A 62,045-nucleotide genomic window follows, 5' to 3' on the forward strand; every position below is an offset into this window, starting at 1 on the left:
GCTAGCCATTTCCATGTCAACCTGACACATTGTCTTCTAGACTCTTAATACCCTGGGAGATGACCTTCTTTACCCATTGTCGTTGTCTCTTTCCCCTCCCACCATTCCTTCCTGCCCACCCCTCCCGTCTCCATCCCTCCCATCCCCCACCCTTTCCACTGCCATCCCCCCAAAGCACCACCATAGTCTCTCCCGCCTGGCACAAAGCAGGGATCCAGTAAATACTCATTATACTTCGGAGTCAGTTAAGGACAAAACTGAGAATGCAATGTGCTGAATGTCCCAGGAAAAGGCCACCGGGAGACCCTCTGAACCCACGCTGGGGATGTGCTCGTTGATCTCCCTGGGAGGTGGGTGCACCCCGGCCGTGTCCCCCCAGCCCCGCAGAGAGGACACCTGGGCAAGCTCCCCTGCTCGTCTGCTCCCCAGAGCTGCCGAGGAAAGGAACGGGCTTTGATTTGCTAAAAATTGATTGATTTGGCTCTGTTCGTAGCAGCATAAGTCATTTTAATTAGCAAAGTCTAATACTGTTTGAAACGAATTCTGCAAATGTTAGCAGCTCCATTTTTTTTTTTTTTTTTTCTCTCCAAAGTCACTGCAATGAAGAAGCAGAAGCAGCCCAGCCAGAACCCTGGAGTGACCCCGTGGAGAGCCCGGTCCGCTGCGTGCCCTTGGAGAGTTACACAGACCCTGGCTGTGCTCAGAGGAAGGAGGGACGCTGCCTTGAGGAGCTGTCCTGGGGTGTGGCCGGCCTCACGTCAGGCTGCCAGGAAGACACCGTATCGATGGCTGCTCAGGACACCTGGCTTGGCCAGTACAGGTTCGACATGCCCGGCACTGGGTCCTCTCAGCCTGGATTTCAATCAGCACACACAGCAGCCCTGGGACCCTTGCAGCATCCCCTCCCACCTGTGAGTTGGGGACGGGGGTGAAGGTCTATTGCACACCGCCCCTCCTGTAGGGCTGGTTCCAAAGCACCGTAGGACCAGACATCAGCCATCTCTGGCTGTATTTTGTTCTGACTTGATCTCCTGCTCATCCTGACGTGAGCCCCACTCTGACTCAGACACTCAAACACGGCCTTGGTTGGATTTGTACTTGTCGATATTTGTGTCCTTACTGTTGGCCTCGTGCCCATGAGAGCAGGACCCCTACTCCCTTGGCACAGTGCCTGGGCCTCGGGGGGCATCTGTAAAATAAATGAACAAGAGGATTAATTCATGGGGTGATACTAAGGATTGAGTCTGATACCGACCAGGGTTCTTGGTCCCCGATCAATAGAAATTGATCAGAGGCCAGTCAAGAAATTCAGGCAAGACTTTATTGGGGGCCCTGCTGCTGCAGTGGGGAGCACAAACAAGTAACAGTTTCCCTTACAAGTAACAGGTTTCCTTACTCGCTGAGCTGGCGGGGTGGGGGGCATCCGGTTCCTTATATGGGGTGTGTCCAGGGGTCGGGCCGGAGGGGTGGCTTAGGAGGTTTGCCCACCCCCTTGGTGGTGTTGCGTGCAGGGGGCATGCGCAGGACCCTGCTTTTGCTCCCAGCTCTTCAGAAGTGGCAGTTGGGTTTTTTGGTCTCTTTGTATCTTGTTGTCCATAGTTTGCCCCAACTGCACATGCACGCAGTTATTTTCAGTCTGATACGGTTTCTTTGCATTTTGTCACTCAAGGAGACATGTGTCCAGGGGCAAGCACTGCAGCGAAGGGTCCCAGGTCCCAGGTCCCAGCCTGTCTCAAGTCCAGGCTTCTACAGCCTGGCCTCCCCTTGATGCTTGACAGATACTCAGTAAGTGTTTGTTGTAAGAAAGAGGAAGGAAGGAGGGAGGGAGGGAGGGGAGGTTCTTTTCAGATGCCATATCACACTCACCAGGGTTGCATCACACCACGTCCACTTAGCCCCACCCAAGTGCACCTGTGCTGCTAAGCTTGGGCCGTGCCTGGTTCCTGAGGTCCAGCTAAGACACCGCGTGATGCCAGCTGGCTTTTCCTCGAAAGCCATACTCCAAGCCCTGACAGGTGGTCTTTAAGGGCTGAGCTCTGGAGTGGGTCACATCTTCTCCCGCCTCTCAATCCCCTCCACCCCCGCGTGGTCCACAGTGAAGGGCCAGAATGCCACCCCTGCGTGAGTGTCCCTGGAATGAGAGCGGTGCCCTGAGGCCGATGCTGGAGATGTCCTCCCCACCGACACTCCTCCTCCCCAGGGCAGACCCACGGCCCAGGCTCAGCGGGGTGGGGGAATCTGTGCAGCATTTTTCTAGAAGTCACTGAAGGCGCTCACCAGGCAGACACCCACATTCAGCACATAAAGCCCACCCGTGAGGAAACCCTCTGCCCACCCCGTCCCCAGTCACGCCCTCAGCTCCGCATCCCACTGGCAGCCCCAGGAGGAGAAGAGCGCAGCCGGGGAAGCTGATCTGGCCTGGGCCCTGCCCACTGTGTTTCACCTCCATCAGCGCTGGCCCCTCAGGAGAAGGCTGGCTCTCTCTCCTCTGTTCCACCGGTTCCCCTTCAGTTCCTGGTTTCTCCCAAAGACACACGTGGGTCCCCATGAAGGGCCAGGTCCTCTGTGGTCTGCCCTCAGGCAGGTGTTACAAAGTCCAGGCACCAGTGTTAAGAAAAGAAGAAAAAAACATCCCAAGGCTCTCGGCCAGCAGCGGGGCTTCCACGGCTCTGCTTGGCTGTCCCATCACCGAGCTCGATGGGCGAAAATCCTTCGTGACGGTCAAGGCTGTTTCTATGCTGAACGTAAAAATACACTGCCAGGGCTTAATAAGTCTATTTAATTAAGCAGTAAGTCTTAAAATTATTATGATGAAATCCATAAATCCCTTTGTACCAATGTAAATGAGGACGGCGGCTGAAGTCACTTGGACTGAAGTCCAAGTGACTTCAGCCGCCGTCCTCATTTACACTATCCAAGGCACCCCTCCATCTCCCCAGACTCCTCTAAGTGGTAGGCTTGGTGCCGTCAGCCCACGGCGCTGCCCGAGACTGGGGACCACAGTCAGAAAACCCACGTTCCTGCAGTGAAAGCTGAAAAGCAAAGAAATCGGTGAGAGGGGACACTGGCCATGCCCCCAGGGCTCACAGCCCACCACCTTGTGGGGCAGGTCATCTTACCCCCCCGAGCACATGAGAAACCCGAGGCTCAGGGCAGCGGAATAACACTGCAACCCTGTGTCCCAGACCCAATCCAGACCCGGGCGACGCCTCCGTCTTCTTCCCACAGTTGCAGCAAGGCATCTCTGTTTCTCTAACGTGGTCGGGAAAAACAAGACTGCTCTGGCCTCAATGACCAAATCTGTTTTGCCAGATCAAAACACGGCTGGAAATGAGGAGTAATTGTTTTTCCCTAATTCTGCTCCGTCTCTAACCTCTCGTCCCAATTCTAAAAGCACCCACCCTGTTGGCGGCCTGAAAAAGGTGACAGCTGCAGTAGTAGGTGCTGCAGATTAGCCAGGAGCACCCCCTGTGCAGGCTGGAACCCGTGAGCAGAAGGGCAGAGCGTGCCGAGTCCCTGGCCCCCAAGAAAACCAGAACCCAAACTCCAGGGGAAGTAGGCAGCCCCGTTGCACCCCGATTTCTGAAGCAGACGGAAGGGGACCTGCGTGGGTCCCAGGTGTCCTACAGTGGAGTCTGGGAAAGCCAGCCGCACAGCTCCTGGAGGCTGGGGTCCTGGGAGTGCAGCCCCTCCTGCTGGGGAGTTGGGGGCCACCGGTTCCAGGGGAAGTCAGGTTTGAGTGCAGACCCTCTCAGTGGGGTGAGGGCTCGGCCCCATCTCAGCCAGCTCATGACTCCACCCACATACCTGAAACCAGAGACTGGAGCCAAATCACAGAAAACCCAAATTTCCAGGCTGAAAAATTGTGGCTTTATTCTGCGTGCAGTTGGCCCGGACCCTGTGAGGCCCACAGGGAGCTCCATTGCCAGTCAACACTACCAGTCAATATTCTGGGCTTTGGTGTGGAAGAGGGTGGGAAAAGCTGAGGGAGGCATCTGCAGCAGCTGATGGGCACTTGCCGTGAAGGGCAAGGTTAATGCTGCCCAGGCTTCTCAGAGCCTCCCCTGGCTGCAATGGAGGAAGAGGCTAGTACATTCCAGGCTCCCTCCCTGCATGGCCCGCAGTGCACCATGTCCCCCCCACCCATGGCCTCCCATGCCTCTGCTCTCCTGCGACCTTCACAGGCCATTTCTAGTGTGGGCATCTCACCACTCCTTCGACACTGCACCTGCGGGTGACCCCTCTCCTCTGGCAGAGAGAGCTGGGACCCTCCAGGGACTCCCCCTGTTCTAAGTCAGGGGGCTCTCTGCCTGAGATCATCGCGTTCTGTTTCTGGGAGCCTCACTCCATCATTTCTTTTCTAACATTTTGCAATTGCTCTGCCAGCAAGGGCTGTACTCACTGAAGCTCTTCAGGCATAATTTGATTAAGATGTTGAAACGCTATTGTAGAAGCAAAGTCCTGGAATAATCCATGTTGACAGGTGGTAGAATCATGAGCTGGGGCCCCTCACACCCAGGAAGCTTGAAGCAAAAGACAAGGACACCCCCTTCCTCCTACTGCATGGCTGGGTTCCCTCCACACTGACCTCACACGCAAAGGCACTGTGGTTAGCGGCACTTCACCACTGAGGATGGTGACCCCTGAATTCCTATAACAAAAACGTGTCCAACCCTTTCCCTTCACAGCTGAGGTCTCTGTATTACTCATAAGAAAGGTGAGTGAGAGCAAACAGCTACTGATTGAGTTCCAGCTGTGCATAAATTCTCAATCCTGGATTATTCACAGTCTGGTTGCGGAGATTAGATGTATGCCCGTTAAACAACAATAAAGACAACACAGATGAGAAGGAATTAACTGGTAAACAGTGTGGTTCTTATTAGGAAGCAGAGAAACTTAGAGAGAGGGAGACCCATGAGTGTGTGGAGGGGGAGAGTCGAGGGATTTTCCTGGGAGGGGCAGTTTTACACCTGGCTTTGTGTTGGCCACCGTTTTACTTGCCCTGGATTCTGTAGGGCAGCAGTCTGGACCAGCCTCACCTGGGTGACTCCTGCAGCTGCAGACATCTGGCAGTTGGTGGTGCCGGATGGTCCCAGACAACCTCACCCACATGCCGGCTGGCTGGGACCGACGGTCAGCTGGGCCTCTCTCCCCTCCAAGTCCGGGCTCCTTCGTGTGCTGTCTCAGGGCAGCTAGTTGAGTGTGAGACCGCCCCCTCCTCCACCCAGTTCCCACAGCCTTGTCTACCACCGTCTACTTGTCACAGCAGGCCTAGGGGTCAGCCCAGGTGCAAGGGGCAGGAAAACATAAGAGCTGCACAAAGCTCCACAAAGGAGCTGCCGAATCACGTTGGAAAGGGGCCTGTGCTCAGGGATGGGAGGAATTGTGTGCTCAGGGATGGGAGGAATTGTGTCCCACTGTGCAAACAATTTAATATCCTTGGGAAAACCTCAGTGTTACAAACCACTAGTGTCAGATGGACCTTCCTGAGACTCTGACCGCCTCGTGCTGTCAGGGAATGGAGCGAATGTCTACAGGAAGATTTATGGCACCTGTGCTATAGGATGATAAGCCACAGGTCAGCAGGGCTCAGAAAGTAAAATTCCTGGTCGACACATGGTGGTCCCGGGAGAGCACTTGGGCACCAGTTTGAGTGGAAAGCAGACAGCAGCAGGAATCACATCTAGTGTGTCATTAGTTGGTACCAAAGGGCACGTGTGATCCCCAGAGATAACTTGAAGAGCTGTCCAGGGTCTGACTCAGAGTGGAAGGGACCTCACACCTATCTGTCCCCAGCGTGATGTTTAGAGTAAATGAACAAGAGAAAGAAATGAGGCAAGGTCTTTTTGGCCCTCACACAAGTAAGTCCACCACTTATGGGGCATTTTATGTATATGATTTTGTTGCATCATCACAACATCCTTCAATGCAGTTATTATTATCTTCTTATCGAACGCCCAGTCAAGAGCTGTTTCTCCAACCTGTGACGTCACAACAGATAACCCCTTCTTGCATACTCCTCACCCTCTGAGGAGACAGCCTTCAGGGGTCTAGGACTCCAGTAGATCTGGGTGGGCACATGCTTCAAAAACCAGCACATTTAAAGCTTGAAGCAAGCAACAGCATGTAGCAGGGAAGCCCAGCCTTACTGCTCCCTCACCCCACCTTGTCTTTGCTCAATCCCAGGATAAATGGCCAGAGGCCCTTCTGTCCCCAATCTAGGTGAACTCAAAGGACTCCAGGACCCAGTGGTGGACACAGAGATGCACCAGCTAGACCCCCTTCAGGATGGCCTGGCTGCCCAGCTTTGGGGAGAGGCCAGCACACAACCTCCAGCCATCAGCTCCCTTACAGTTCTATCAGCTTTTGCTTTGTGTGTCTTTTGAAGTTCTGTTATTAGGTGCATAATAGTTTAAGATTATTATGCCCCCTTATGAATTAATTTTGTTATCATTATGAAAAGATTTTCTTTATCCCTGGTGGTATCTTTGCTCTGAAATATTCTTTGTCTTATATTAGTATAGCCAAACCATCTTTGTTTCAATTAGCATTGGCATAATGTATCTTTTCTGATCTGTTTTCTTTTAGCCTGTTTCTGCCTTTATATTAATATGGGTTTCTTATAAGTCAGATATACCTGGGTCTTGCTTATTTACTTACTCTGTCAATCTCTGCCTTTTAATTGGTGGTTTTTAGATCATTTACATTTAATGTGATTATTGATAAGATTGGTTTTTGATCTACCACCTTGATATTTTTTCCTATTTATTCTCTATATTTTTGTTCTCTTTGTCCTCTTTTTAAGCTTTTTAAAGAATCAGTTGTGATTTTAATGAAAATTTTATTAAACCCCTTTGTTGGCTAATTAGCTATAATTGGGGTAGTATTTTATTGGTTGTTTTGGTATTTATAGTACACATATTTAGCTTATCAATGTCTACCTCCAAGAAACATGTCACTTCATCTGCAGTAGAAGAACCTTACAAGGGTCCTTCAGTTTCTCCCTCTGCAGCCTTTGTGCTACTGCTGTCATACATTTTACTCCTATGTATGTTATAAACCACATAATACTTTTTTTTTTCTTTAATAGATTTCTGCATGGTCTCATTCTCCTTATGCTTGAAAGGCTCCCTTTAACAGATATTGTAGTGCAGGTCTATTGGTGGTGAATTATTTCTGGTGTTGCATGTCTGAAAAATTCTTTATGTCACCTTCATTTTTTAAAGATATTTTTCCTGGTAAAAGAGTTCCTGCTTGACAGTTTTGCTTTTCTTTAAGACTTTAAAGATGTCACTCCACTCTCCAATACTTTGAATTGTTTCAGGCAAAAGATCTGCTGCTGCCCTTTGTTATCTGGTATGTAATGTGTCCTTTTTGCTCTGACTGCCTTTAAGATTTTCTCTTTATTGCAGGTTTAAAGAAATCTGGTTATTTTATGCCTTGGTTTAGTTGTGCTTGGGGTTTCTTGTGCTTGAAATTCATTGAGATTCTTAGATATGTGGATTTATAGTTTTCACCAAATTTAGAAAATGTTTGTATTTTATTTCTTTCAATATTTTTTTCCTGACCACTTTCTCTTTTCTCTCCATTAGGGACTTCAATTCCATATTTATCAGGATGCTTGAAGTGGTCCCACAATTCACTGACACTTTTATTTACTTTTTCAGTCTTTTTCTTTCTCTGTGTTTTATTTTGTGATGTTTCTATTGCTATGTCTTAAATTTCACTAATCTTTTATTCTTCAAGGTCAATACTGCTATTCATTCTATCTAATGTATACTTCTTCTTAGATATTATAATTTTCATGGCTACAAGTTTGATTTGGCTCTTTTTGTATCTTCCATTTCTCTATTTAATATGTTTATTTTTTCCTGTAACATCTTTTTAAAAATTAATTAATTTATTTATTTATCTTTGGCTGCACTGGGTCTTTGTCACTGTGTGCAGGCTTTCTCTAGTTGCAGCGAGCGGGGGCTACTCTTTGTTGCAGTGTGTGGGGTTCTCATTGCAGTGGCTTCTCTTGTTGTGGAGCATGGGCTCTACAACAAGAGAAGTGGGTTCAGTCATTGTGGCTCATGGGCTCTAGAGCACAGGCTCAGTAGCTGTGGCACACAGGCTTAGTTGCTCCACGGCATGTGGGATCTTCCCGGACCAGGGCTCAAATCCATGTCCCCTGCATTGACAGGCGGTTTCCTAAGCACTATGCCCCCAAGGCAGCCCCTGTAACATCTTGAATGTGTGGAATTCAATTAGACTATTTACTCCTTGTTCACTAATTCTATTATGTGTGTCATTTCTGGGTCACTTTCAATTGACTTATTTTCCTCCTCAGTGTGGGTTGTATTTTCTTGCTTTTTGCATATCTAGGAAGTTTTGGTTAGATGCTAGATATCATGAATTTTACCTTGTTAATAGTAAGATTATATATAATCCTATACAGAGTTTCGAGCTCACTCTGGGACATTAAGTTCCTTGGAAACATTTTATACATTTGGTGAACTTTTTCAGATGAAAACAGAGCAGCATTTAGTCTAAGGCTATTTTTTCTCAATACCCTTTTGAGTATGCCACTTGATGCCTTGTGACTTATGATGTCTTATACTCTGGTTGTGGAAACAGGCATTGTTCCTAGTCCTGCATGAGTTCCCAGGACTGTTCCCTGCAATCCTTTTGGGTGGTTTTCCTCCCTGTACTCAGGTCTTTCCCTCACATATATGTGTTGATTTGCTGAAACTTCGTGGGCCCCTCTGCTGATGTCTGGGGTTCTCTGCAGCTCTCTCCCCTGCAGACTTCCAGCTGCCTTGGCCTCCCTGAATTCCTAGCTCCAGCTCCTCCACTTTGAGAGACCTTGGGGTCTCCTGAGCTCCCTTCCTGCCTACATCCTGGACATTCTCCATGGGTAGCAAGCTGGAACAATCACAGGGCTTACTTCCTTTGTTTCACATCTTTCAGAGTGTTTTTTTTTTTTTTTTGCTTTGTTTTGTCTGATGTCCAAATTCTTTAGAACCATCGTTTGATATATTTCATCCAGTGTTTTCATTTTTGTTTTCAGTTTGGGGTTTTTTGTGTGTTGTTGTTTCAAGAGGGAGAATAGTTTGGTTTTTGTTACTCCATCTTGGCTGGAAGCTATGTTTATTTTTTAAATTGCTCCTTCCAAGAGGTTTTCCTCAACACATTCATTCAATAAGTATTTATTCGCTGAATGTAAATATGCCAGGCAGAGTATTAGACAAGGGGAGCTGAAGCAGTGAATAGACAGGCAGGATGGCTGCCCTTAGATGTGAGAGAGACATTAAATGAATCTCACAATTAGCTATTTAATTATGGTGTGATCCCCGAGGGTTATGAAAGCTGACAGTGCCCAAGCAGATGCGATCAAGTCAGTGTGATCATTCATGAAATGTATTTTTAGATAATGAGTTATGATGAGTTCCCTTGCAGAACCAAGCAGAGAGAATAGAAGTGGGTCCAGATGGCCACTGGATTTACCACGTGGGAAGCAAGGGAGTCCTGGCTAAAGGGTGTGGGGCGGGGGAAGGAGGAGGTGCCTCTAGAACACCTGCCCCACCTGCACAGATGCCCCAGGAAGACACTGTTTTCCTGTAGCTTGTAGCTGCAGACACTTCATTTCCACAGTCAAACAGCAGCAGGATTCACTCACCTCACGTGTGCCCAGCCTGGTGCTGGGGGCTGAGGGTTAAAAAAAAAAGGCACCAACAAAATTCTTCCATGGGGGAGGAAAAGTATGAAAGTGCTAATAAGGAATATACAAGGTGGGAGTTTAGGAGATGGGTGGAGGATGTGATGGGCTCAACAGGTCACATCAAACTGTGTGGGTGGGTGGTGGTGGAGATTGTTACAGGCGAGGGGGAGAGAGAGAGGGTGGAGGCGGCGCTCTGACCAGCATGGGGCAGGAAGGCGGGCCCAAGGGAGGGCAGCACGTGCCCTGGAGGAGCTGAGAGCTGGGCTCGGGTAGGCACGATGCCCTGAGTCTGCCTTCACTTGGAACTCAGACAAATACCCACTGAACAATCACGTCTAAGAGGAACCATGTGGGTGTCTCAGCTGAATGGAATGCTGGTTTGGGGCAAGGGGTGGGTCCGATGAAACTGGGATTAAGTGGATGAAACCCCCTCATTTTTTCTAGGTCAACTCTCAAAACTGGAGCACAGCTGGAGAAGCCATTTCAATGGGCTGCGTGGAGATCCTCTGGCCAGGAGACTTCTGCGGAGGGTCTTCCCTGGAGCACCCACAGAGCTCCCACCCCTTCCAGCACTGGGCATCACCTGCCCCATCCCGGGAAGCTCACAGCCGAGGGGAGAGGCCAGAGGGTACACCTCCTGCCGTGCTGGGGAAGATGCTGACAAGGGCAGCGAGGAGCTTGGGGGCTGAGAGGCGGGGAGGAGCGACTCCCCACTGTGAACAGGGGCAAGACGCAGATGCGGGACTTTGCCTGTTTAGTAGAAACCTACTGCTGCTGCTGCTTTGACCTCCCCACACCTCCCCACGCTTCCGTCTCAGCAGGACAAACAGAACAGAGAAAACTGAGATTTCGGGGACTCTGAGACTGAAACGTGGCACTTGGGGGGTGCCCGTCCCTTGGCTGTGCCTGCTAGTCGACCAGGCGGAGGATCAGGTCCCAGGACAGCACTCCCTCCCAAGGAGCAGAGAGCAGCCCTCCGGACCCTCCACCTCCAGGGTCTGCCGGCCCCACCCTCTGCCCTGGAGCTGAGCTTTATTCCTCAGGAGGGCCCAGGACCTTTGCACAGGGAAGATCGATTCTGCCAAACCGTGCCAGACAGCTTTGAGTTGGGGCTGCTGGTGTCCAGGGAAAGTGCCTGGGGTGCGAAGATGCCTCAGCAGACACACGCGGTCAGGGCCATGTCTTTTGTTCTTCCCTCCCTCCTGCAGAGGCCAGATGCTCAATCAGAGAGAAATCAACCCTGGGATCTCGCCTTCCTCACCCTGACCTTTCAGATTGGAAACGGGCTCAGAGATGGGGAATAGGGATGTTTCGACTGAGGTTGTATTGATATAAGAAGGTAAAGGTGTAGCTGGAATTCGACACCTAAATCCCCTGATGTCCCATCCCTGTGCCCCCCTACCTGGCCCACATGGCCAGAGCGGTCCTGAGGCTGGGTGTCTGTCTGGGGGGATGTAGCCCCTTCCGACCACCATGCTGGGCTGGGCGGGCAGGAGCACGGACTCACGGGCCCAGCCTTCCCCAGAAGCTGTGATGTTCCTGCCCCAAAGTACCTTGAAAAGCACCCAGCCACGAAGTGGGCTCTGCCGAGTCGCCCCGGCAGAGCCCACGGCCATTTATTATTCATAGCAAGGTTTTAGGAGAGGCTGGGCACTCATCAACTAGGAAGCACAGTTATTGTTTCATTAAAGGTGGATTACACGTGTGGCTGGTCATTTAAATAATGACTCTGCTGACACCATTACACATGTGTCTGGTCACTTAAATGATGACTCTGCTGACACCATTAATTGGAGGATAAACGATTCCACCCTTGCTCCTCTGGGTCAATACCAGAGCTGCTCCGAGAAACGCCGCAGGGCCTTCTCCCCGACCTGAAGGTCAGGAGAGAGTCAGGGAAGGGCAGGCAGTGCTCAGGCTACACATAAGGTCAGCTTGGGGTCAAAGGCACCAGGCCAGACATTTCAGCCTAGTCCAGCGTCCGGGGGCACGCCCACAGCTGCCAAGAACTCAGTCGACCTTAACTGTCTCCATGAGGAACTTAATTTCAATTTAATAAGACAGATACTGTGTGTGGTTTACTGTCACTTTATTATTAAAAGCAGATTGATGGAGGCTGAAGACATGAGACAGCCCTACCGGCTATGGTGATATCGGTGTCATCCTGCTAGAATTCAATGAACACCCCAACCTGTCGGAGCCCGAGGGAGGCATCTATCAAGGCATCCGTTCACTCATTCATTCATTCATTCATTCACATGCGGTCAGTGGATGAATGTGGAAAGAGACACAGCCTGCACTCTCCCTGGCTCTCAGTCAAGTTGGAAAAGAGGACGATGAACCGAGAACAGCCGTGTGGGGAGACCTGGGCCCACTAGGAGAGCCCAGGTGCTGTGAGCTGTGGGAGGGCCAGCCCCTGCTCTGGGATCCGGGTGTCACCAGAGCTCCAGACCTTGAGCTGTTGGAGAGAGTGGGGAATTCCAGCCGGGGTTGTCGAGGATCATGGACCCACCTGCCTAAAATGTTGGAAGGAGGAAGGCAAAGACTGGGACTCCCGTTGAGATGCTTCTCTGCAGGTGGGGTCACGGCCTGGGATGCAGGAGTCCCGACAGGCTCCCTGGAGGAGGTGGCCCTCGGGCAGGCAGGCCAGGCAGTCAGCATGTTTTGAGGGGCACATGTCTACTCCACCCTCTCCCACACTCACGAGGGATGCCCTCCCCCTGAATCTCTTCTCAAGTTTAGTCTTAGGCCAGACTGTCTTCCCACTCACCGCTGCCTATTCCCATGGGAGGTTTCAGCACAGACACATGGCCTCCCAGGTCCCAGTGGCTTTCTCTACCACGAAACCCAGGGACGCTGCCCGAGCCCCCCGCCTGACCCGCCTGGCCTTCCTGCTCTGCACGGTTTTGCTTTGGGCCCTTCCCAGGGCTGACACCGCTGTACATCCACGGGGGTGAAGAGACGGGGGTGCTGCAAGCCTGCGCCCCTCTATCCTGGCCTGAGATCAGAGCTGTGGGTGGCAGAGGCCACATTTACACCCAGGAGAGCCGTGCTGGAGCTTCGCCACACTCAGAATCGTGAGGATTTAGTATTTGTCAGCCGTGCTGGCTTGCCAAGCATTTCCACATTTCATGCCACACTCCCGACCACCAGGCTCCCCTCTTATAGATGCAGAAGCAGGGCTCCGGGAAGCAAGAGAAGGTCACAGCCATCAGCAGAGGTGCCGAGACCCGACTTTTCACAGGTCCTGCAGACAAGACAGGACTTGGAGGCCTCTGGGGACTGTCCTAGATCCCAGGGGTGCCTTTACTCTCTGCATCCAACGCAGAGGGCCTTTTGGGGGACTGACTGGGAGACCCTGAGAAATTCTGCGGAGATCGGGGTGGGGGTCTAGCAACAGGGTGGGCTTCTGCCTCTGCTGCTCAGCTGCTGTGTGACCTTGAACAGCTTGTGTTACTTCTCTGGGCTGCACTGTGAGATGTCAGTGAGAGACTGAGTCCCAGATATTGAATGTTCAGACCCGGCTTGGCCCAGAGGGGCCCTGAAATGCTCGTTTCCCACCACCTTCCTAGACGGGGGTGGGAAGAAACCTGTTCCCCGCGCCAGACATGCTCCAGGCCCAGGAGGCTCCCTGGCCTTCCCTCCAGCCTTCCTGGAGGTCTTGCTTCCTGCAGCTCCCCTCCACGAGGTCTTCATTTCCCTTCAGTACAGAAGGCGAGTGTCCGATTTGTTACAAATGACGAGTGGAAGCCAGTAGCAAGACCCACTTTAAGCCAGTTAGGCCGGCAGGATTCTAGCTGGTTCTGTGTAGCGTCAGCAAACGCGGCAATCAACTCCAGGGCGGCCTTGCGTTGCATTTGAGCTGGGGCGGGAGGCCGGGCCAGGCCCCACACAGGGCAGGGTGCTGCTCTGAAGTTAGGACCTGCATCGTCCCTCTACTGTGAGGACACGGGAGAAGGTGGAGACAAGTCAGACCTCCGATGTTTTGCTGAAATCCAGGCCTTATTTTCCGCTTTCTAATCATCGAGGTCTTGTCCAAAAACATTTTGCTTTTCTGGAAGTACACCTTTGAGGTCGAATAAGAGGGAATGTATATAAACGGAGAATTGTCCCAATGTGTTTCCTTGTTTTTGTTTTAAGGAAAAGGAAGCAGAATTTAGCACTGCGAAAAATTCAGATATTGAGAAAGCAGCAAAATAATTTCAGAAAATGATTATAGAAGAAATAATAGAAAAATTATAGAAAAAAATAATTTTGCCTTCCCAGCAGCCCTTCCTCCCTTGATTAATCAAATGACAGGAGGATCTGAGAAGCCTGGATGGGCTGAGGCCGCGAATCGGGGGTGGCATGAGTGCGTGTCCAGCGGGCGGGCCGCACGGCCTCCGGGTCCTCGTCCTCCAAGCTGTCAGCAGCTGCCCACGCCAGGCCGCCTCCTGCCCACAGGCACGCTTTTTATGAACAGAAGGAGATGTTCTCTTTCTCTTCGTGGGGGAGAAATCCTGAGACGAGAAGACGGGCGCCTGGATGTAATCCTATTTCTCCAGCAGGGATGAGTTCGTAGGAATGAGCTCGGGGCCAAGTCGCTCCTTCAAGGTCGCGGGGCAGGGTCGGCATGGCTGAGGAACGCTTTAGCCTCTTTCAAAGTCGATGACAAAACAAAGGTTTACTGTATGGAGGGCGTGTGGAGCTACGTTGGCGGGAGGCTGGAAGCCCTGCCCTCCCACCGGCTCCGAGCTGGGGTGCTGTGCTGTGTTACGTTTCCCCTCCTCCCATCCTCAGGCAGCTCTGAGGGAGGCTGTGTGGCCCCCAGTCTTCTAGTTGAGGGACCCGAGACTCAGGACATCCATCAGGTGCCCAACTCTCCCCGACCCCGAGGAGGCTCGATCGTGGGGGCTGCGTGGCTGCACTTTCCTCCCAAAGTCACTGTTCTCCCTGGGCTGAGCTTTCCTTCACTGTGACCCCTTTCCACCCCATCCAGGGCTGGGAGGCACCCAGGGGCGAAGTTTTTGCTTTCCCATTGGTGTGTCTGGCTCCCAAGCCGTCCCCTGGACCATCCCTCACAGGGCATCTCCAGAGCTCACGGGTCCGCCCACAGCCTCACATCACAGAGGATGAAATGGGTCAGGATGTGAAAGGAGGGCCCGGGGTCCCCCAGGCGGTGACCAGCCCAGACCTCTGGTGCCACTGCCCACCTAGCCCTAAGCCTTCGGGCAGGTAAGTGCAGGGCAGGCGGACCAGGCTCCAGGCCACTAGGAGTCCGCTGGTGCCTCCGTTCACCTCCTCCTCCCTCCGACCCCTGGACCAGGCGAGGCACGGGCCACCCTTGCACACGCTAGGCCCGCAAGGGAAATGAGTTTGGGAAGGTGGTTCTTATATACGCTGTGGCCTCAGACTGTTCAGCGGGGGCTCAGCCCGTCACAGAGCATGGGGACCAGCCCCGAGTGGCCTTTCCAGGAAGGCCCATTAGCAGGCAGGGGCCGTCCAGGGGCAGGACGGCCTCCCCGTCCAGCTCTGTTAACCGCGTTTTCGCGGTTCCCAGTCCGTTTGGACTAGCTCTTCTTACCAAGCAGCAAGCCCATTTCTGCCCGCTAATGGCTCCGGGAAAACAGCCTCTGCATCCTGGGAATTGACAGGGGAGGGGGGAGAGGGTGACGTGGGCAGAGCCTGCCCAGCACCCCAGACGGCTTCCCGGGAGCCAGCGTGTGGAGCTGTCACGTCACTGATTCTCTTCCTGCTCCAGAGGAATCCTTGCATCAACCCACTTGCTTTTAGATAGTTTATTCTCCCCAGTTTCAAAGATCATACACGTTAATCTTAGAAGGTTTTCTCTGCATTTCTCTGCTCGTCCCGCAAGGACGTGTTGAGGGCTCTCACTGTGCTTGGTGTAGACGTGGTACGGGGTTCCGAGAAGCAATGGTTATGATGACTCACTTAGGCTTGTGTCCAGACTGAGGGCCATGGAATGGGACGGCTGGAGAATTGGGGGGACCCTGCGGGAGGACAGTGAGGCAGGCCTGGGGCCACAGTTTTGCCCTGAGAGGTCCTGAGAGACCTTGGTTGGGGTTTTACACCCAGGTGGTCAGTTACTACGTCAGGCCACCTGGCCTCAGCTGACTTCCTGAGTCCAGCCAGGGGGCGCTCAGAATTCTTCTGAGTGGACACAGAGGGGAGAGAGGGGGAGGCAGGGTCAGAGTCTTGGCCCTTCACTTTGCAAAGATGGCGTGTTAGTCATCTACTGCTGTGTAATAAATTACCCCCAAAGGTAGAGGCTTCATTGACAGACGTCTCTCATCTCACAGTTTTGGAGGGTCAGGAATTCAAGAGCAGCTCAGAGGAGAGCTTCTGCCTCCGGCCTCTCCAGAGGCTGCAGAAGCCACCGCAAAGATGGCATGCCACGTGGCATGGGCCTCTCCTAGGGCTGTTTAGGTGAACTTGCGGCAAGGCTGCTGGCTTCCCCAGGCACAGACGGTCCAGGGGAGGAAGCAGGGAGGAGGGTGCAACTCCACGTACAACCAAGTATCTGCAGTCACTCCCCATCTCCTCTTCCACACTCTACTCACTAGAAACGAGCCCAGCCCACGTTCACGGGGAGGCGAAACCAGCTCCATCTCTTGAGGGGACGCTTGCCAACAAAACTGTAGATATCTTTTTCAATTTTTGTGAAGATCTTTCCATAATTCTCTGTGTTTATGTATACCGATGGATATAAATATTTGAATTGTCAAAATCTGGATTATACTATATAATCTGCATTGAATCCTGATCTTGTCATTCAACCAATATCCGTGAACATCGATTCGTGCCATTATTTTTCTGGGCTGCATAATATGTATTTCACACAGCGTGATGTCCTGGGAAGTGTTTATGGAATAATGGTTGTTGGATAAACACCTGATGCCACCATTAAATGTATTTAACTCTGTTCACAGGTCACTCAAGCTGGAGTTAATGTTTAATTATTTTAGACAGACGTTGGGCGAATATTGCGTCAGAGACAGCTAGTGCTCTACCTGTGTTCTCTTCTTCCAGGGCACACGCAGCCGTGCGTCCCAGGCATTCTTGGGTTGCGGGCGACCACGTGCAGGAGTCCGGCCAGTTGAACACAGGGGTGGGGGTGGGGAAGTGATGCACTCCACTGCCCGGTGGGCCATAGACCTTCCCGAGTGCAGCGCTCACTCTCCCTTCCTCTACTGGCTGAACCGAGGAGGCTGGAGTCCTCAGGGAGGGGAGCCCGGATCCCTGAGTGACTGCATGGATTTCCTGTTGGGAGAAGCCCCTGGAATTTGGGGGCCGTCTGGTGGAGGCCATCCCGCTCCTGCGCCCTTTTCCAGTGACCTCCAGAGACGTCCTCCAACGGGCTGGGTGCTAGGTCAAAGGACACGTGCGTTTTAAATGTTGGTACACGCCGTAGCCGCCCTCCACATGTGGCACCCGTCCTCCCGAGGGCTCTCTGTGGCCCAGCCTCCAGCCCCCGCCAGCTCCACCACGAGGCGGGGTGGCCACCAGATGTGCTCACTAGGGCTCAGGACCTACCTTGTCCTCAGGCCTTGGTGCCACCCCTCCATCCTGGACGGTGAACTGCCCAAGTGGGCAGAGTGGCTCAGCTCAGCATCCGCACGGGGATGTGGTTTTGAAGAAATGAATATTCAAGAGCCTGCTCCGTGCACGTCCTGGTGGGGGTGGGCGTCCTGGGGGCTGCACTGCAGACGGGGCCCGGGCTGGCTCCGACCCTGCCTTGGCACCACCATCCTCCGCCCTGATGTCCACCGGATGCTGGGCTCCTGAGGGCTTTCTCTCTTGGTCCGGCCAAGCACAAAGTACGCACAGGTGAATGAGCGAAAACCATAAGGAGTGAAGAAAGGCAGGGTGAGGGAAGTGTTAGGGGCTGAACTGTGTCTCCCAAAGTTTATGTGCTGCAGCCCTGACCCCCAGGACCTCAGAGTGTGGCTGTATTAGGAAACAGGGTCTTTACAGAGGTCATCAAGTTAAAATGAGGCCATTAGAGCGGCCCTGATCCAGTACGACCTGTGTCCTCATATAAAGGGGAGATGTGGACACAGGCAGGCACAGGAGGAAGTCCACGCGAGGACACAGGGGGAGCACGGCCTCAGAGGGATCCAGCCCTGCCAACACCTTGATCTTGGACGTCCAGCCTCCAGGATGTGAGACAGTAACTGTCTGTTGTTTAAGCCGCCCCGTCTATGGTGCTTTGTTACAGCAGCCGAGCAAACCAACACAGAGCGCTTTGTGGAAAGTGCTGGCTGGGAGCCTGGCTGAGGTGGGTCTAACGTCTCAAAGCAGGATGAGGCCAGATGTCTCCGAGGGTCCGAGGAGGTCCCTCTTACAAGTTCCGGTAAACCCGCCCCCTGGGGCTGACCCCACACCCCATGCTCGAGCCCCCCATCGTGCTGTGTGGGCCGCCCCGGCCTGCAGCTACAGACACACGATTGTATTTCGTTTCTAAAACCTGCTGATTTGTCCTCATTACCTGCTCCGGGTCTCATATTCGGTAGTTTTATTTCTGCTCCTCTGACACGTGAGCACATTTCATTTCAAAGGCAAGAACTGGACCCTGGACAGCCAATTACTCCCCATTTGGAATCGTTCTCTTCAGCACAAAGAGCCTCACATGGAAAGTTCTTCATTTTATTTCAGGCAACTCAGAGAGCAGTTATGCCCCATGATGAGTTATTGGAAAGAGGTGCAAAAGGTGCAAGCAGATGTGAGTATGTGTGTGTGTGTGTGTGTGTGTGTCCCCTGTTCTCAGGGCACCCTCTCCTGTTCACTGTCACAGTAACGGTCACACTTTGGAGCTAAAGAGACCAGACTGTGGGCTGAATCTTAGCCCAGCCACCTCTGCAGGACCAAGGGTGAGTGCCTTAACTTCTCTGAGCCTCGGTTTCCCCATCCGTGTATGGGAACAATGGTGACCACATCTCAGGTGTAGAAAGTGATGCGCACAGGGCCCAGGTGAGTGGCCAGCAACGTCGTCATGATCAGCCCCGGCTGGCTTGTTCCTCTCGATAAGCCCGTGAAGACAATGGGCGATGTCTAGCTAATGGACACATTATACAGAGGAGAAAAGTGCGGTTCAGAAATGTCGAGGGCTGTGCTGAGCTGGCACTCAAATGCAGTCTTCTGATTTCAAACACGCTTCCCTCAGGGCAGGCAGGGGGCAGGAGAAGGCCCTCAGGGTGCGGAGGTGAGTGGCACCCAGGCATCAGGCATCAGGCCCCCATGTTCTTGGGACGACGTCTGGCAAGAGTTCCACTCACCTCCCTGTCCTGAGAGTGTGTCCGCCAAGAGTGCCAGAGGCATTACAGGCCTCCATCTGCTTTCTTTAACAATTTTAGCTTTAGTGAGGTGTAATTGATATCCAAACACGTGCACATTTAATGTATACAGCTTTTTTCTCCCCTGTGTAATTTTAAAAATTTTTTGATCTTTCAGTTTTATTGGAGGATAGTTGGTTTACAATGTTGTGTTAGTTTCAGGTGTACAGCAGAGTGATTCAGTTATACATATACATATGTTCATTCCTTTTTCAGGTACTTTTCCCATGTAGGTTATTACAGAGTATGGGGCAGAGTTCACTGTGCTCAGAGCAGGTCATTGTTGGTTATATATAGTAGTGTGTGTGTGTGAATCACATCTTGATGAGTTTGGACGTATGCAGACACCCGTGATACCATCACAACCGAAGCGCTAAACACACCCATTACCTCCCAAGACTTCCTTGTCATCTTCTGTTCGTTTTGTAAGAACACAACCTGAGATCTGTCCTTTTCACATATTTTAAAGTGCGTGATACCCTATAGTGAAGTGGGTACTATATCGTACAGCAAAGCTCTAGAACTCACCTCGCATACAGAAAGCTTGTACCGGTGGACCTCTATTTCCCCTGGCACCGACCAGTACCTGCAGCTCCTATAAAATGGACAAGAGCTAACAGGGTCCCTCCTGTGGGCTGAGCATCAGGGAAATGGAGAAAAACAACAACCCATGACCTGCCCTCGGGTGCTCGCAGCCTGGCTAGGAAGGGTAGTGCCCCGTGCATGACCTTAACTACCCAGGAATTGCATGTCCCACTTACCGGTGCTGGGGTGGAGGGAGGTGGGAGAGCCGAGGCCTGGGCAGCCAGCCGGGGAGGGGGCACTGGGGGTCTGTGGACCCAGCAGGAGCTGAGAGGTGAGCCTCCGGGGTGGAGACTTGGGGGCCATGGCCGAGGTGAGAGCTGCACCCTCAAGAGACCAGAGCCAGCATCGTCTAGACAGGGTTCCAGGGCGTCGTGACTTTGGGCTTTTTCAAAGCCACAGAAGAAGTCCTCTTGGAGAAACTCACTCCATGTCTTTGTCAGTAAGTGTTCGTGACTGTCAGCATCTTACGTGAGCTTCAGGAAGAGCTCAGAGAACCAGGAGCCCCGGCCCTTGGTCCCGGCTTGGCCACCAGCCTCTGGGCACAGCTGCCCTTGGCCTCAGCTGCCCTTTGTGGGAAGCAGGAGGTGGGGGGAGTTGGTCTCCAGGGTGGGCCAGCTGGAAAGTTCTGTGATTTGACGACACAGGGTGATTTAGACAGAACAGGGCAGCTCGACCGTGGGGTCCTAGATGCCCAGCATGGGGGCCGATGGCCCACTTCCCTGGAGTCTGGTGTGGGTGGCTACTGGCTACCCTTTCTCCAACTCTTTCATCTTGTGGAACCAGGGAGGTCTGTGCAATGCTCCATGCACCTTCCAGGCAGCTTGTCACTGTATTGGCTGTGCACTTGCCCCAGAAAAGCCACTAAATCTGCCATTGCAGGCTCTGGGTGGATTCGGGAGCTGAGTCTTCAGTGGCCGGTGCCCAGGAGCAGAGACCTGCACCCTCCTTCTGGCCGAGCTTCTCGCCAGTGTCCCTTCATCCAATCAGCTGTGACAGAAGCCATCGGTGTTTCCACAAAACAGACAGGCTGTGTCACCATCCCTCTGGGGACTAAGGTCACGGCGCCCTTGTCTGTTTAGCACGGCTCTGCAGAAAAGGCCTAATTACTAATTAAAACCCAGGCTTCCCGGGTTGGATCACTAATCCTGCAGCTGCACAGGCCTTAATTACGCTTCTCCCTGTGCATCCCGAAGATCAGGGCCTGGGTGGGGACCACTGTTGGTTCTTAATCGGCTTCACAGGCGCAGCCCAGAGCGGCCCCTCTCCTCGGCCTCTCAAAGCCACTGTAAAACACCGGGGGCTTTTCCTGCTCTCTGCACGGGGTCACGTCCAGAAACGGGGTTGTCCATGTGTCAGGGCCCCTTCCCTCAGATTGGCTCTTCACTTCTTCCCAAGGAAGCGGCTCCGGCCTGGCTGGGAGGGCACACATTCCCTCTCAAGGGTCTCGCAGTCTTTGCCCGGGTGTCCGCACCAGCAGCTTTGGGCCGTCTGCCTTGCTGGTCGCACAGCGGGTCCCCAGGCCCCACGCAGTCAGCCCTGGTGAATGAGCATCTCAGAGGATCAGAAAAGGGAGTTTCGCGGGCTCAGGTGTGAGCAGTGAAGTGGACACCCTCCCTCCTGGGATGGCCGAGAGAGAAAGCGGTGTGCCCCGCCCTGTGATGTCCCCACTGTCTGGATGCTTCCAGGCCTACAGGAACCCGGTCATTCCCGGCCCTCCCCACCTCCACATGGTCCATTCCAGCTGCTGGAACGCAGGCCTGGGGCAGCTCATCCCCACATTCAGGCCCTACCCTGGGCCCCGCCTCGGAGACCATCTCCCTGACACCCATCAGAAGGGCCCTCCCTCTCATGAGGCCTTTCCCTCTGGACTGTGTCCACGCCTTTGCTGCTCACGAAGTGGACTTACGCCCTAAATCATTTAGGGTGCATCGACCTCCCCATGGACTTGGTTCCATCATGCAGTCACCCCGCCTGTCTTGTTCTCACTTGGCGTTCGAGAACTCAGCACCGGATCCATAATGGCTCAAGGAATGGATGAAGGATGGAGGGAACATCTGGACAGATCCCTGCCAATGGTGCGGAAGCCATTGGGGGTGGCTGGTGCTGCACGGGGCCGGGACAAGCAACCACAGCCTCTGCCTGGAGCCGGAGCTGCTCCCCAGGGGGGAAACTTCCCGAGCTGACCCCGGCCAAGAGGAGCTGGAAGGAAGGTGGCCGTGGGTCAGATCCCTTCTGCAGACCCAGCTGCAGATCCCCCGGGGCAGCCTGGGGTTGGAGCTCCATCCATCTGGGAGGCCCCAGGGCTCTAGAAACTCAATTACCCAGCTCCAAGGCATCTGCCTTCTTGAGATGCTCAAAGCACCACAACTAAAACAGAAAACAACAACAGGCTAACACAGGGGCAATTTTAATGGTTCAGACACTTCGGGAAAGAAGATTTGGGTCATGCATCAGGCAAGGAACTCTGCCAGCTAAGGGGAGGGCAGAGGGATGAGGGATGGTGTGGGCGAGGTGGTTATGAATACGCACTCTGGCCACATAACCAGTGCAGGTAAGGAGGTGTAATTGTCACAGTATTTATTGCATATCTAGATATGCACATGTTGTATACATATTAACCAAATGTTCTCCCACCTCCCGGCTCCCATGTCCCCACTTCTAACCTAAGTTGTGTTAAGAGCAGTTAATTGTCTGTCTCAGACGGGGGTGGGCAGCCTCAAAGATGATCCCCTTTTCTCCATATTCACGGCCTTATGTAAGCCCCTCTCCTCGAGCGAGGGCTCACGAGTGACTCACTTCCAACGAATGGATAGAATCTGGCAAAAGGGATGGGTTGTCACTTCTGAGATTCCACTTACAAGAAGATGTGGCCTCCACCTTTTTGGCCCCTCACTCTTTTGGAGCCCTCGCTCTGAGGGATGCAAACTGCTCTTTGGAGAAGCTCATGTGGCAAGGACCTGACCACTCAAGCCAACAGCCATGCAAGTGAGCGTGGGAGTGTAACTGAGCAGGACCCTCTGGGCCCTTCCTAGAACAGACCCCCTCCCCTATATCCTCTGTTGTATCTCCTCTGAAGTACCCAGCTAATAGTATCTGAGGCACATTTCCTGAGTTGTTTTACAGATGCTAAAGCCACACCAGATGGAAGAAGTTAACAACCAGATGACCATGAGCACGTAGCCCCCAGACTTACTGGAGCCTAAGGACTGATAATGTTAAGCCCTGTGACACCACCCTGTGACCTCACCATCAACTAATCAAGATTTGTACACGAGCTGATCAGACACCCTGGGGCCCCCCTACCTTACCTGTCCTTTAAAAATGTTTTGCTGAAACACTTCTGGGAACTCGGGGTTTTTGAGCACAAGCCACCCGCTCTCCTTGTCTGGCACCTTTACAATAAATGCTGCACTTTCCTTTACCACAACCCAGTGTCAGTAGATTGGCTTTACTGCATGCAGGCGAGTGGATCCAAGTTTGGTTCGGTAACAGAAGGCCCTCCCCCAGTCCAACCTCCAGAACAGACAGCACTTGCTGGCCACTGACTGCAGCTCTGTGGGACCACAGCCAAGCCACCCCAGATTCCTGTCCTCAGGGGTATCGGTGACGCCTCCAAGTTTCGGGGAATGTTTCACGCAGCCATAGCCAAGTAATACACTCAGTGTTTAAGTCACAGGAGACAAAAGGGGCATGTGACTCAGCAGGAAGAGGAATGAACAACCCCAGAGGGGATGAAAGGGCCCCTGTACCCACTCTAGGGAGAAGCTTAGTGTGTTTTCAATTTTACGGAGGTCAGTGGCATCACATGAGTTCGTCAGGATGGATCTTGCTGACGAACTCAGCAAGATGGATCCTGATTCAGGCACTAAGTCTGTTTTGATGAACTTGCTACAGATGCCAGGTTGACAGGGTGGGTGGCAGTGGATTTCTGCTGTGTCACCTGCCTGAGCTGCGTTACTGCCCTTTTCTGCACAGCCCTGGGTTGGCTTGATCCCTGAGAGCAGTCATGGCCAGGATCGGAAGGCTTCAGTGGAAGGTTGGCACCACGCACAGGCTGTCTCTGATCTGCTGGCGCACCTCGAGGGCGTGGGCGGTCAATTCAGCACCTGCCAACTCCTCCCCAGGCTCCGACTCCTGGGCCCGGTGTGTGTTCAGCTCCTGAGGAAGGCCTCCAGCATCTCCCGTAGGGCACCTGGCGTTGAAGCTGGAGGCCATGGCTGTGAGATCACCCTTGAGGTTCCCAGCAGTTTTCCAGGTGTCCTGCTTCTCCACTCAACGTCCATCTCTCCTTCCCGACAGGCCGCCTGCTGACCTCAGGCGCCACCAGTAGACACAGAAGCCAGAGCCTCCCATAGACTGTGTCACCAGCTCCCACGATTGCATCAGGGCAAATTCTTATAATAAATCCTTTAAATACATCTCCCGGTGGCCCTGCCTCTTTGATCAAAGCCTCACACAGGCCTCATCCCTATACAGTGAAGCCCTATTGCCCTAGTCCCAAAGGAGAAGAAAGGTGCTCTCTGTGGTGTGCAGCCATCACCAGCACAATGGTGACAATGTCTGAGGTCAGCCAGACTTTCCGCTAAAAGAATCACACAAGGACACCCCATGAAATTCATAGAAATTGGCTCTGCCCTTTAGAATGCACAGACTAAGGCCCCTGAACCAGGGGAGAAGATGATCTGTTGTCACTCTGCTCATCAAATCAAGACGGCAAGGGCTGGGCTTGGTGACTAGAGCACACATGTGTGCAGGCACGCACACACACATGCATGAACACACACAGGCGCACACATACAGAGACACACCAAGACACACACGTACATAAAGATAAAAGAGCTTACTGCAACCCCATTTTAACCCAATGCCAGGAAAATGGCACCTCGAGGGGATCCTGGTGGACTCTTGTCATTCTTGTTGATTTTTTGAGACTTTAGGAGGAGAAAAGGATCTCAGAAAATATTATTTCTTGCTGCCATTGACAGACAGTGAAGGTGAGACCAGAATGGGGAAGGTCTTAGTCGGGTGGTGTGTGCCACGTGCTGGAGCATGGGGTTTCATGGGTGTGGTCTTTCCTCCTGGGGCCCACACCTCCGGGGGGCCCATCTGGGTTGCCTTCTCTGCCCCCCAGCTTCCTGCCCAGGACATGGATGGATGCTCCAAACCACGATGGTACAGATGTCCCTGGCTTGGGCCATCCCTCCATCCCAGCAGCTCCTTCCAGGGCACAGGCCACATGGAGACAAGGGAGGCTGGCCCAGAAGCATATGGTGGCCCCGTCTGGCTGGGCACGGCTGTCACATTTCAGCGGCCGGCTGGTCCAGAGGGATGGGGAGGCTGCAACACAGCACTGTGGCCGTGGCCATGGAGAGAGCACAGAGCAGGGATCCGGGATGTCCCGGGGTCGCCAGGGGTCATTCTGCAGGTGCCACACCTGTCAGGCAGCCCTGCTTCCCACGTGGGCCCTGGGCACCAGGAAACCTCACTTATCACCGCATCCAGAATCAATTTCCACTCATAATTTATCAGCTTGCGTGCATCTCCATTATCATGCTCCACGTGAAACCCTGTAGCTAGTAGTACAGTATGAATCCGGAGGCTTGTTTAAAGACCAGATGGACAGAGCAAAATATGTGTTTACAGTTAAGGAACCATGGTTAATCTTCACCTTCTTCTGACACCATCTCTCCCAGGTGACAGAGGCCGGAGCCTGGACCCGTGGCTCTTGGCCCTCAGCTCTGGTGTCCACCAGCCTTTGTTCCAGCAAAGACCCCACTCCAGCCCCAGGCCCAGGGTCATGTCAGAGTGTAGATGAGACAGAGCATGGATCCTCCTGCTTTTCTTACTCTGCCAGCTGCCCTTCCCAAGGTCAGTGTCCAGGGCACACTAAGGCACAGACACATAGCAGGTCCCTAGTAATGCAAGTCCTCTGGCAAACCTGACTCAGCCGGGGGAAGCCAGCCCTGCCTGGCCCAGATGACTAGTACAGAGGTGCTGCATCCTCAGATAACGGGCCCTGACGGGGCCGATGGATGCAAATCTCTCAACCCACGAGGCTTATGTGCCAGAGGCAGGTCTTCTGTCCGTCTCCTTCACTCCTGTTTCCCTAGTGCCTGGCATGTGATTGGTGTGTAATAGATATTCATCGAATAAATGAACTTGCATGAATTTTAATAAAAACTCTGCCAGAGTCAGTGTTGCTCCCAGATTCCGTTTCTCCTCCTGACACTTGATGGTGGTTCAGTCAGAACACATGCTCCACCTGTTTTTCATCCGTCCGTCTAGCAACGCACTCCCAAAGGATTTATACAGCCACAAGTCCAAAAGGAGGGGACATCTGAATGCCTGTTGTTGGCTTTTGCGTGGTGCTCTTTCGATCCCCCAAGGAGAACCCCAATTAGTGGACTGGAGGTCCTTCTGCCTTGAGGTCTTAGGCACTAAGCACTCAGGTTGGTCCTGAGGTCGTAACTTTAGCTGAAGGATTGAGAGCAATGTAGGAAGTAGCTGGTGGGTTTCGTTTGAAATCTTGAGGAGGTAAGGACAGAGGAGGGTAGTGGGGGAGGATGAGGAAGCACAGAAAGAACAAGGGGCTCTGGAGACTCGTGGTTGCTGAAAGATTTGTTCACAGAGTGAAGGAAGACTTTGTTTTGGCACCATTTAAAAATAACCACAGTGCCTACCGAGACTATTATACTTAAAGCAGAAAGACTGGACGCTTTTCCCCTAAAATAAAGAACAAGACAAGGATGTCCACTCTCACCACTTCTATCCAGTGTTGCACTGAAGGTTCTAGCCAAAGCAATTAGGTAAGAAAAAGAAATAAAGGGCATCCAGAAAGGGAAGGAAAAAGTAAACTATCTCTATTTGCAGATGACGTGATCTTGTACATAGAAAATCCCAAGGAACCCACTACTAAAAAAACTGGTAGAACTAATAAAGAGTTCAGCAATATGGCAGGATACCAGATCAATATATATCAATTATATTCCCATACACTTGTAATGAACAATCCAGAAGTGAAAATAATTCCATTTATAATAGCAGTAAAAGGAATAAAATACCTAGGGGTAAATTTAGGAAAAGAAGTGCAAGACTTGTACCTTGAAAACATTGTCGACGGAAGTTAAAATTAAATAAATGGAAAGACATTCCATGTTCTTGACGTGAAAGACTTACTGTTGTTCAGATGACAGTACTCCTCAAGTTTACCTGCAGAGGCAATGTAATCCCTATCGAAATCTTAGCTGGTTTTGTGTGTGTGTGTGGAAGCAGACAACCTGATCCTAAAATTCACATGGAAATGCAAGGAATCCAGAATAGCCAAAACAATCTTTAAAAAGAAGAACCAAGTTTCAGGACTCACACATCCTGGTTTGAAAACCTACCATAAAGCTACAATAAAGACAGTGTGGTTCAGGCATAAGGATAGACATATAGGTCAATGGAATAGAATGGAGAGTCTGGAGACAAACCCACACGTTTGTGGTCAATTGATTTTCTATCAAGGGTACCAAGGAAATTCAATGGGAAAGAATAGTCTTTTCAACAAACGGCCCTGGGTATCCACATCTGTGCACAAAAATTATCCATACGTTAAAAATTATCTCAAAATGTACTGAGACCTAAATGTCTATGAAACGCTTGGAAGAAAACATAGGCATACATCTTTGTCATCTCAGACCAGGCAATAGTTCCTTTGATATGACACCAAAAACACAAGAAACAAAAGGAAAAATACTTAATTTGGACTTCAAATTAAAAACTTTTATACGTCAAAGGACCCAAGAAAGTGAAAAGACAACTGACAGAATGGGAGAAAATATTTGCAAATCATATATCTGACAAGGGGCTTGTATCTAGAATATATAAATAACTCTTACTACCCAATAATAGTAAAAAAAGAAATAATCCAATTATTTTAAAGGGCAAAGGACATTTCTCTAAGGAATATATACAAATGGCCAATAAGCATATGAAAAGATGCTCAGTATCATCAGCTGTCAGGAAAATGCAAGTCAACACCACAGAGTGGTACCATGTGATCCCACAATTCCACTCCTGGAGATATACCCAAGAGATGCAAAAACACGTGTCTGGTGGGTCAGCACAGATGTGAGGGGCCTCAACCAAAGGCCCCAGGTCATGGACTCTGGGGTCAGGGTGGGGGGCTAGGAGTGGAGGGAGGGGTTCTGGTTCAGGGTCAGAGTCGGGGGTGGGGGAGGAATGCATTCAGGCTCCCCTTCCCGGACGGGGAAGTCTGGGCAGAGAGGCCTGAAGAGGATACCTGCCCAAGGCCACAGATGACAGGACTAAGGACTAGGGTGTCAGGCTAGGGGCGCAGATACGAGTGAGCAGGGTGACTGGGGGCCTGAGCCCCTGATGGCAGCTCCCCAGAGACTGTGGTACACGGCCGTCACCAACTGTGGGATGGGCAGTGCCTCCCCTGTGAGACCCCCCCAGGCAGAGCCTCTGTAATCAGCCACGCTTGGGCTCCAAGAATCACACAAGAGGCTTTAAAGCAGGAGCTGAGGTCCTCAGTACATAAATATTCACAGCAGCAGTATCCACAATTGCCAAAAAGTGGAAACAACTCAAATTCCATCAACAGACGGATAAACAAAATGTGGTAAATGCGTACAATGGAATATTATCCTGCAAGAAAAAGGAAAAAAGTACCGACACACACTACAATGTGATGGACCTTGAAACCTTTATGCTGAGTAGAAGCAGCCAAACACAAACTCACATGTTGTGTGATTCTGTGTATGTGGTGTGTCCAGAACAGGCAAATCTGTGGAGACAGTAAGCAGATGGGCCATTGCCTGGGGCTCGGGAATGATGGCCAAGGGTACAGGGTTTCTTTTGGGGGTGATGAAAATGTTCTAAAACTAGATTGTGCTGATGGTTGCAACGCTCTGTGAATATAGAAAAACCATTGAATTGTACACTTTCAGTGGGTGAATTTTATGGTATGTGAAATATATCTTAATAAAGCAGTTTTTAAAGGACAATGACCAAAAAAGACTCGACACTTACCCAGGGCCAGAATCTCAAATGACCAGCGGAATATAAAAGTGAATGTGCCGGGCTTCCCTGGTGGCGCAGTGGTTGAGAATCTGCCTGCTAATGCAGGGGACACGGGTTCGAGCCCTGGTCTGGGAAGATCCCACATGCCGCGGAGCGGCTGGGCCCGTGAGCCACAATTGCTGAGCCTGCGCGTCTGGAGCCTGTGCCCCGCGACGGGAGGGGCCGCGATAGAGAGAGGCCCGCGCACCGCGATGAAGAGTGGCCCCCGCTTGCCGCAACTGGAGAAAGCCCTCGCACGAACCGAAGACCCAACACAGCCAAAAATAAAATAAATAAATAAATAAAATCAAGTAAAACTTTAAAAAAAAAAAAAAAAAGTGAATGTGCCGGTCAAAGCAAGCTCTCTCCATAAGCAAGATCCTGCTGGTGGGTGAGCAAGGTTGATATTTATGTTAAGTGTGATCTGTTTTCCTTTTTTTTTTTTTTTTTTAAGGCATAAACAGACTTTTTTTTTTTTTTTTTGGCCATTTCTTTAGCTTTTTAATGACAAATAATAGAGAACAGAGAAGTTAGCATAGGTGTACAACTCACTGCAAATTCATAAAATGGACAGTGTATTTCACATCTAGATCAAGAAACGAAAAATTGCCAGGAACACAGACGTTCCTCTCGTGTTTCTTTTCCAGGCACCACTCCCTCAAAGGTAGACACTGTCCCTGATTTCTTTCTTTCTTTCTTTCTTTTTTATTCAAACAGAAAGTCACAAAAATGATACTCATCCTCATCAGTTCACTCAGTCCCATGTAATTAATGTTTTTTCATCTTGATCTTCTGTTAGCACTTTTATGGATTCATCAGTTTTCCATTAGCGTTCTGAAAATGCTTGTTCATTCAGTTCAGCAGTACAGTCAGTTACCAGAAACCTGTACTTGTCAGAGTCTTTTCCATGAATTCGTTGAAGATGAAACCCTTTTATAGGAACATTTTTGCAAAAGCATCAGACTACACCCAGAACTGTCTATAAATGACAAAAGACTTAAAAATGACCACGGTTAAAGATTTGATGAAAGTTCATAATAATGCAATTGACAAGGAAATTTAGTTATTTCTGAGATATACATTTTAAAAAATTGAGGAAAAGTTTACATACCAAAAGAAGCACAGATTTTGATTGAATAAATTTTGACAATTATAGACACCCATGTGAACACCACCCCAAATTATGGAATATTCCCATCACCCCAGAAAGTTCCCTGGAGCATCTTCCCAGTCTCCCCCCTGCCCCCCACCCCAGGGATACCCTCTTTCATTGACGGCTGTCATCATCATCAGCTGCTCCTGTGCTTAGCAATCACAGCAGGGACATCACACGGGAATTCACATCGGGTATATTTTGTTCCTCATACAGTTTGGGAGTTCATCTCTGTTGCTGGGTGTTCCTTCTGTTTGTTGTGGGAATATCCCACAGTATGACCGTATCCCAATTTGCTTATCTGCTCTTTGTGGATCGACACTCGGGTTTCTCCCATTTGGGGTGATCACGAACAGAGTCGCTGTGACTACTCCTGCCCGTGTCTTCCCACCGCCCTGGTTCTCATCTCCTGGGTGGACATCTGAGTGCTCCCCCCACAGTGAGCACCTCAAGGGTGGGCCCTCTCTGGATCTGTATCTCTAGAGCCTGCTTGTGCATTTCTTCATCCCATGAACTTCTGTGCGATGCTTTCCAAGGACCAGGAACTGGGTAGACCAGACCCTGCGCTCACTCTCACGGGGTCGGGGAGGCAGTGAACAAGGAAGAAACAAACACATAATAAACACGAGTCTGTGGGGAAAATGCACAGGGATTGGGGCAGAGAGAAGCTGGGGGTAGAGTGGGGATCGTCGCATGGTAAGTCCCAGGGAGGCGGGTCCACCTGTCCCCACACCCGGTCCAGGACCCCAGGGTCGGCACCACCGTGTCCCTGCTTGGTGATCTGCCCCCTGTGCTGACTCGGGGCTGAGGAAACGGTATTGGAGGCTGCACCCCGGTCCCTGGAAGGCAGTCTGTGCATCTATGGGTTGCAGCCCTGTGACCCCAGCATCCATCATCAGGCCCACCCAATGGGAATTTGGGGATGTCACAGAGCGCGCGAGAAAGAAAGGGAGCCCTGTGTCCAGTCCAGTCGATCGGTGAGAAAAAGAAGCAGCCGCCTACCCGGAGAGCTATCGGTGGCAGAAGAAGAGAAAACCCTTCAAGTGGGGGACGGGCAGCTGGCCCAGGGCTCCCACAGCCCCTCAGGTGACCGTTTCCTGTCTCTCCTTGTCCTCGGCCATCGTTTCAGCCCTCAGTCCTGGAAGGTGAGGAGGGAGAAAGAGGACAGCCCCCATCAACTCCGGACACACAGGAAAACAGCCTCAGAAAGCTGTGCACCTGCTCGCCCAGATGTCTGAGCACCTCCTCCCGCCCAGGGGCCACGGATGGGGTTGGCGCGGGAGGCCCAGACCCCAGCCCTCGCACCTGGCTGCCCGCGGGAGCCTCTCCAGCCACACTCCCCCAGCTGCAGCCTCTCTACCACCGAGTCTCCCGTGAGGCTGCGCCCCTCCTCAGCAGGGCCTTTAACTCCAGGGCTGTCTGCAGACATGAGATTTTTGTTGTTGCTTCAGCCATCTTCCCATACAGTTTGGTGCAGAGCCTCCAAAAGGCACGCCGCAAATTGGTGGATTTCTAGGGAAACGTGTCACCGCAGAACACGGTATCAGCCACAGCGGCAGTGGGGGTGGGAGGTAGGGTGGCCGAGAGGTGCCATCGCCCCTGGCGATGCCATTTGCTTCCCTTACTTACGGATGCCCTGAACGCGTCGTCCTCACTCAAGGGCAAGGCCAGTAGCAGCTTCACGTGGCTGTGTGGAGTGGTGCGGGGACGCCCCTGGGCACCCACAGCCAAAGTCAGACCCGGGTCTCACTCGCCCCACCTGAGCAGCCGCTCCTGGACTCGAGGAAGAAGCTTCCTCCCCAAGCGATGCCCACAGCTCACCCAGCGTTTACCATCCCCTGGGCCCCGGGCGGGGAAACCCGCACAGTCCGAGGTGTTAGAGCCCAGCCTCCAAAATCAGCAGAAGGTTCGGTCACAGCTCGACAGGTGGGACGTGACCTTGGACAAGGTGTCAAGGGTGAGCTCGGGTCTCTGCCCGTACAAAGGTGCTAACGGTCGGCCCTTGCAAGGGTACCCTCAACAACGCAGGGGAGGGGTGGCAGGTGCGGGGCCCCGGGCGCCACCAGCTGTGCAGGGAAGCAGCAGGAGGCACGGTCTGTGCCAGAGCCTGGCCAAGGAGGAGAGGGTGGTCGGGCGAAGGCTCTGCTCTGATGTTCTAGAACCGAGACCGCATGCTGGCAGCCAGCCCGGGGAATGAGACTGGGAAGGAGTGTGGGAACATTAACAGTGCTAGTTTCTGGCTAGTTCTCATTGTTTTCTTTGATTTTCCTGCATTTATCCAAACTTCCTATAAGGACCATGCATGGCTTATCGAAACAGAAAACTTTAAGCAAATCCCCGTGATCGAGCCACGGGCTTCAGAGAGGACCCCATCGAGACCTGCCCGGTGCCGGGCTGCTCTGGGTTCTGCACGTGTGACAGCGTCCGTCCCCATGCTCCATCGTACAGCGGAGGCGGGGCGCTGGTCAGGGATGCTGTCCCGTCACGCAGCTGGCCACCATTAACTTTTTTTTATATATATAAATTTATTTATTTTTGGCTGCGTTGGGTCTTCCTTGCTGCGCGCGGGTTTCTCTAGTTGTGGTGAGCAGGGGCTACTCTTCGTTGCGGTGCGCGGGCTTCTCATTGCGGTGGCTTCTCTTGTTGCAGCGCACGGGCTCCAGGCACGCGGGCTTCAGTAGTTGTGGCACGCAGGCTCAGTAGTTGTGGCTCATAGGCTCTAGAGCGCAGGCTCAGTGGTTGTGGCGCACGGGCTTAGTTGCTCCGCGACATGTGGGATCTTCCCGGACCAGGGCTCGAACCCATGTCCCCCGCATTGGCAGGCAGATTCTTAACCACTGCGCCACCAGGGAAGCCCACCATTAGCTTTTAATGTGACCTCGGTGAACTGCACCCGGCTGCTTACAAGACCCCTCGGCCAGGACCGACACTGTGCGTGGGCCCGAGTGGATTCAGAGGGTGAGCGGGACCCGGCAGGCAGATGCTGCCCTGGGAGATACCCTCCAGGGGGCCTGTCTGCGGTTGGTGATGGGCCCCTTGAGGTCCCAGGGCCCACACTGGGGACACCAAAGCAGGTGATGGAGGCGAGGAAGCCCTCAGGGGGCACTCGGGGCTGGGATGCGACCCTCAAGGCCACCTTCCTGGGGAGGGCTCAGGCCCAACGTGGCGGAGAGGGCAGCCGACTGACCAGAGACCCCCTGTGACTCTGTGGCCCCTGTCCATGGCCTTCGTGAGTGCCACGCTATTTTTCCAACAGCTGCCCGAGAATGCAGGTCAGCTGCAGGTGACAGTGTGGCAGGAAGAGTCTTCCAGCACATTCCAAGAAGTCAAAGCCCCCTGCCCTGCTGAGCGTGCCCAGAGACTCCAGGTTCCAGGCGGGTCTCTGGCATCTGAATTGAAGAGATCTGCCGGGGATTCTGACACATGCAGGCAGCTGACCAGCACTCCAAGCGCTGGTTCTCGGTCTGCGACCCGCAGCCTGCTCCCCCACAGGGCTGTTGGCGGGGGAGGGGGTGCCGCACGTGGTAGAACTTTCTGAAAGCTGCAGGCAGGTGGGTGGTTATCCGCCTGCCCCCAGCGTCCTGGGAGACAGATGGCGGAGCCTGTGCTGAGCAAGGGAGGAGGCTCTCCATCCCGCCTGGAGCCCGGCCTCCGGGGGCCACTGAGCCTGTGTCCCCACCAGGCACAGGCCGCTCCTGGGCACGTGGCAGAGCTGTGGGAAGGAGCCTGGGCCTCACCCTGGGTCTGCCCGGCCTAGACAGGAGGCTCCTGCTAGTGCCTTGGGCCCGGGGGTGTGCGTGTGTGTGAGCACGTGTGTCTGTGCCCGTGAGTGTGTGCATGTGTGTGCGTGCAAGATCTCCCTCCAAGGAGGGTGGCAGGGTTGGCAGACGTGCACAGCCAGGTGTGAGGGGGCCCTCCCCCCACCCCTGCTCCAGCCCTCGGGGTGCTGGTGCAGCCGAGCCAACCTCACCAGGGTGAGCTCTCCGAAGGGACTATCAGTTCAGGGCCGGAAGCCAAGTTTATTTCCCTTTCCGACCCATCAGCACCCAGCACTTGTGCTGTTGTTGAACTGACAAAACCAAGCCCAAGAGTTAGAGGCAGGAGTTCCAGACTGTCCTTTCATTCACCAAGGACATCTTAATGCCGAAAACGTGGCTGTTAGAACAAAGGGCTGTCTTAGAACAAAGGTCTGTCTTCAGATCAGGTCAGGAAGGGCCCATCCTGCTGCAGACCTGGAGGAGGGTCCCGAGGACCGCCTGCCGTTCGGGGACCCCCGGGAGACCCTGGGGTGGGACGCGATGGTGCCCCCCAGCCCGACCCGGTGCTGGTTCCCGAGCCACGGCAGAAGTCAGACACCACAAGTCACCTCCCACCTGCCCAGCCATGCCACCAAACAGGGGCTCCTGTCCCCAGAAGTGGTCCAGCCACGCTTCACGAACCCAAGACCATGATGTTTGGGATGACTAAGCAGTGGGACCCCAGGAGTGCCCCCACCCCCAGGCCCCCAGCACGCATCAGCGGCTCTGCCTCTCCCCAGACAGCGGTCCAGGCCGGGGTGGGCGGGAGGTTTTGCGCTGGGGCCTGAGGCAGGCCTGGAGGTCATGCCTCCTGCAGTGGGCTATTTGGGGAGCGGGAGACTCTGAGTGGAGAGAGGCAAGCAGAGGTGAGCCTGCGCATACACCGAACCCCTCAACAGAGCCACACCCCCTCCCCATCCCGCCAAGCGCCCACCTTCCGGCCACGAGGCCACATCTCCTGAACCCGGTTGCTTCTGAGGCATCTGTGACCCGGGCCCCAGGCCTGGCTCAGTGTGGACGCCTCATTAGAGTGTGTTGTGGGTCAGAGCCCAGCTGGGTCTCTGGCAGCCCATGGAGGTGGGGCGCTGGGGCAGAGGGGAAGGGAGGAGCTCCCCCGACCTGCATCCTGCTCCCGGGGCCCTCGACAGCTTTCCCCAGGACCAGGCTCAGCCCCGCCCCCAGGCGGGGTGAACGGAGGGACTCCTGGCAGAAATCAGGAGTCACTGCGTCCAGCCAGCCAGCCTGGGTCAATCCCTTTCTCACCTGTGCCTCGGTTCCCCCCTTTGTGGAATGAGGGTTTCCGTGTTCCCTGACGTCCAGGATCAGATCTTACAAGTACGAGGGCAGGGCCAGGCCACTAGTACCAAAAGCTGGGCCAGGTGTGGCCTCCTTGACCTGTCTGGCTTTCAGGTTCCCCTCCCCCTTCCCAAGCCCCACCTCCCACCGCTGCCCGCGCCCACCCACCTCCTGCACAGCGGGCTCCCGGGCACCCCAGCGCCACCTGCCAGGTAGGGGGCCTGAGACACTCATGCTCAGTGGGGTCTGCCTCCTGCGAGGGGGGCTGGAAGGGCAGTGCTGGATCAGGGCTGGGGCCTGGGCCCCCGCAGGGGCGTGCTCTGCGTCCACAGACGGCGGGCAGCAAGCAGAAGCGGGTGAGCTCAGCCTCGGCCCGGGCGGAGCTGGGCTCCATTCTGCCTGGGCCTCTGTCCACCTCACATCTCTCACGACGCTGGGCCTCAATTTCCTCATCTCGACCCACAGGGCTGTTGGGTTGGGTGAGGTGAACAGGCCCACGTATGTGTTTGTGTCTCTGCCCCATCCCTACCTGCGCACCGGGCCTGGGGCTGGGGACCCGGCATCCAGCACATTCCTCCAGAGAGCCGGACAGAGGATGTGGGGAAGCTCTGAAATGAATCCGTCCATCAGTCCCAGAGAGAGGCTGAGCCAGAAGTCCTGGGGACTCACTTCTGAAATCAAACAGCTGGATGGCTCATGGGCCTCTTGGCAAAGGCAGCGTGTGTGCCCTGGGGGCGGCGGGCGGCCCCGTCTCGCGCCAGGCTGCCCGCAGCGCTCCTCCCCTCCTTTCCCGTTCAGTCCCGCTAGCAGGGGAAGCAACGCTGGGGTCAGGCTGGGGCTGGGAGAGGCAGCGGCGGGGGCTGTGTCGACGGGAGGCCAGGCTGAGCTCGCAGAGACAGGACGGCTCCAAAGGCAGAAGCCCTGCCACGCGCTCGGTTTATTCCTTTTGTCAGAGTCCCGTCCCTCCGCATCCGTCCCCAGTGCTGCCATGGAAACAGGGTCTCCATGGGACACCTTATTCCCACCTCCCTCAGGAGGGGCTGTGGGCTGGCGGGGGGTGGGGGGAGTGGGGAGAGTCGCAGCGCCAGGCCCAGCCCCTGGAGCCCCAGAGCCTCATGATGAGAGCTCCGCTTCCTTGGCTCCCGCCCCGGCCTTGGCGAACCACAAAGCCTCAGCAGTCCCAGCTCTTTTCCCATTGGGAAGGGTCGTCTGGGAGCCCAGGCCCAGGTAGGATCCGAGCAGGGGTCTCATTCCTTCCAGGTGGCAGGGGGATGTGAGGACAGGACAGGTCCTCCACCCATCTGGCCATCACCCACCTGGGCAAGGCCAGGCCAGAAGGCAGAGACAGGACAGACCTGGGTGTGAGTCCCCTGCCAGCGCTGCCCACTCGAAGGCCAAGGTCACTCCTCCCTGGGCCCCAGCTTCTCGATGGCCCCACGGGGACGATTTGGGACCGTGACACAAGAAATGTGCCCCCAGGCTTGAGGTGAGGCTGGGCCCTCAACGCCGTCCGTGTCTCAGCTGCTTTCAACAGGTAGCTGCCCACCGGGTCAGCTGCCGCGGGAGCAGGGGTGGCCGTGAGGCAGAGCTGTTCCCGCCCTGACGCGGCACGCGCCGGGTACCTCACTTACCTACCCCTACGCCCCGGACCTGGTGAGATCCAGCTGCTGTCATCCTCACTTCCAGGCCAGGAAACCGAGACTCAGGGAAGTTGCTCAAGATCCCACAGAGGGATGTGAGCCGGGCCAGCGGGGTCTGTCTACCCGAGATGCCCACAGCCCCCATTTCCTCCAGAAAGGACCCGGGACCGCGGTGCTCCCACCTCCCTGAGCCGTGCCCAGCACCCCCGGGAGAAACACTGCTTCCCAGGATCTGGGTGAGGCCGCCTGTGGGGTTGTCGGGTCGGATCCTGAGCAGATTGTGGTCGGAAACAGCATATTTGGAAAAGAAACTCCAGAAATCTACTCTCCACTTCAGTTTCCCCCTGTGTAAAAGGTCCAGCTTGGGCCAACAACTTCTGAGCTCTGAGGATGAGCTCTTTCCTCTTGGAAGGTTGCCCAGAGAAAACATCGACGAGAAGCCCTGATTCAGAGAGGCCTTCCCCCCACCTGCACACTCAGAACGCCCCCCCCTCTGCCCAGCACTGGCTCTGGTCTGGCTCCTGTCCCGGCCTCCGCACGGGCCCCTTTCATCCACGGCAGGTGCAGAACCACCGCTCCGTGCTCTAGGTCAGCTATGGGCGGGGCTGGGGAGCATAAGAAATGTTTAATTTATCCCTCCTTCCAAGAACTGGGGAAAAAAATAACGATAATAATTCTGCCTTGAGCACTGAGAGAATATTATTTACAGCCTCAAACTTTCACAACAGTTTGAATGCAAAGCAGGATGTGCTATATTTACAGTAGTTTGTCCCAATTGGAAAGGAAGGCATTTGAGAGCAAAACTGTGCTTTCCTTTAAACTGCTTGCTACGAAAATGGTAAGGCTGTCAGTGTTCCAAGGGAGGCTGCGAGCTGGAAATGCAGGTACCAGAGAAAAATAAGAACAAAGGCACATGTGAAGAACCCTCGATGACAGCCATGCGAGCAGAGCTCGGAGCTGGGTGGCTTTCTTTTTATGTAAAGTAATGTCTGAATTGATTCGCACAGTCCTGCCCCAGCGAGGCTGGAGAAGCAAGCAGATGCTCCCTGGACCAGAAGCCCCCAGAGCGTGGCCCCTTGGGGCTATTTCCACTGGGTACCCAGGGGGCGGGGTGGGCACGGCTGACTCAGTTTCCCTGCTCTCGGGAAGAGAACCAGCCTTTCTCTCCCCGGGGCTGAGATGATTAATGAACAGCAAGAGGGGAGCTTTGAAGATGAAAAATACCTTCGCCTTCCTGGGGATTAATCATCATATAATGCATGTTCCATAACTGTGCGGCGACTTAATTACCCGCAGTTGACAAAATGATTTTCCTCGTGCTCTTCTCCGGAGGGAAGGCTCCCACCTGCGGTACAGGTTCTCGGCAGAGAATCAAAGCTCTCTCTGCAGTCGCAGAAAAGCTCCAGGAGCCTTTTTATACGATGCAGACTCAGAGGGAAATGGGCCTCGAAGGCTCCGAGAGGGCAGATGGGGAAGAGGCAGGAATGGCTCTTCGTAGGTGATGAAAACAGGATTGATCCTGTGTCCTCCCGAGCCGGCTGAAAAGTATCCTTGGCCCCTCAGAGAGGCTGTCCCAAATTGGGCGGCGGGGGTGTCAGTGTGGACGCCTCCAGATTTGTTCCCTGCGTCGAGTCCTAGTTAAGTCCCTCCAGTTAGAAGGGTCCATCCTTAGTGGATATCCTTAACACCTGCTAACACTTCCAGGGACCGCTTTCCCTCTCCAAAGTGTCCTGTCCTCTAGTTTATTGAAAAGAGGCATTTGAACTCGTCTTAAGATCAGATGGGACTTGAGGACTTGAGACCAAGGGAAGCAAGAGGGCCCCCTCAAGGGCAGGTTACATAACCGGGCTCCGGCTCGGGGTCAAGCCTGGCGGAGTCTCCATTTCTGATGGTAATGGGCAAGCAACCTCCCCCGACAGAGCCTCACTTTTGCCACCTGGAAAGTGGGGATAATCACAGGGTCCTCCTGAGAGGTGAGCGATCCCCTCTGCAGGGAGCTCCCAAAGCGCCCCTTCCTCCTGCTCACCTGCCTGTGACAAAGCCCAGTGCCCAGTACCACCCTCTGGGACGGGGGCAGGACGATCGTCCTGCTTGCCCCAGCAGGACGAGGCCCCACGCCCTGAGAAGCCGCTGGGGCCTCCCTGGGCCCGTGCAGACAGACGTCTGACAGCTGGAGAAGCCCAAGGTCTGGATTTGCAGCCAGGGAGCAGCGCAGGGAGATGCTGAACTGACCGGCATGGGAACCTCAGCTCGTCCCTGTCTGGTTCCCGATCCGACCACATCTGTCACTGTCAACTCCAGGGTAGCACGGTGCGGCCCACACTCCCGCTGACTGCAGCCCGCCCTAGCGAGAGCATGAGACCTCGGAGGGACCACATGCACCCCAAATCAGCTCTCTTTAGAGGAGGGGGCCTGGCAACATTCCAGAACCCCAAATGTACCCTGCAGACTGCTCTCCTCCAAACTGTGGGGTCGGGAGAGGTAGAAGGGAAGGGCGTATTGGCCTAGGGTCGGGGAGCTGCCCTGATTTAATCAGTTACCTCCCCAATTTGACCGTCTAGTTAGTGGTAGATGTATGCTCAAAGTGGGGGGGGGGGGCAACACCTCCCTGGAATGTTCCGCTTATTATGGAGAGCGTGGAGATTATTTTAATCGGGTAATCTTTGGGGTCCTTCCAACTAAGCTAAACCAGAGAGATTTGATTGGAGGAAGCAGAACTAACTTGAAATCTGAGCCTCACAGGATGCTAGTGATGGCAGGGCATCAGGGAACAGCAGCTGCATCCTGGAAAGGGTAAGACCCTTCCTCCTCGCAAAGCCACAGTTCAACGCCATCCAGCGCCCATCCTCTCCACCTCGGCTACCTCTGTGACCTCCACCAGGTTGCCTCTGGCTCCTCAAATGTTAAATGCAGAAGGAACTCCCCACCTCCTGCCAGGCTACAAAGATAAAGAACAACCATAGGGTCATTGGAGCCCTCCCAGCCAGCACACAATGAATGTCACCTACGATGGTGATGTCATTGTGGATTTTCTTCACATCAAAGATGGTTGAAACTTGCCCATGGATAGTGCTACCAGCTGTGGGCCATCCACCCTGCAGTGCCCCCTCTGTGTCCTCAGTGTGCCCAGGTGACCCAAGGTCCCAGGGCCACTCCTGCCATCAGCGAGCTCACAGGGACCAGGGTGGCCCAAACGTCCTCTCCTTGCTGTCTGTGCAGGTCAGGCAGTGATCAGGGGGCCACTCAGGCCTTGGTCCTCTTGCTTGAAGGAAACTTAAAATATCTAGATGTCTAGACTGTCCTGGGATCCAGGACCTTCTCCATCAGGAATGGGAGTTGTTATGACCATGTCACTGATGTTTCTTTCAGGAGGACTTGTAGGTAGGGATTGAGGAAACTGTTGGGTCCGATACCCAGGTGTGACTGACCCCGAATGTTACCTGAGCAGCTCCAGGTTGGCAACTTTTGAAAGAGGAATCTGCCTCCCTGAGAGGCTGGGGATCAGCAGAGGTTCCCAAACTGTGGTTTTGGTTTAACCACGAGATGGCACAGGGACTGACATTCTGCCAAACTAAAAATCATGAGACCCACACTGACCTGGTTTCAGTTCTCATTTGCTGTCCCTTTTGAAACAATTTGTGGGGAAATTGCTCAAATAGAATGCTCGCAAAACAGGTTACAACATGCTCACAGAACTTGCTAATTGGGTTTGGAAATTTCTAGGTGGATTCTTGAGCTTAGAGTGACCTGCCATCTGGCTTGCCCAGGACCGAAGTGTTTCTAGGACCTGGAACTTTCACTGCTGAAACTGGGATACTCCTAGGCAGATGGGACTGGTTAGTCAAGGTACCCTATGGTGGCCACAGCTGTCTGTGCCCAGAAGCTCCATCGTGATGATTGGCCAGTGGCCAGCCAATCAGAGGCTTCCCTGGGATTTTTCGCTTGGAGTTGCTGGGTCATGCTTTCTCTTGCCTCCCTGGTCACAGGCTAGGATGGTGGTGACTTATTTGTGACTGTGGCCATGTTCTCTCTGCCTCTGGAGGAGGAGAGAAAGAGCCCAGGCAGAGACTACGTGGGTGTAGGTGTGCTCGTTTGAGTCTGCAAACCCACCCACCTGCCCACAGCCATCACTGAGATGACTAGGATCAGGGATGCTGGGAGGATGTAAGGCAGAGTGGCGTGTCCAGGCCTAAGCCTGGAGCCCTGTGTTCCACTCCACTGGGCAGAGAACTTGCTACCCGAGATGACTGCATGGGAAGAGGGAAGCTGAGGAGATGGTATTTACATGCAATAAATGTTGAATTGCACCCAGTGCTTCTCCCATGGCAACGTGTATCCAGGATTAATTTTATCCATTTCACCCACATCTCAATACCCTTCAGCAAGGTTAATCCTGTCCTAATGCAAGTTTAAACATTGAATCCACTGCGATGGACAAATGTCTTGGGCAGCCTCATCACATTCTTTTATGCAGAGTAAATATGTTTGCACAACGGCTCCGGGAACAGAGCTCCAGAGCAGGTAACGCATGCGCTCAACACGGCTTCAGGCCCTCTGCTGCTCTTTTCATGCATTATATATGACCATCCCCATCCATCTCACCAGCCTTCAAATCAAGAGCAAAGCAGATTGTGTTCTTGTTCTCGGAAACAGGGAGCCATGAAAGGATTTGGGATTTTAAGAATGAGTTTAACTTAGGTGAGAACCGGTTCCTAGATTTTTCTTGTCTTTTCACAAGCTTTAAAAATACACTCAAGAAGTAAACAACAGCCACAAACAAACAAAACAAAACAACTCCTGCTTCCTGATTTGTTTTCTCTGAGTGTCCGGAAGGTGAAATTGACCTCTATCCCTTGCAAATCAGGAGGAGGACACTGAGAGATTTGCCTTCCCCACAGTGTTCTCGGGCTTGTAGACTCAGTTAAGATATTAAACAGGACACGGGCGAGCAGGGGTCTCCCGTGGAGCTGCCTCGGCTGGCATCCTCAGCCAGCAGCGCGGTGCACACTCCTCTGATCCCGGGACGCCGAGGGTTCTCAGGGGATGGTCTGCCTTCTGAGATACAAATTCCAATTTACTCTGACATAAATGATCACCCTGCAAACTCTGGTCATCCGTCTTCAGGTTCCGGTGGATACTCTGGCTGGTGTTATTATCTCTGGGAAATTAAAACGCCCGAAGGTGAGGATTGCTCCCTGCCAGAGCCTGGGCATCCTGTCTCTCCCGTCCAACCGCCAGGCGCTGGGAGTGGGCAGCTGAGCTCCTCGGGATCTTGGGTCACTGGAGGCGGGGCCCGCGGAAAGCCCAGTATGGCTGCCAGGCTGGGGGGCAGGCAGAGAAGAGGCTGACAGAGCTGCAAGGGAGACAAGTAGAGAGAAGGGCAGGGGGGGATGAGTGGAGAAGAGGCCCCTGTGCAGAGCAGAAGGCCAGGGTCTCTCCCCAGCCGGCCCCACTGGGCGGAAGGGTCCCCCCGCCCCCGTCTAGGTCTTCAGGGCCCATCCCCCATGCTAAGGACCTATATGCCAGTGTCCCCGGTCCATCCTTCACCTTCCTCCCAGAACTAACCATTTTTATGTTTTAACAGCTTTATTGAGATCTAATTCACATCGCATAACATTCACTCTTTTTTCTTTTTAATAAATTTATTTATTTATTTATTTATTTTTGACTGTGTTGGGTCTTCGTTGCTGCGCGCGGGCTTTCTCTATTTGTGGCAAGCGGGGGCTACTCTTTGTTACGGTGTGCGGGCTTCTCATTGCGGTGGCTTCTCTTGTTGTGGAGCACGGGCTCTAGGCACGCGGGCTTCAGGAGTTGTGGCACGTGGGCTCAGTAGTTGTGGCTCACGGGCTCTAGAGCGCAGGCTCAGTAGTTGTGGCACACAGGCTTAGTTGCTCCGTGGCATGTGGGATCTTCCCAGACCAGGGCTCGAACCCGTGTCCCCTGCATTGGCAGGCAGATTATTAACCACTGCACACCAGGGAAGTCCCCATTCACCCATTTTAAGGGCACAATTCAACGCTTTCTGTGTATTCGCAGAGTTGTGCAACCTTCACCACATTCCAGCTTTAGAATGTGGTGAATATTCTATAGTCTAGAATATTCTAGAATATTTTCATCACCTGCAAAGAAAGCCTGTACCCCTTTGCTGTCTCCCCTCTGTGCCCCCCACCCCCACCCCTGGCAACCCCTGGCCAGTCTCCACGGACTCGCCTCTTCTGGACACTTTGTATCAGTGGAGTCGGGTAGTATGCGGTTTTGTGACCGGCTTCGCCACTCAGCGTGTTTTGAAGGCTCATCCGTGCTGTATCGAGTCAGCACCTCGTCCCTCTCTCTGCTCAAATAACGTCCCGTTGCATGGATAGACCACAATTTATTTATTCATTTACCAACTGATGGACATTTGGGCTCTCTCCACCCTTTGGCCATTGTGAGGAGGGCTGCTGTGGACAGCAGGGTCACGTTTTCGTGTGGACGTCCGTTGTCATTTCCCCTGGGACACACCTGGGAGTGGAATCGCCGGGTCGTGTGGTGGCCCTGAGCTCTGGGAGCTGCGGGCGGTTTCCCCGGCGGCTGCCCCGCTTCCCATCCCGGCCTCCTGAGCTTTCTCTTCCCACTTTGTCTCCCACTCTCATGGGGACGAGCCACCCGTGGGCTGGACCCAATTCCTGCAGAATTTAGGATCTTTTACCCCAAGCAGAGTCCACATACAAGAGCTGGGAGACTCCTGCCTGTTCCGTGAGGCTCAAGCAGTGAAAGTATAACTGGGAGAAGGGCTGGACTCTGCTGGAGGCGGTCCAGGGATGCTGGCGTCAGCTGCAGCAGCCGGGATGGGCCGGGGTGGGGGGCGGGTTCCAGCTTCAGCACAGAAGTGTCAGAAAGCACGTTCAGCCCAAACACCCCCTGGCAAACAGGGAAACTGAGGTTCTGAGAGGGCGGGGGTGTCCCTGAGGCTACAGACCAGCCTGAAGCCTTGTCCTTTCCCAGACCAGGCTGCCTCGGACGCCACGGCCAGGAGGACCTGGAGTGGGAGTGTTCATCTGGCAGAGGGACACCTGTCCTCCAGAGGCATTTGCCATCAAGGTCTTGCCTTTCATACTTGGTAGGTCCCCACTCTCGCCTCCCCAGGAGGAGAAACGAGGTGATGGCTGCTGAGCCTGGGAAAAAGGGAAGGCAGAGTTTATTCCTTTGCTGCCCTGACTCTTTGAACACGTGTTGCGTTTCCCCAGCCAGAGCTGAGCTGCAGGGCAGGAGCTACCACCTGTGTCCCAGCACGTGCCGCCGACAGAGCATGTGCCCTGGTGCCAAGCAGGACCCAGAGGACTCTGCAGGAGAGAAGAGAGATTGGCTATTTTTGCATGCATGCCTGCGTCTGTGTGCACGTGTGTGCATGGGTATACATGTGCATGATATGTGTGCATGGGTGTATATGAGCAAGTGTGTGTGCATGCATGCTTGTGTGCATGGAAGTATGTGTGTGTGTGAGAGAGAACGAGTTCTCATTCTAGAAAAAAGGGAACTGGTTTTTCTCAGCTCCATTTTTAGTGAGTCATTACAGTTCTTCCTCATTAAATCATCTCTCTAGAAAAAAAACCAACAGAACCAGCAGTTGTATTGGGTATGTCTGTTGGACATACTGAACCGACAAAAGTCAATAAAGTCTATTTTCACCAGTAATGATCAATTAGAAAATATAATTTTTCCAAAGGTGCCATTCACACAATAGGAACAGAAACCATAAAGAATCTAGGAATTAACCCAACACAAATGTGAAACTCTGATATGACCCTAATAAATAGAAAGACACCACACCCTCTGATGGGAAGACCTAATGTTATAAAGATGCCAGCTGTCTTCAAATTAACCTATAAATCCAATGCAATCCCAATCAAATTTTTTTTTTTTTTTTTGCAGAACTCAAATGTGATCTAAGATTTATGTGGAGGTATTAAGGCCCACAGATAGCTACTCCAACTTCATAAAAGAAGAGTAGAGTATGGACTGTCCTGTGAGACAGTAAGGCATCCTGCAGAGATGCAGAAATAAATCCCACGTGGTCTTGGCACAGAGCTGTGGACTTGAATCCAAAGTTCAGGGACGCAGCCCACCAGCCGTATGTGGGATCTTACTTCACCACAAAGGTGGCCCCGCAAATCCAATAGGAAAGGACAGTGGTTTGGTAGATGGTTCCAGAAACTGGCCCATGAGATGGAGGATAATGATGAATCCCTGTGTGGGTGGGGGGGTAGGGGGAGGTTACCTAGAGACTAGGAGGATCGCAGGGAATAAAGAACCAGATGGGAGAAACAGAAGAATAAAGTTAGAAAATGAAATGCAGGAGATTATCTTTGGGACTTCTGGGGCTGGAAAGACTTCGTAAACAAAACTTTAAAAGCAAAAACGATAAGCTCAAAAAACTTATCAAGGGCAAAGCTACTTTGATAAGCTTTGCTAAGGGGAGCTGATGGAAAGGGAGCAGATATTTGCAGCATCTTAAACCAACATGTGATTAATGTCTGGAAAGTACAATGAGAAGGCAATAACCTCAAGGCGACGGAAGAGCAGGTTATATAAGAGGAAAGCCTTGAAGCTAAAGCGTGGGCAAGCTGTTCAGGACCCCAGGCAACCGTCAGAGTGCTGGGGAGTGCAGAGGTGTGGGGAGTGGAGTGGCCAGCGTGGACCCCGCCGGGGGCATGTCCATTCTGAAGAACAGTCCCGTGTTATGTAGTCGAATGAAGGCTCCACAGACCACAGGACCTGAGAATCTCACTCTTGGTGTGAGCACAGGACCCTGGGAGATTGCACAGTGGCCTTGGTGGCAGTGGTGGAGGGCGGGCTTAGAGGTCACCTGGGTGATCGCCTTGGGAACGTGGGCAGGTCCAAGATGATGAAGACTTGGCAGTTGAAAGCAGTGGACTAAATGCAGATAAATATATTAAGATGCATGTTCCTGAAAGTCACACAAACACACACATGCACGCACACGCGATGCCCACACGATGCCCACGCAGCTGAGTGGAGAAAGTAGAATTCAGAATGAGCCCCAATAAATGCCACTGACCTATGTTAAAAAATACACACACACAAATACACTTTCCAAGAGCATCGCTAAAATCAAAAGATACCCCTGCTGGTACCTGAGGAGGAGAAGGGGGAAGGGGAGTGGGAAAGTGCGCTCCTCGGGGGTTGGCCAAGAAATCAGGTCATCTTTAGGATTTGTGACACTGAAGAGGTGGTAATTCCAAAATTACGGGGCCTGGGGTGATTCTCCCTCCTGCCCCTGAAGGGATGTTTGGCAGAAATGTCTGCTGACATTTCTAGTTGTTACGACTCAGGGAGGGGATGTTATTGGCATCTAGCAGGTAAGAGGCCAGGACGCCATGCAAGGATGGTCCCCACGGCAAGGACGGTCTGAGCCAAAATGTCACTAATGCTGAGGCTGAGTCAGCCTGCTGTAGGGGCCTTGTTCATGGTGGGGAAGGGGCTGTTTCAGGCCTGTGAGGAGTGGGAAAGAGAAAAACTTCCTTCTGACAGCTGATAGCCTGCCTGCAGTACCGACTCCTCCCCCACCCCAGCTTTTCAAGGATGCTCCAGGAGGGTCCCTGGGAGGATCTCCCCTTTAGGGGACCCTGGGCACTTCTGCCTTACTAGGCCCCTTCGTCCATAGAAAATATTAAAAATTATATATTACAACGATGGAGGTTCAAAGATGAAGATAATCTGGGCTGAATTTTATTCATTTTTTTCCTTCTGATTTTAAAAGAATTCGTAATCATTTTTGTGGGCACCTAAAACTGTCAATGGGCTGTAGGCGCTGTGCCCAAACGCCCTCACGGACCAGTGGGGGCCACGTGTCCACATAGCCCTGCCCACCTGAGGGACGCCGCCCTCCTGTCCTGGGTCTGTGCACACAGCAGAGCCGGGGCCCCAGGGACACAGCATCCATGGCCCAGCCCGGCTGCCGGAGGGGCAGGGAGGGAAACTGGGTGGGGGGTGGAAGTTCCAACAGCCACCAGCCAGCGGGCTCCACCTCCCAGGTTGTGAAACACCCACCGGAAACTGAGGCCTGGCACAGGCATGGGGGTGGGGGGGGGTGGGCAGGCCCTGGGGGGCAGCCCTGGAGCAGGCAGAGACGTGGCTGGGAGAAAGAGATAGAAAGGGCCGTGGCTGCTCACTTATGATCCTCTTTCCACAGGGTCCTCAAACCCACTCTGTTATCCCAAGTCACGTGACAAAGAAGACTCAGAGAGGTCAAGTGACTGGCCCAAGGTCACACCGCTTGGGTCAGGAGAACCCAGGCCTGTGTGGTACTGCCTGGGGCATGGTTCAAGGCAAGCCCTGCGTTCTCTTCCCCTCAAATAGAAAATCCCCAGACAGGTCGGGAGGGTCCCTTTCCTGGGCTCTGGGCTGGACTGGGGTCGGCAAGCAGCCTCTTCCCCAGACGAGGGGCTCCAGGTGTAGATGGTCCTCACAGCCAAACAAAGGTGCCTCGGGGGATCTCAGGTGTACTGTGTGCAGGACCCTGCCAGGTCCGGCCGGCATGTGGCCCCCTTTCCTGCAGCCCTCCAGACACGAGTCCTTCCAGGAGCAGGAAGGAAGGGGGACCGGCTGAGAGACAGGGGACAGCCCAGCCCGGGGAACACGCCCTACTCCTGGGAGGGAGGGGGACACCCTGAGGCTGGCTCTGGTGGCCTGGAGTAGCCAGTTCTCTGTAGGGGCGGGGCCGGGGGCGGTTTACACCTGTTCTCCCAGGTGCCCTGCTATTCCTGGAGACTCTTGCTCAGAAAGATGGAAGCTGCAAAGGCCGTTTTTACTCATTGCATTTCCCCCAAAGACCCATCAACTCATCAACAGAAATCAACAGTTTGTTGGAACCCCGTTGACTCAAAGTCCTTTCTCTGCTGCATCCACCGGTCCTAAACAATGAGGTGGCACCCCCTGCCCCAGGCCCCACTGGAAGACCCACCCTAAATCAGACCCACCCTTCCCGCTCTGGAGCTCCTGAAGCTCTGGCGGCTGGTGTGGTCCTTACCCCCCGAGCCAGGACCTGGGTGGAGAGACAGCATCACCAGGTGGGCTCTGACATCCCTCCTGCATCCGTGGAGTCATGTGCAAAGCCCTCAGGAGAGCTCCACCGTGCAGCCCCTGGTCCCGGGATGGAGGGCAGGTGTGTGGGAGTCCCCGGCCCCCTGGGACCACCTCCCCTTAAATGCAGTGTAGCGAGCGGCACCTGTGCGGTGACAGCCGGCATCCCAGGAGCTAGGCAGGACAAGGGGCCCTTGCAAAATCTCTCTGCTTCCTGGGGACAGCTGCACTGCTGCAGGAAGAAATGCAGAATGATTGCGGCCTCTGCACGCTCTATTTCATTTTATTTAAAATTCCTTTTTGAAGTGGAAGATAGCACCTTCTCACCAGAGTGCATGAAACGACCCAGATGAAGCCGGAGCCCAGCGCCAGCCTCTGAGCCCCTTCCCAATGCCAAGGCCCCCCCTCCTGAGGGGGCTGCCATCCTGATTGGGGGCATCTTTGCCCTTCTCTGCACATTCCACTCAGCACGCATCCCCCAACAGGGCTGTGCAGAGTTGCCCGCTTTTGAAATTTACTTACAAATGCGATCAAACAACGTTTCCTCCCTCGTGTGGCTTCCTCTGCTCAGTGCTGTGTTTGTGAATTTCCACGATGGATGGTTTGCAGGAAGCGGAGATTTGTCCGGGTTACCCTGTGCAGGTTTCTCCAGCCTGAACACCCCTCAGGCCAGGGGTCCATCCTGCTTTGGATGGACATTTCGGTTGTTGTAGTTTGGAGTGGGACATCGTTCTACATGTGTCTCCTCTGCCTGGACATGCCCTGCCGTGGAACAGGACTGAGCTCCAGGTTGTGGGTCATCGAGCAGGTACACGCAGGCATTTCTCTGATTACTAATAAAGTCGAGCACCTTTTCATGTTTCTATCAGCCATTGAAATATTCTCTTTTGAAAGTGTGTGTGTAAGGCACTTTCCCACTCTCTGCAGGAGTATTGATTTACAGCAATCCCTTATTTATCCTGGATACAACACTTTGTCACTTCTGTGTGTTGCAAATACCTCTTCCCTCCCCCGCCCCAGCATGTCTTTTCACTCTCTTGGGGGTATCATTTGAAAACCCAAAGTTCTTAATTTCAACGTCAGTTTTCAGACTTTTCCATTACGTTTAGCGCTTTTCATTCCTGCATAAGATAGCACCAAGGTTATTTGATATCTGACGATGTGGTCTAAAACTATTCCCATTTGGGTCTATAATTCTGCCAGCACTGATTTTTTTTATGATTAGGGTCAGGTTTCATTTCTGGTTTTCCCACGTGAATACTCAGTAGCTCACAGTGTTTATTGTAAGTTTATTCAAGAAGGAGAGGGTTGGAGGAGGGATAGAGTGGGAGGTTGGTGTTAGCAGATGTAAGCTATCATATATAGAATGGATAAACAACAAGGTCCTACTGTATAACACAGAGAACCATATTCAATATCCTATGATAACCCTAATGGAAAAGAATTTTTAAAAGAATATATACATATATATAGATATAGATATATATAACCATATCACTTTGCTGTACAGCAGAAATTAACACAACATTGTAAATCAACTATGTTTCAATTTTAAAAAGTTTATTCTTTCCCCATTGCTCTGCAGAGCCACCACTGTCATGCACCAAGGGTCCGTTTACGCCTGAATTTGTTTCTAGACCCTTTATTCAGTTCTGCTGGTTTAGTCTGGATCCTGGAGCTGGTACCACGCCATCTCAGTGACTATCTTCACGACAATTATTGACCTCAAGCAGAGCAAGTCATCCTTCCTTGTTCTAGCTCAAAACATCCTAATTATAGACCTTTAAACTTTTAAACAAATTTCAAATTCACCTTGTCAAGTTTCCCAATAAAATGGGCATTTAATTGATAATGCAGTGAATCTGCAGATCAAATAGAGAGAAACTAAGATTTTTCCAATATTGAGCATTTGAATCCATGTACGGAGAATATTCTTCCAATTGTTCTAATCTTTTTAAACATCACTCATTCACATCTGACAGTTTTCTACTGCCAGATGGAGGACTAGCATGTATTTTGCTGGAATTATTCACAGTTACTTGATTTTGGTGTCACTATTGTAAATGTTTAAAATTTAATTTTGTAATTCTTTCTGGCTAGCTTTTAGGAACATAATTGGTTTTTGCTAAGCTTATTCATTCTAAAAAATTTAATTTTAGATTCTCTTGAATTTTCTACATAAATCGTATCTTCTGAAAATAATAACGGCCTTGTACCTGCCTTTCCAATTCTTTTACATCATATTTGTTTTTTCTGCCTTACTGCATTGACAGTGACACAATGTTGACCAGAAGTGCTGATTTATGAGCATCCTTGTTTGTTTTCAATCTCTGAGGATGCTTTTCAATTTTCACCATTAACTATGTTGTCATTTCAGTATATGTAGCTTCTGGGGATCTGTTTCTATACTCTGTTGTTTCTATTTGTTCTTGTACATGTTGTCTTTTATCCTCATGAACCTGGTTATCTTTTATTGTGTTCTAACATTTAATTTGGAAAATACATATATTTGCAGAAATCATTTAAGTCCTGGGGTCATACTGTTCTCCTTCCAACAAGATTTGTGTTGGTTTCAGCTCGGAGCAAGTGGATACTAGTGATCTAGGAAGATCTTATTAGAATTTCAGGAGTTGAGATTTTTTTCCTGGGACACCTAGATGTCTCAAAACCAGTTTGCAGTCCACATTAGGGCTGCCTATTGATGATTCATTCTTACTTCTAGGAAGAAATGCTTCTGGATCCCACCCCAAATCCACTCCTTTGACAGAACATAGACCCAAACTTTGACCTTCAATGCTGCAAAATTGTCTAGGTAACTGACCAGCTTCTCAGCTATCTTTGGGGGAGTGGCAAAAAGAGACCCCACATGCTGGTTTCCCCTCTCCAGCTCTCTGTTGCTCTCAAGAACATAGCAAAGTAACCCATTCCCATGTGGTTCACTTGACTATGCCTTCAGGCAAATCTCTTTTTTAATGTTTTGTCTGTTTGTCTTTATGAGGATAGTTGGCCCCAAATACCTAACCTGCCATTGTCAGAAGTCAAATGACCTTGATTGATCCCACTTTAAGATATCTGAACTTGACAGAGTCTTGCATTCTTTTGTATTCTTAGGCCCACATACTCTTAGGAACATTAAAGTGACACCTGATTGTGTTGTCAACATCTCACCTGCATTCGTTCTATTGGCAGTGTGAAGAAGAGGAAGCACCCTGGGATCGGGGGCGGGGGATTGTCACTGGCAGATGGGGTTGAAGGACAAAGACCGGCTGCCTCTCTCCCTGTCCTGACTAAGGCCAGGTGAACACCCCTGAACCGGCCCCTCTCCAACAGACGAAATCCAGACCCATGCTGGGGACAGACTGCCCCGTCCAGTAGCTCAGGGAGGCTGAGCGGTGCCTGAGGCAATGCAACGCCTGAGGCAACGCGACCTCTTTGTTCCCTCCGTCTCCATGGGCTGGAGCTACTGCACAAAAATTTGCAAAGTCTAGTGTCATTCCAGTGCCCATAGAGATGGACCTAAACCCCTTTTGCTAAACCTCTGGTCTGGCCATCCCCTGCTTCTTTCCTAGCTGGACAGCGGGTGTGGTTCGGACACCAGCCCACGAACACTGGCCCGGAGAAATATCAAACCACAGAAGAGTGGTTTGCTCAGCTCCTCCCCTCTTGTCCTCCTCATCCTACTCTCCTTAGTGACATTCTACACATCTGCAGAAGCCCTTTACAGAATGCCCACCACATGTCCTGGTTAAGGGTGATCATAGTACAAGATGTGGAGGATGGCCTCAGGGATTTGGGGGGAGACAAGACATAGCCTCGCCTTCTGGTGTAATGACCAGACCCTGTGGTCCTTGGAGCATTAGACAGACTCGAGGTAATGTCAGGCTCTTACTAGCTGTGTGACTTCAGTTTCTCCACCTGTGAAATTTAGATAATAGTGTCTTCCGAATGGGGCTGGCGTAAGTAGTATTTGGCACAAAAGAAGTGCTCGGGATTTTTTTCTCTTCCGCTGTGTTAAGTGCTCAAGGACTGCCTCAGTCATTAGAATATTCTGGAAATCAGGCGAGGGAAGGAGCATCTCTAGCCAACTCCTCCTTATACTGCAGTCAAGGTCTCAGAGTGTTGTTTGGGTGTAGTTGGGTAATGAGGAGGGGGTCTGGGGACTGGGCTTTCCTTAAGCCACAAAGAAGGCAGACCCTTTCCAACAGAGGGGTCCTGGGAGCTCTCTCGACTGGGAATGGAGTATCCTGCCAGGGGAAGTGAGCCTGATTCAGCGGGCAGTATGGTGGGGCCCAGCAGGAAGGAAACACCCTTTGCCATCACTGGTACCTCCTGTTGGTGTAACCAAAGAGGCTGCAGGAAGTGGGTGTCCCTGTGGGAGCTGAGAAACCACAGGCCCAGGCAAGGGCTGGCTTCCCCTGCTCACAAGAGCGAAGTCAAAGACCAGAGGATAGGGAGCTGAGCGGAGTAGCCGTGGCCCTGGGGCCCACCTGCCAGCTGCTCTTATTCCTGTGCTTCAAGACCCTGGCTGCCCAGACTGCAGACACCTGCCCAGGTGAGATGGACCTGAATTTCTGGTCCCTGAAAGCTGGTAACTACCCACTCATTGACCACAAACAGTATCTAGGGTTAAACCCTCCATATGCATCTTCTTCTGAAGACTCAGAAGCTCAACTTCATCTTCAGACTAGGACACGACAGGCCCAAGGTCACACAGGTCAGAGGGGGAGGAGCAGGAATTTAAGCCCAGGTCTGTCCAACTCTCAAGCCTGTGATTCGCCCCACGAGCTTCCCAGCCAGGTCTCGACTCTGCCACCGAGGAGAAGGACCATGCCCATCACTTTCTCCATCTTCTCCTGGACTTTTCAGAAAGATGTTCTAAGACGTTCTAATCCAGGGCCCCCATGCTTACTTGGGGTTTGTTAGTGCAGATTTCTGGCTTTTACCCCAGAGAGTGCGATTCAGCAGATTCGGGTCTAAGAGGCGGTTGTGGTCTCCCTCCCGATACCACGCAGGTGGATGGGCCCGACACCTGGCAAGAGGTTGCCCCTGAGGACAGACCAGCCTCCCCCTGAGTTGAGGACGTATTTATGGGGGAAGCGTAAGGCTGCTGCCGTGAGAGAGTCCCAGCTGGAGACAGACCCCAAAACGACAGCTGCCCGTGTCTCCAGTGAGAGCACAGCTGATTCCCACATCCTCTAAGTTGTCCCTCGTGAGGATATTTCAGTTTTGAAATCAACAAAATTATTTTTTTCTGAGAAGGAAATGAATCTCTGGTTCCAGTTCTACTGGAGTTTGCTCTGTGTCCTTGGATCAAATGTGTCCCCTCTCCAGGGGACCTACACAGACCCCTTCCAGCTCAGGAATTCTATGGTCAAAAGTCCAAGGTCTGGGGGTGAAAATGTTACTTTGACCCAGATTCCCCAAGTCTTTTAAATATTTATTGTTATTGTTTAGTGAAAGTACCCACTGTTTATGAGGTTCTTTTAAAATGCCGTGAATTATACTAAGAAGTTTAAAATCTGCGTTATCTAATCTAATCCTCCCCACAGCCCTATTCCTGTCTCCTCTTGGGTGTCGAAGGGACAGAGCTCAGAGGGGCTGAGTGACTTGCCCAAGGACACACAGTACTGAGGCTGGGGGGAGGGTGGCTCAGGCAGGGGCGACTACAAGGCCAGGGCTCTTCCCTGCATCACCTCTACGCCTGACCAGTGCCCACCAGAGGCGGGAAACTCACTGCCAGGCCGACCCTTCATCTGAGACGGGTGACTCTGGCCACAGCCAAGAGCCCAGGCCGAGGTCGCCACGTGGCAGATCCCCGTGGCTCGGGTGTCCCGTCGCCGGCTCTGCAGGGCTCTCAGGCCCAGGACGAGCTCACTGACTGGTGCTCTGTGTCTCTCTGCAGAGGTGAAGCTGGTGGGTCTGGAGGGCTCCGACAAGCTCTCCATCCTCCGAGGCTGCCCGGGGCTGCCCGGACCCGCAGGGCCCAAGGGAGAGGCAGGCGCCAGTGGACAGAAGGGTACGTGCTCTGGCTCGGGGGTGGGGGTCACTGAGCACCGGCTCTTCTCAAATTAGACCCTGGGTGGGCAGTGCCCCCTGTGGGTCTCAGGTCGCAGGCTTGGGTCACGACCCTGCTCAGAGCTGGCGTTAGGAGCGACCCCTGTGGCCCACCAGGATCTGTCCTTCCCTGAGGAGGGGGCTGGTCTCAGCTAGTCTGTGAGCTCACATTTGGGTATATTTTCATAGAGCACCCGCTTCCTGGTCCTCAATCCAGCCCTGGCTTTACGTGGCCGTGGGCAAGAGTTCCAAGCCTTACGTACCTCGGCATTCTCACCTGAAAACTGAGTCCCCAGCTTTATCTGTCTGTACCACAGATGAGAAAACTGGGGCTCAGAGCACTCGGCTATCACCAGGGAGGGTGGAGCTGCACCCCAACTCAGAATGAAGGCCCCCGAGCGCTCCACACCTCTCCCGTCGACGTGCTGGCCCCCTTGTGGGGTTTTGGGCCCCGAGCCTGGTATGAAGGGCAGGTGTGCACCCAGCTCAAGGGGTGAGTGCCCCGGGCCTGGGTGTGAGTGGACTCCAAGGGCTCCGGAGACAGGGCGAGCTCGGAGGTCCCCAGCCTCTCAGGTCCTAGGAGGTATCCAGCTCAGGGGCCGTGGGCACCCAGGGCAGGGCCTGGGGATGGGAGGGCGGCGTGTGCTCACCACGATGGGCTCCAGGCTGGGGATCTTGCGGGGGTGGGGGACACTGGGAGGAGGAGCAAGTCTGGGGCGCTGCCCACCAGTGGGTGTGATTAGTCCGCCCCAAGCGGAGCCGGCGCCCCCTCTGCCCCACACCCACACTCCCCGGGGAGGGCAGCCTGCCGGCAGATGGTCCTGCTGCCTCGGCTGAGCCTGGGGCCGCCTCTCCTGACCCTCCCCTCAGTGCTCAGGAGGAGGGGCAAGGGCCCTGGGTGGTCCTAGCCCCCTGCTAACATCAGTAACGCAGACCTGGGAGGCCTCGTGGCTCCTGACCCCTCCTCACTGGAGATGGAGAGAGAACCACCACGGAGGGATGCATAATTACACCAGACCACCTCTGCATCCAGGGCTGAGCACAGGGCAGGGCCCCTCCTCCCTCCCAGAACCAATGGGCCAGAGGCTCCTGTGTGACAGGGTCTCTGAGGACGTGCTCTTGGTCCCAGGCCCCCAAGTAGACGGTGGGGCTCTGTGACGGTGGCCTGGCCCTGGGCTGCTGCACTGAGGTGGTCGGGAGCCAGAACGCTGGTGGTTCCCTGGGGCCCGGGCTTGGCGTGCCGGCCGGTCGGCACCGGGTGGCTGTGAGTGCTTTGGCCCCGCTGTCTGCTGTCACCCTTGGGCTGAGTCCCAGGGCCATGATCCTGAGGATACCGCAGCTGGGATGGGAGGGTCAGGACTGTTTTCCTTAGGGCAGAGACGCTCAAGTGGAATTCTTCAGGTTGCCTTTTCCTCAAAGATGTATCTTTGGAATTTACAGGGGAACGAGGTTCTCCCGGAGTCCCTGGGAAGGCGGGACCGACCGGGCCCAAAGGTACCAAAGGTGATGAAGAGCTAGGACCCCGGGGCCAGTCTACAGAGACAGGAGAGATGGAGACAGACAGAGAGAGACTGGGAGGAGGTGGAGAGAGAGATGGGAGAGAGACAGAGAGAGGGAGGGAGGCCAAGTGACAGAGAGGGACCTGCCCTGCTTCCTGTTTCCAAAGAGCTTCGAGACAGCGTGTGAACTGGGTCCCGGGTCCGGGGCCCCAGGCCCAGAACAACCTCTCATAACCCAGGGAAGAATCCAGGCCTCTGAGTCCCCCCCCCCCACCACTCCCCTGGCTGAGACCCAGGCATTGGAAAGCTGTGTGGGCCCCGGAGCACGCGTGTGTGGTGCCCAGAGCCCCAGCCTTGTCCCCCACGCCCCAGCTCCCGAAGAACTGAGCCCTTGGGTGGTTTCCCGAGCGGAGGGTCGATGTCCACTGACCAGACGTCCTGTGCATCTCCTGTCTCTCCCCAGGAGACCGAGGGGAAAAGGGCACGGGCGGAGAGAAAGGTGAGCCCCTCCACCTCCCTGGGGTCATTGGGCAGGCTTTGCAATGGGCTGGGGGGTCCCAGGGGCCTCGGTCACTCCCAACACCATCTGGGAGAGGATCTCAGACCACACCCCGGGCCCTGTCCGTCTAGCCGGTGGGTGCGGGACGAGGGGCCTCTGAGTCCGGCTTGCTTTGTCAGCGGCCGGTGAGCGCTCAAAACTCAGAGGCTCCAGAGCTGGACCCCGGTGACTGGCAATACTGCCTTACTACATAATTGTGGACATTTTGCTTGTAATTTTCTGATTTATGCTCATTTTTTAAAAAATTTGTAAAAGCAAGAAAAGGCAAAACTCCAAGACACAGTCACATGCTCCGGCTACAAATACAAAGTGCAAGGTTGGGGCCCAGACTCACATCCCAAATGCTCCCCAATACTGTCCACAAGCAGAGGCTCTGGTGGAGACACGGGCTGTGGAAAGCGATAGGCCTGGGGGCGCTGAGCCTCCACCGCCGTGAGCCGTGAAGCCCAGGCGAGGTGGCCGGTACGGCGGTCCAGCCAGCGCCCCGCGCGACAGTGCTGGCCGCCAGCCCCCAGGCAGGCTGGATGCAGTGGGGGCCAAGCAAGCCCAGTGATGCTGAGTCTAGGAACTGGTCCTCAGGGCTGGAGGCTGATAGTCCTGCAAAGAGCTGGATAATGGTTTCCATTCTCCCCGCAGTGTTCACGGAGCAACGGGGCTGAGGGGCACGGGGCGCTGTTTCCAAACGTGTGACGTGCATGTCCTCTCTCCCCACAACAGGAGAGCCGGGGCAGCTTCATTCCTGTGCCACAGGTGACCACGCACACGCTGACCCCCCGACCTCCGCCTGGACCTGCTCCTGCTGGGGGCGGGGGAGTGGGGGGTCGACCAGAAGGCCAGCCGCACAGACTCAGGTTCTAACTTCCAAGGACGAAACCTTCTCTGTGCATATCCTACTCTCCAATTACCCGAGTGATAGGCAGCCATTGCCTGGATAACTCGAGTATATTCCTGGAGGAGGGCCGGTGCCCAGGAGACTAGGCGGGGGCAGCCCTGGGAGGTGGGATGGCCAGGTAGACGGGGCCTGGCCGTCACAGCTGGGTGGCCTTGGGGGCTGCGTCTCTGTCCCAGGACGCAGAGCCCCCCTCCCCCAGGCAGGTGTCCCTGCCTCTCCCTCCTCCCCCCTCCTCCTCGCCCCTGCCCTGCCCAGAGCTCCTGCCCTGGCGTCCAGTCCCCGGCTTCCCCTCCCAGGACCTCGGCCTGGAAGGAGCTGCTCGCCAGGGGGCACCTTCCGCGTGGCTGGCACACCATCTACCTGCCCGACTGCCGGCCCCTGGCCGTGCTCTGTGACATGGACGTGGGCGGCGCGGGGTGGACCGTGAGTGGGGGGCGCCCAGTGACGGCCGTGGGGTTCCTGGGCAGGGGCGGGCGTGCCTGGGAGGCCCACCTGGTGGCAGATCACTCGTTAGTGGCCTTTGTGAGACCGTCCATCCCTCCAGGCTCAGGCTGACCCCGTCCTTTCACTGAGGTCGGGAGGATCAGAAATGTCGGGGGAGGGGGGTGTGGACCCGTATGGGAAGGAGTCCCGTGGCTCAGGGCGGGGGGCTCAGGCCCGGAGGTGCCCACTCCTCTCCAGCTGTGTGGCTTTGGGCTCGTCGCCTGCCCTCTCTGAGCCTCCATTTCCTCCTTGGTCCCATGTGGGTGTCCCTGACTGCCCCTGGGCTCTTTGATGAGACCCACGTTCTGGTCCTCGGCCTGTGATGCGTATGAACTACCACTGCTGCTCCGACGTGTGGCCAGGGTGCCCTGTGGGGGGACGGCAGTGGGGCCCCGTCTCCCCTGCCCTCCCCATCGTGTGCAGGTTTTCCAGCGAAGGAGTGACGGCTCCGTGGACTTCTACCGGGACTGGACCGCGTACAAGCAGGGCTTCGGCAGTCAGCTGGGAGAGTTCTGGCTGGGGAATGACAACATCCACGCCCTGACCGCCCAGGGTAGGCCCACGGCTGGGGGCTCTGTGGTGGGGTGCCTGAAATCCACATGCCCCTGACCTTAGCCCTGGACCATGTGAACCAGAAGACCCCACTCCTCCTCGCCCCAGGGGTGGTCACGTCTGACAGCAGGAAGGGTTATTACTCTGAGAACCTAGGACATGTATTCTCTTACACTCTCTGAGTGTCCAGATCGGAGGAGGTGGATTATTGGAGTGAAGACGACTTCTGGTCTCGGGACCGATCGTTTCTAGAACCCGAGAGTCGGAAGTGAGGAGGAAGCCATCTGGATTGGGGTGGCCCTTCTCCCACTTCCAACTGTTGGTCCGTCCTTGAAACTGGGATCGTAGGCACTCAGAGCCCCCTTCCTTGCCTCTCCTGCTCAGTGCATGTGGCGGTCCCCATGCAGGCCCCCTCACCCCACTTCTCCGTTCCACAGAATCAGCTTCACAGCTGGTCCTGAGGTCAACGGCAAACCTGTAAATCCTTTCTTAATTCTTCCACTCCCTCATGGCAACCTTGACGGTGTCCACTCACATGCCTGAAATTCTTGCAGAAGAAACTACACATACAAAGGTTTCCTGCTGTGGCTTTCACAGCTATTTGCAGGAGAATTTAAGGTTTCAAACTAGAGCGAGGCTTCATTCCATCCGAGGAACACCGACCTGGAATTTCAGGCACGGTGGATGGAACAGCAGGGGAGCTATATGAAAACAGGGAGCCATCCCTGAGGTCCTCCCACCACACCAGCCCAGCCTCTCACACCTTCCCGGTGAATTGTCCCCGATGCCAAGTTCAGACGTCCCCTAAAACCCAAATTCCCATCCCCCCGTGCCTGGAGGCAGAGGGTCCCTTCTTCTGGGACCTGAGCGCCCCCCTCCAACAGGAAGCAGCGAGCTCCGGGTAGACCTCATGGACTTTGAGGGCAACCACCGATTTGCCAAGTACCAGTCATTCAAGATGGCGGGTGAGGCAGAGAAGTACAAGCTGGTCCTGGGAGCCTTTGTCGAGGGCAGCGCAGGTGACAGTCCGCGCGGGGCACGGCAGTGGCCTGGGCTTCAGCGCGGGCTTTGGGGAAGCAGAGAGGACCTGCTGAGCCTCCTGGCTCTGTCTCCCCTGAGTGACCCTGGGCTGGGGCTCCCCTCCCTGGGTCCAGTTTCTCCGTCTCTGAATGCAGACACGAAGGTACCTGAGTCCCTGTGTAGCACGGGGACCAGTGACGCCATTAGTTACCGCTCCCAAGGCTGTGTCTGCAGAGCAGTGTGCTGTTCTGAGTGGGGCTTGAGGTCACTGACCCCTTTCCCTGCTACCACCTGAAAGAGGATGGTCATTTCATATGAGCCCTTAGAGCCATATTCCCAAACTGGGCTCCACGGAACACAAACCCTGTGGGATGTTCTTTGCCAAAAAGACCCCCCCCGGTCTCAGGATGTGGGGAGGCATCTCTTATGGTGCATCCTCTTAAGAATTCCCAGTGTGCACTCTTTCAGGAAAGGTGCTAGGAGCCTGTCTGCTTGTGCTGAACCAGAGCTGCAGAGAGCAAGGCCCTCCCGGGGCGTGGGGGGGGGTGGGGGATTGCTAATGGGAGCCTTCAAGCACACGCCTCCTCTGAGCCTCCAGGGAAGGAGCAGGGCAGGGACCCTCCTCTCCATGTTGCAGGTGGTACAGCTGAGGGTCTGGCAGGGGTGAGGAGGGCGGTGGGGTGCTACAGGAGCTGGGGTGAGTTGCACACCCAGGGCTGAAGATGGAGCAGGGGGCCCCGGGATGAGGCCGTGCTGTCCCTCTGGGATGACCGTGCCGCCCAGGGAGTGGGTATGAAGCCCAGAAAAGCGATGCGGGCTCGGGGAAGGGAGGGCCCCTCAGGGGAGAGGACGGCACGGGTCCTGGTGGTCTTGGGGGAGCCGGGAGGAAACAGGTGAGGCTGGAGGAGGGAGGCACGCGCCCCGGGGCAGAGCTCCTGGACCAGGAGGCTCCATCTGCCCCAGGGTGAGGCAGGATCTTGACGCCCTGGGGTCGCCTCTCTAGAGGGAGGTGGCGCTGGGCAGGTGGCAGGGCGTGCTCCCTCTAGCCCGAGCAACACCCGCTCTCCCTCCCGAGCAGGTGATTCCCTGACGCCCCACAAAGACCATTTCTTCTCCACCAAAGACCAAGACAACGACCAGAGTTCCTCTAACTGTGCCGTGCAGTACCAGGGGGCCTGGTGGTACAACAGTTGTCACTCGTCCAACCTGAACGGCCGCTACCTCGGGGGGCCGCACACGAGCTATGCCAATGGTGTCAACTGGAGGTCGTGGAGAGGGTACAACTACAGCTACAAGGCATCCACGATGAAGGTGCGGCTCACCTAGGTGGGCGGGGCCGGCAGCCCTACCCGACGCCTCCCCGCCCCGCTGCCTGCGGCCTCCCAAAGCCTCGCTCAGTCCCCGGCAAAGACCAGCACACATGCTCCCGCCGCCCCTTTGCTGGACAAGACCTGCTCGTCCAGCCCCTTCTCTCCCATCAGAGGGTCCGAACCCTCGTGCCCCACAGCCTCACCAGAAGAAGAATCATCTTTTAAAACCGTTTGCTTTCTGGCAGATATTTCTCCTCCCAGTTTTCATTTGCGTCCTCAAACATCAGCTGTTTTGAGTATTTTTCTGAGAGCCCATCCACAGCAGGGGCTGTGGCCGAGGCAGGGAGAGTTAGGGAGCCCATTTAGCAGATGCAACCACTGATGTTCCTAGAGGGCAAGTGGCTGTTCCACAGAGCATCAGCCCCCAGCCTTAAGCGCCCACTTAATTTCATCGACGGGGGGAGGGGAATGTCCCCTCCCTCATCCAAAGTCACCTGCCTCTTCCTGATATTGATCACAGCATCTTCACACATCTTTAAACAGGTCACTTTGAGACTAGAAAACTCTCATTAAAAAGGAGTGGGGGGAGGAGTTAAATAGGGACCTTTCTGCTTTCAATCAATGCAGTGGGTGCTCTGGGCCAGCTTCCCTGGAGAGTAGCTGAAACACCAAACACAGATCCACAGGGAGGGCTGCGTCCGCCCAGCGGAGCAAGGGCAGCTGGCTGTCCACATACCATACAAAACCCCGAGGGGCCCGGCCTCACACCGCACAATCCTCGGCTTCGGGGCGATGGTAGACCTCAGTGTGCAAAGCCGAACAGCCTGACAGGAGACAGGAGACGGTAAAGGAGAGTTTTCTCAATCTCTCGGGCCAGGGAGAGGTTTCTTAACTGGGACTTCAGAAGCACCAGGCATAAAGGAAAAGATTGATGGATTCAACCACATTAAATCAAAAGCTTCTGTTTATCAAAGGACAGCGTAGGAAATAAAAGGAAAGTCACAGAGGGATAGAATCCCTTGGTCACACGTAGGTTATTAGTTTTCTATTGCTGTCTCTATTCATTACCAACAATTTAGTGGCTTAAAAACGAAGGAAACGTGTTATCACAAAGTTCTGCTGGTTAGAAGTCCGACGTGGGTATGACCGGGCTAGAAGCAAGTTGCCAGCAGCGCTGGTTCCTTCTGGAGGCTCCAGGGGAGGGTCTGTTTTCTGGCCTTTTCCAGCTTCTGGAGGTCCCTGGCATTCCTTGGCTCGTGGCCCCTTCTCCATCTTCAAAGCAGCAAGAGCACATCACCCCGACCCTGCTTTCATGGTCCCATTTCCCTCTGGGTATAGCCAGAACAGGTTCTCTGAAGAACTCGTGTGATTCGACTGGGCCCACCTGGGTATCCCAGGACCATCTCTCCATCACAAGATCCTTAGTTTAACCACATCTGCCAAGTCCCTTTTGCCATGTAAGGTGACATCTTCACCAGTTCTGGGGATTAGGGCAGGAAATCTTTAGCAGGGGAAACATTACTCTGCCTACCACAACCTATTAAAAAAAAAAAATCATGGTCTCATACCCAGAATATTTAAAGAACTCCTACCAATCAGTAAAAAAATTTTAATAGCTCAGTAAGAAGTGGTAAAGAGATTTGAACAGACACTCCACAAAAAGTGATATCCATAGGACCAATACATTTATAAAAAGCTTCTCTATTTTGTTGGTTCTCAGCAAAATGCAAATTATAACCAAAACGAGATGCTATTACACATCCATCGGGATCGCTAAAATTTGAAAAACTGACAACACTAAATGTCAGAGATGCTGCAGGGTAAGGGGGGTTTCATATACTGCTGGTAGCAATGCGAATTGATGCCACTAACTTGGAAAAGTGTATGACATCCACTGTTAGAGTAGAAGACACGCATTCCCATAACCTGACAATTCCACTGCCTGACGTGGAAATAACTGTTGCGTGCCCCAGGGGCCATGCCAGGAATATCTATAGCCAAACTCTTCACAACAGCCATACC

At 53.6% G+C, this 62,045-nt stretch overlaps 1 protein-coding gene across 1 annotated transcript; it reads left to right on the forward strand.

Moving 5' to 3' along the window:
• Positions 1–33,059: 33,059 nt before the first annotated feature.
• LOC103005799 (ficolin-1) lies at positions 33,060–60,172 on the forward strand. The gene is made up of 13 exons (XM_007194429.2): positions 33,060–33,111; positions 34,070–34,186; positions 35,047–35,144; positions 35,265–35,288; positions 52,002–52,206; positions 53,557–53,670; positions 55,149–55,202; positions 55,671–55,706; positions 56,484–56,517; positions 56,949–57,081; positions 57,565–57,694; positions 58,578–58,712; positions 59,792–60,172. Exons 1-13 carry the CDS (start codon positions 33,060–33,062, stop codon positions 60,037–60,039), a joined length of 1,380 nt encoding a protein of 459 aa, XP_007194491.2. The 3' UTR covers positions 60,040–60,172.
• Positions 60,173–62,045: the final 1,873 nt, after the last annotated feature.

Source organism: Balaenoptera acutorostrata, chromosome 6 (assembly GCF_949987535.1).
Source record: "Balaenoptera acutorostrata chromosome 6, mBalAcu1.1, whole genome shotgun sequence".
Classification (NCBI taxonomy): Eukaryota; Metazoa; Chordata; class Mammalia; order Artiodactyla; family Balaenopteridae; genus Balaenoptera; species Balaenoptera acutorostrata.

What these genes read in the sequence shown, in the direction of transcription:
- LOC103005799 (XM_007194429.2), top strand. Translation starts at nt 33,060, where the DNA reads ATGGCCTTCGTGAGTGCCACGCTATTTTTCCAACAGCTGCCCGAGAAT. An exon ending in AGGCGCCAGTGGACAGAAGG is followed by an intron (nt 53,671 to 55,148) that starts GTACGTGCTCTG and finishes TGGAATTTACAG; the next exon opens with GGGAACGAGGTTCTCCCGGA. An exon ending in GGGACCGACCGGGCCCAAAG is followed by an intron (nt 55,203 to 55,670) that starts GTACCAAAGGTG and finishes GTCTCTCCCCAG; the next exon opens with GAGACCGAGGGGAAAAGGGC.